This window comes from Ascaphus truei, chromosome 20 (assembly GCF_040206685.1).
Source record: "Ascaphus truei isolate aAscTru1 chromosome 20, aAscTru1.hap1, whole genome shotgun sequence".
Taxonomy (NCBI): domain Eukaryota; kingdom Metazoa; phylum Chordata; class Amphibia; order Anura; family Ascaphidae; genus Ascaphus; species Ascaphus truei.
Genome location: NC_134502.1, coordinates 15,154,108 through 15,226,196, shown reverse-complemented (window position 1 = coordinate 15,226,196; position 72,089 = coordinate 15,154,108). Strand labels below are relative to the sequence as shown.

At 44.5% G+C, this 72,089-nt stretch overlaps 1 protein-coding gene across 1 annotated transcript; it reads left to right on the top strand.

Annotated features, from left to right (window-relative positions):
* Positions 1 to 31,973: 31,973 nt before the first annotated feature.
* Positions 31,974 to 38,953, top strand: LOC142471362 (olfactory receptor 5P72-like). The gene is made up of 2 exons (XM_075578176.1): positions 31,974 to 32,327; positions 38,018 to 38,953. Exon 2 carries the CDS (start codon positions 38,054 to 38,056, stop codon positions 38,951 to 38,953), a length of 900 nt encoding a protein of 299 aa, XP_075434291.1. The 5' UTR covers positions 31,974 to 32,327; positions 38,018 to 38,053.
* The last annotated feature ends 33,136 nt before the right edge of the window (positions 38,954 to 72,089 follow it).

The window sequence follows — 72,089 nt, the reverse complement described above, 5'->3', positions numbered from 1 at the left end:
GATAAAAATACACACTCACAAACAGAGCTGAATAAAATGCATTTTTGAGTACAACTCAGCCCGTTCAGACGCAGGAACCCAAAGAGGAGGACTTCGGTGTGATGTCCGCGGTGTGTCTTGCCACAATAGCCCCTCTATGTCCCAGCAGGGACCGAAAGCCACGAGGGACGCCGCCTTCCCCTTGCTCCGGCGCTACACAGAGCATACACTGAATCAAATCTCGCGTGAGCTCGATGACGTCAGCTGGATATATGTACTTGGTACATTGGTTCCGGGGGGTCTCAATGACACAATAGATATCAGTACAGTAGTCTAGTTACATCATTTTGTCTACTGTGAGGTTTGGTGCATAGCAGGGAGGTCTGGGTTGAACGATTTATTTCGTTCCCTCCGTGTGGGCACCATTACACCACAGTGGCTCAGTATTTTTACATTTATATACCAAATCATTTGTTCATTCTTAACTTGGCCTAATCTACATCATTTATATGGGTACCATTGACTTTGCTTGCGTGACCACCATTGGTCCAGTATCCTTTATTGAGCATGAGCACACAGTGCCACTTTTTATCTCATGCTCACATTACATGAGCAACCCTTAGCCAATGCATGCTGCTTTAAACACAGCTTTTAAGCAAGGATGACATTTGCATGTCATTTCCCAGAATCCCTTGCTGCAGTAGAAGTGCTGTTTGCTGGGTGATAATGGTGAAAGACAGGGTTGTAGACCTGTCTAAGACATGCAAATGAATATACAGGAATATTTACAGTTGCTTTATGCTTTACTGTGGAGGGTTTTAGTCACTTTTTTTACCCACCATAACCTTAATAGTGGTGGTATATATATATATATATATATATATATATATATATATATATATATATATATATATATATATATATATACACATACATAACCATTCTCACGTCCGTCCGGTAAAGGAAGACTGCACTCAGATTAGTATAGGCAAAAAAGTCTGTATAAGGCATTAATACAAAATGAACAGGCCGCCCATTCCGACGTTTCGATTCCGGAGTGGAACCTTTCTCAAGGGGGGTGCAAAGACAGACTGACACACAGACATATATATATATCAAATATAGCTGAATGCTCATCTGCATGTCTTAGGCAGGTCTGCAACCCCACCTTTCCCCATTATCACCCAGCATACAACACTTCCACTGCAGCAAGGGATTCTGGGAAATGACATGCAAATGAGAACACAGTGTCACTTTTTGCCTCAATAACCATTTTTAACATGGTTCCCTATAGGCTTAAGCTTGCTGCATGGTCACAGCCTCGAGCACAGCCAGGGTTAAGGTGCATACCCAGAAAACCACCCACAGACAGCTGTTTCGACCTTGATGGGTCTCATCAGTGTGGGGTTGATTTTACTGGGAATGCAAGAGAGGCTATGGGATAGGCTAAACCATAATACTGAGTTAAGTTATGGTGAGTAAAAAAAGTGACAAAAACCCTCCACAGGAAAGCAAATATGCAAATATAGCTGTATGTTCATCTGCATGTCTTAGGCAGGTCTGCAACCCCGCCTTTCCCCATTATCACCCAGCATACAGCACTTCCACTGCAGCAAGGGATTCTGGGAAATTACATGCAAATGAGTACACAGTGTCACTTTTTGCCTCAATAACCATTTTTAACATGGTTCCCTATAGGCTTAAGCTTGCTGCATGGTCACAGCCTCGAGCACAGCCAGGGTTAAGGTGCATACCCAGAAAACCACCCACAGACAGCTGTTTCGACCTTGATGGGTCTCATCAGTGTGGGGTTGATTTTACTGGGAATGCAAGAGAGGCTATGGGATAGGCTAAACCATAATACTGAGTTAAGTTATGGTGAGTAAAAAAAAGTGACAAAAACCCTCCACAGGAAAGCAAATATGCAAATATAGCTGTATGCTCATCTGCATGTCTTAGGCAGGTCTGCAACCCCGCCTTTCCCCATTATCACCCAGCATACAGCACTTCCACTGCAGCAAGGGATTCTGGGAAATGACATGCAAATGAGTACACAGTGTCACTTTTTGCCTCAATAACCATTTTTAACATGGTTCCCTATAGGCTTAAGCTTGCTGCATGGTCACAGCCTCGAGCACAGCCAGGGTTAAGGTGCATACCCAGAAAACCACCCACAGACAGCTGTTTCGACCTTGATGGGTCTCATCAGTGTGGGGTTGATTTTACTGGGAATGCAAGAGAGGCTATGGGATAGGCTAAACCATAATACTGAGTTAAGTTATGGTGAGTAAAAAAAGTGACAAAAACCCTCCACAGGAAAGCAAATATGCAAATATAGCTGTATGCTCATCTGCATGTCTTAGGCAGGTCTGCAACCCCGCCTTTCCCCATTATCACCCAGCATACAGCACTTCCACTGCAGCAAGGGATTCTGGGAAATGACATGCAAATGAGTACACAGTGTCACTTTTTGCCTCAATAACCATTTTTAACATGGTTCCCTATAGGCTTAAGCTTGCTGCATGGTCACAGCCTCGAGCACAGCCAGGGTTAAGGTGCATACCCAGAAAACCACCCACAGACAGCTGTTTCGACCTTGATGGGTCTCATCAGTGTGGGGTTGATTTTACTGGGAATGCAAGAGAGGCTATGGGATAGGCTAAACCATAATACTGAGTTAAGCCTATAGGGAACCATGTTAAAAATGGTTATTGAGGCGTGACCAAACACCTGTGCTCAATTACCTGTTGACTGCTACACCCATAGGAGTATGACATCCGGTGCTCAGGCTGTATAGCCACCAACTTGGAGGGGGGGAACTATTAACACTGCATATTCCCAAAGGCATCCATGACGCCATGGTGACAGGGCTAAGGTGTCTATTAATGCACTGCATGCAGCACAGCCAGATGTACAGGGAGATATGTAAACAGACCAACTAATGTACCTACACAAGTGTCAACTACCAAGTTGTTATTTATGAAACATAATTGAAATATACCGTGACAGAAAAAATAAAAGCCATATGGAAAACAATCATTCTAATACATTAGGGATTAGGGAGTGTGAACACAAAAAGGGGCATACATACATCCATACATATCAAGAAATCCTTAACAAACATACTGTGTCTAATAGATATATACTGTACAAGCAAATAAATTAACATATTTTGTCCCAGAGACAAGTACTATAGAGAAGCCAAGATATTAAAGAAAATGTTGAATGACTATGCAGATGGCAAAAATAGCTCCCGGGCACTATGCACTCAATGGACATGCAACAGCATGGCGATATACTTATATGACCCAAAGCTAGTTACAAGAAGCACCTCAGATTGAAGTCCTCATTGAGACCCTTAGGGGTCACTGTAAGAGGACATGTGCAGAGGTATGCAATGGAGACTTTTTTAAGGTGAAATTAAATAAGGCTTTTATTGCGCCTGTTTCCTTAACACAAGAAAATCATCCAAACATATACAAATAAGGGGTCAAACAAAGCTTCTGTTCCACTTGAGAGTATTTCTAGTGAAACCTATGCAGTCCACAACTCCCTTTAGATTAGCATGTCTCCCAGCCCCAAACATATATCTTGATATGTGCAGATATACAAAAAGTCTTAGAAAGGAAAGTCTTATCTGTTTCTTGTAGAGGAAGGCTTCTTTGTTCTTCTGATGTCCACACCTTTGGGCGATAAGGCAATGTCAGGATCCAGGTTTAGAAGTACTTTCCCCTGTGTCTTGCTGGCAGCCTCTTCTGGTAGGCTCAAGACGTCTGTCCCTATGGTCAGTCCCACAACTTGTGAGACTCGAGAACAATCTCACTTCCTGTCTCAAAGGCAGGCTTTTCTAACAAACCTAATCAGCCAGGTGGTGTTGGTTAATTGACTACCAGCAGTTAACCACCACACTGCTGAATTAGAGGCACATTTCCTGAACAGGGATAACTCCCCTGTTATATACCTCCCCTGTTTGTGGGAAGCTCGGGCTTGCCACGGCCAAAGCCCCACCTTCCACTCTCATTCGAGATATCTCTGTGACTTGAATGAGAGTGGATGGAGGAAGAGAACACTCAGTCCCGCTGGGATTGGAGCCCTTTCTCCAGTTTATTCGTGTCTCCTCCTGTAGGTGCTTGAGATCAGCACTCCTCAGTCGCTCGAGGAAGACTTTTTCCAAGTATAGTTTTTTTTCTGCGTGCGTGGTCATGAGAGTTCCCTTGCAACGGGTGCTCCTCTTATTGTAGGCAGACTGTATGGCAACAGTTGCAGAGCGTTTAAAAACAGCCCTTTGAGTTTTCCGCTCTTGAAGCTGTCTCTATGCACTTTTTCCACTCAATGGAGTTGCTAGTTAAGCTTCTTTAGGATTGAGTTGCAATTCCACATCCACTTCCAGAGAATGTCCCCTCTTTTCACCTTCATCAGCTAAGGATTCTGGTTTTGATTCAGCACGTGTACCTTTTTTTGTTGCCTGTTGGGTGGTTGAAGGTTTTGCTAGTGCTTGTTTAGGTGGTTCAAATTTTGCAACCTTGTTTTTCAGACGAGCGGTATTCCCAGCTCTCACTGTACCCTTGTCTTCATGGGTTTTTGTGGCTGTGGGATATTGACGCTTCATCAGGGTCAATACTTGTCCTTGTAGAACTGTAATCTCATCCGCGGGAGATCCCTGTTTTTTGAGTGCGTCTTGCAAGTCTCTTCTCAGGGAACTTATCTGCACACTTTGCTTTCTCTGAGCTTGCTTCCACATTTTCATTGTATTGTGAAGCACTGTGAATTTCTTTGCTCGGGCCACAGTTACTTGTCTCAGTTTCTGGACGTTCTTGTGCTCCCTCTTGTGCCAAGTCACCTGGGCTCTAAGCTTGGCCTCTAGCGATGCTTTGGTGATGCTCAGGGTAGACTTCAGTTTCTCATGCTGCTTTGTGGGTACATACTGGGTAATCAGATGTTCCTGCAGCACTTGTACTTTTTTAGGAGCCTGCAGATTGTCTTCCTGCAGAGTTTGCTGCTTCTCCTCGGCCTTCTGGAGGTGCGTACGCAGACCTTGCAGTTGGTTCTGCAGTCGGTGCTCTGCTTCAAACTTATCATCTTCCAAAAGTTTATTTATTTCTTTAAGCTCGTGCAACTTTTCATTCTTTTCCTTGACGTACAGCCGCGGCCCCTTTTATTCTCCAACATCACCGAATTTTTCCGGGATTTTTTTCCGAATGCCACGCACTTCACCGCACTTTACCACGTTCATGCGCATTCTGACTGCATTCATACCGCATTCATGTGGCATTCATGCCGGCGTCACCCGCGGTTGATGTGTTTATTGATAATGGTTCGGATTTAATTGGTTGCAATTCTTCGCGTATCCGCCAGATGGCAGATATTCATGAATTGTAATACGCATGCACTTCAGAAATGTGTCGACTTGCAGGTGCTTAAAAAAAATGCCACAGTGGTCCATTGTAAATTGGCCTTGGGACTGAAGAAGTTACAATAATGTATCAATTTAGGCTTTTCATATTAAAAAATACAAGCACCAGTTTCTGGTCTGGTTATTGTCCAGAGAGTCCCGCCATGAGTGCACAAGTGTATCCCGTGTTCCAAAAACCCGACAGAACGTACGCTTATTTAATATGGGCCGCGATTAATGCAACAGATGATAAGATGGCAACAGTTGTTCAAATTTATCAGTATTTTATCGAAAACTATGACTTTTACAAATTTTCGCCAGATGATCATGTGTGGAATGTAGTAGATCATGTACAGGTGTAGTAGTCCCGCTGTCACCTGTCAACGACGTGTATGATCAAGAATACGGGACTGGCAGTGGCTCGGCGCCAGCTGATTGCAAAGTCTATGGTGAGTAATGTTGACGTATTTTATTCTGTTTTTGAAATATCAATATCAATGCGATTCAAAATTCAAGTGATTCTCCTGTAAGCAATATCATTGGCTGAGCAGCTTCTACAGTAGATAAGATGGAAAGCTAGGCCATGTGCATTGGAACCTTCTTGAAACACATATGCATGTCATCACATCGACGGTAGGTGCATGCGCATGTGAACAGGAGACGCACCCTGAGAAAATTATTGGTGGGACTGACTGTTTGAACTTCTTTGGGGGACTGACTGACCATTACAGTAAAACTTTTACTTTTTTTGTTCCTCAGAAAAGAAAACTTTGTCATCTCATGCGGAAAACAGCAAATGGAGAGATTTCGATGGATAATATCGCTTTGTGTAACAATGCCTGCACATTAAAAAAGGGAAAGGTGATGTGGAATAGCGCTAATGAAAATAGATGACAATCAATAGACCCTATATGAGGGTGAACCCTTATGGGAATGCCTGCACATTGCTGAATCTGATTAAAAAAAAACACGTACCGGAGTCTACAGTTTAGTGGTTTAGTGGCCGTTGTTATTGATTAGAATAGAATACTGTCACTGAGAGCTTCATAGAAAACCTGAAACAGTATGCTATTGTTTTCAGACCGTAAACAATACTTTTTTTTATATACAGTGTATACTGTTTAATAAACCCGAAAAATAAAAAGTATGCATTTATTCTACATGTATTCCAGTACATATGTGTATTCTATACCCGTACAGCATGTATTGTTTTAATACTCTTGTGATGCACAGTACTGAGCATGCCTGCAGTATACAGTACAGTACAGTACAGTATGCCTGTATTTTGTTACAGTATAAAAGGAGACAATGGAACAATTTAAAACAAATCAACATTTTCTTTTATTGGTGGAGTAAGTACAAAAACATCTCTTTATTAAAGTACAGAAAGTCAAAACATGTACAGCACAACAGTATGGTGTTATTAAAAAAATTCTTTATTCATAAAATTAAAAAAACGCAACATCTCCTTTGTCAAAGTACAGAAAGTCAAAACATTTACAGTAGGATGGTGTACAGAACAGTCAGTCGGGCCTGCCAACTCCAGTCCTCGAGGGCCGCAAACAGTCCCGGTTTTCAGGATAACCTTGAAAACCGGGCCTGTTTGCGGCCCTTGGTGACTGGAATTGTGCAGGTCCTGTGTACAGTAAGTAAAAACATTTCTTTATTAATACAAGTTAAAACACGCAACATCTCCTTTATTACAGTACAGAAAGACAAAACATGTACAGCACAACAGTATGGTGTTAGTAAAAAAAATTCTTTATTCATAAAATTAAAAAAATGCAACATCTCCTTTATTAAAGTACAGAAAGTCAAAACATTTACAAAAACATTTACAAAAAATAAACAACAATTGAACAGTCACGTAAATTCGATTCCCACCAGATTGACCTTCCAGGGCCGATGCCTTGTATGGCGCAAAATGTCATTAATGGAGACTCGAACGATTTTCATTAAAGGATTTGTAATTGAAAAATAGCGCCGCAATTCCTCCACAATAGTCTTTCTTAAATTTTCAGGAAGCGCCATTTTTTCGCGATTTCCTTTGTAGTTCATTTTGTAGACCCACCCCCAGTACACCAAGTAGGACACGTGGTGCTTAAAAATGAACATGGCATACTTGTGGGGTAAACCAGCACTCATCACCCTATACTTCTCCCTGAGTGCCGGTGGAAGCTCGCGCAGTATGATGTCGGGCACCGTATCGATGCAAGCGTATGTAGGTTGGGTTCTGGAGCGGGTGTTCTTCTGGGAGCGGGTCTGCTTGTGGCGGCGGGCGAGGGTAGGTTGTCTGGGAGGAAGCTTTCCTCCTGTCTTGGTCGCCGTGTTGTCCCCTGGCGTGGTCTTGACGGGGCTGTCATGTTATCATCCTCCTCGACGGCATACATGTACACAAATTCTTCTGGTGGAGGGGGTGCGCTTGGTGTTGGAAGGCAGTCGAATGTCCAATTCATCACATCCATGCCACCCTCCTGCTCCGGCATCGGAGATACAGGGGCATGAACACCGAGCAAATTATGTATCCCCGCTATGTCAGTCTCTATCTTCTCCATCCGTCGATCAATCTTCTCCATCCGTTGATCCATCTTCTGCATCCGTTGATCCATATTTAGCATGGTCTCCAGAAGCAGATCTATCTTTACCAGCACAGTAGAGTTCCCGGGGATATCCACACTTAACCCATTCAGCATGCGGTCTAACGAGCTGATTCTTGTGCATGGCGTGCTGTGGACATCTGGGTGGATGGGTGCTACGGAGGATGAGATGGGGTTTCCATGGAGAGAAGCGGCAGCGTCATCGAATAAGGATGGAGGATGTGACCTGTGGATTTCCGGGCGAGAAGCGGCAGCGTCGTCGAAGAGGGATGGAGAAAGTGACCTGTGGATTTCAGGGGCACCAGCGGCAGCGTCGTCGAAGAGCAGTGGCGAAGATGGCCTGTGGGTTTCCGGGAGAGCAGCGGCAGCGTTGTGGACGAGTAGTGGGGAAGATGGGCTGTAGATTTCCGGGAGAGCGGCGGCAGAGTCGTGGATGAGTAGTGGGGAAGATGAGCTATAGATATCCGGGAGAGCGGCGGCAGAGTCGTCGTAGGGTATTGGAGGAAGTGGTCTGCGGGTTCGATGGGTTGGCTGCCATTTGTGTTGCGTTGAGTGTACATCACCGTTTTTCTTCTTGACATAATAAGGCTGACGTCTATTAAAACCATTAGCCTTTGGAGCCAGCAGAAGGTATTCTTTATTGGCCTTAGCCTGTCGCTTTGGCCTTGGCGTGGAAACGGCTGCCGCCTTTCGCTTTTTCTGCATGACAGGCACGGCAGAGGCGAGTGGCTTCCTGCGTCCGTAGAATCGGGGTTGATCCATGGAAGCAGATGGCACAATGCAGTATCTGGACAAGGGCAAGTTTAGATAAAGATCATCGAGTGGTGGGCTATGCAAAGTGTGTAACCTTTTATGCATGGCGACGAGGTACAGGTGTTGAAAGTGGGCGTACTCTAATGTGATTCATTACCGTATAAATACACCATCCATTTTGTGGATTCACTGCACATTGAATACACATCGACTAAACATCGAATATACATTCTTGTGTTTGTATTTCTTTCTACTCGCAGAAATGCCTGTTAAAAAGATTTCAAAGGATCTCAGCATGCGAATTAAGGAGATGTACACGAGCGGACACCGAATTGCTGCTATCCAACGCTGGTTAGCTACTTCTGGCATCGTTGTGCCAGCAACCACCGTGAGCTATCATGCACACTGAAAAAACAGAAAACACGAGGACACCAACGGTAACTAACGCGTAAGTATATTTATATAACTAAATGTATTTATTTTTTTATAAAATATTGTACTGTAGATCTATAATCTAATTTTATAGTTATTTCGGTATATTTATACAATATAGCAACGGTATATGTATATTGTTTATATTGCTGCATATTAATAGAACAATATATTGTGTACTGCAGATCTACTGTATCTAATTTTATAGTTATTTCGGTATATTTATACAGTATAGCAACGGTATATGTATATTTTTTATATTGATGTATATTTATAGAACAATATCTCATTGTATACTATTTGTACATCAAATGATGTGCTGGGCTTGTGGCCTACTGCACTGTAACTTACCGGATTGTTTTTCTGTACATTGTAGGGAGACAACTCTTCTGGTCGACAAAATAAGTGAGGAGAATGATGAGAAGAGTGCATTAAGGGTCAAATACACTATGCAGGAAAATCACAATCTGACTGTATCCGAGACCAGCATAAGGAAGATGAGACGCAGAATTGGATGGAAATATGGATGTGTGAGGTTAGTACTGGACAGTACAGGAGGTAAAAGTGTTGTTTAAGAAACTGTACTGTACCGCTAAAATTATTTATTCCTTGTCATTACAGAGCGTACCCCATGATAAGGGACGTAAACAAAATTAAAAGAGTGGTCCAGGCCCAGGCATGGATCGACAGTGGGGAAACTTTCCAGGATTGCATCTTCACTGACGAAAAAGGTCGCATATCTATGAAGCTGCGTCCAAAACACCCAGTGAAGATGCATGTGTGGGGTGCCAACTCTAGGCGTGGACCAGGGTGCATTGTCATCTTTGAAGGTAAAATATATAAAATATAATGTAGCCTTATGCACTGTACTGTACTAGTGTGCAGTGTTTTGAGCACTTTTCTATTCTTGTTATAGGAATCATGAATAAAGCTTTCTTCCAAGACAAAATTGTGCCTGAGATTGTGGAATACATCACACGCGAGTTCCCGGATGGTCACCGTTTCTACCAGGACAACGATCCGAAGCACACCGCGTCAACAGCGCATATTCTTGAGCGCGGTATCAACTGGGTGAAGACGCCAGGGGAGTAAGTGCGGTAACCGTGTCTCATTTTTTTCCCACTGTTTTTACTGTGTACTGTATCTCTTAAACTAATTGTCCTTTTTTTCCAATGACAGATCGCCAGACTTCAATCCGATCGAAATGGTCTGGCATCAGCTGAAGGACCATATCCGAAAAGTGGTGAAACCCTCCAAAAAGGATGAGTTGGCGAAAGGCACACTGAGTTTTTGGAACGATGTACTCACCGTGGAACGATTCCATAAATATATTGACCATATTGCGACTGTGTTGCCCATTGTGATCGCGCGTAATGGGCAAGCATCAGGAAGGTAGTATGGTATAGGCTGTCCGGCCTTCCTGCCTCTCACCTGTCTCCCCTACAATCTATCCTAAATACTGCTGCCAGAATCACTCTACTCTTTCCTAGATCTGTCTCAGCATCTCCCCTCCTGAAATCCATCTCCTGGCTTCCAATCAAATCCCGCATCTCACACTCCATTCTTCTCCTCATTTTTAAAGCTTTACACTCTTCTGCCCCTCCTTACATCTCAGCCCTAATTTCTCGCTATGCACCATCCCAACTCTTGCGTTCTGCTCTAGGATGTCTTCTTTCTACCCCCTTTTTATCTAAAGCCCTCTCCCGCCTTAAACCTTTCTCACTGACTGCCCCACACCTCTGGAATACCCTCCCCCTCATTACCTGACTAGCACCCTCTCTATTCACCTTTAAGACCCACCTTAAGACACACTTGCTTAAAGAAGGATACGAATAGCACTGTGAACATTCTGAACACATGATACATAAAACTTGGCCCCCTGCAGATGCACTTACCAGAACTCCCTCCTACTGTCTCTGTACATTCTCCCTACCTACCAATTAGATTGTAAGCTCCTCGGGGCAGGAACTCCTCTTCCTTAATGTTATATTTATGTCTAAAGCACTTATTCCCATGATCTGTTATTTATATTATCTGTTATTTATTCGATTACCACATGTATTACTACTGTGAAGCGCTATGTACATTAATGGCGCTATATAAATAAAGACATACAATACAATACAATACAATACTGTACTGTAGTATTGTAAGTACAGTATGATACAGGTAAGTATGGCACAGATTTTTTCTTTCCTAGTAGTCAGAGTATACAGTAGTTCCAGTACAGACTAGTTTGACAGTACTAACTGCATACTGTAGTCCAATATGGAGTAGCTATACAGTACATAATGCCATAATACAGTATGCACCTACAGTACAGTAACTGCTCAATTTTTTCTTTCCAGAGAGAGCAGCACCAGCCATCTGATTACATAGTATTTAACAGTAGTCAGAGTATACAGTAGTTCCAGAATAGACTAATTTGACTGTACTAACTGCCTACTGTAGTCCAATGTGGAGTAGCTATACTGTACAGTACACAATGCCATAATATAGTATGCACCTAACTGCTCGATGTTTTTCTTTCCAGAGAGAGCAGCACCAGCCATCTGGTTGCAAAGTATTTAACAGTAGTCACAGTATACAGTAGTTCCAGTATAGACAAGTTTAACAGTACTACACAGCACACAATGCCATAATACAGTACGCACATAACTGCACTCATTTTTGTTTTCTTGTCTTTTCAGGAAAAAAGGATGGACTGGGAGAGAGGGGGGGGGGGGTGTTGTGTACAGTCTCAACTGTTTGTACAGTCAAGTGTACAGTATATAAACAGCAGTAATGATGTACACAAAACCTCTCCTCTCTCAATGAACTACTGTACTGTACACAGAATGAGGAAAAAGATAAAGACGGAAAAAATTATATTACTATATATATATTATAAATTATATATTATTAAATAATATTATTATCAATGTGCATTATTCATGTTTATCCACCGGCCCTAAATTTCAATCTGCCAGAAGAACTTTATAAATACTGCATTATGTATTATTCATGATTATTTTTATATTTGTATTTTTTGGTTCCTGAGAAAATAAAATAAATATTTATTTACATTCCTGCTAATCATAATCATTGACAACACCCCCCCCCCCCCACACCCACAGTACACCAAAGAATAGGAATGAAACAAAACAACATGAATCAGTTAATGGTTTTTTTAACTCTCAATTCTCACAATGTTTGAACATATCAATTTCCCACTCAAAAGTTCTTTGTTGGTGAGTGGGTACATATGATAGACCCATACTGAGGACTGAGGTTTCCGCTGTCGTTAGCTATCATATGTACCCACTCACCAAAAAGACCTTTTGAGTGGGAAATTGATATGGTCAAACTAAATAGGCGACTAAAACTGAAAGATTTCTTTAGACGTACTGATGGTAGGATGGAATCTGATAACGTGGAGTTGAGTGAGAACCTTACATGCAAATTCAAACCAAGCAGTACGTTTGATCCGCATGTGTTGAATCCTAGTATAACCAACTTTATGGGTCTATTGGAGAGGGATACAAGACAGGCAATTAAAAGCCAAAAGACCAGTTTCTACAATCTATCCAGAGAGCAACATGGAGCATTGAAATCCTTGAGAGAAAATAGGGATATCATTATCAAAGCTGCGGATAAGAGAGGAGCAATAGTGGTGATGGCGTATAAGGATTACCGGAAAGAAATACTGGTGCAGCTGAGCAATACGAGTCATTATAAGAGACAACATGGAGACCCAACAGCAAACTACAAATAAGAAGTAGATGCTTGTCACGGTAACTAGTGATAGGGTCTAATAATACACACCAAAATAACTCTGGGTTGAATTGAACACGACTTAGATATGACAAATTAGGGTTTATTCCTTAAAGAAGGTGAACACACAAGATATACAAATAATAGGCAAAATATACACTTACTTAGGGTTGGAATGATGAAGTAATCAGGTTACACGATTAGCAATTCATGCAACAATCATGAAAATACACAAAGACAACTGAGTATAGGATGGACACTGGTTTACATGAATTTCCAGTCTATACCTTATTATTGAGTGCAGGCCATTGGAGAACAATTACCTGCACCCAATCTCTCCTTGCCACCTCAGCTGAGGGGCACCTTAACACCCGCCCACTGCGTGGATATTATTCTAATCAGGGGGGCTTATTTCCTCAGCCACCTCCCACAAGCTTGGCGTCTTGAGGTCTGGCTTTGCCAGGATACCCTGTGTCCAAGGTGTAAATTAAACACTTAATATCAAGTACCCATGTCCTGCATTCTTTGTGCTCGCATACACAAGCAGGGTGGGGGAATCTTTGATCAGGAGGTTTTATGGTATACCATTTGTCTCCTTCCCTGATCATTACCATAACATATGGGCTCTGAGTTTTTATACCAGACCCAAAATACAATTCATACTTTAATACCTTCACATATTAAAATACTCCGTTCTGCTGGGCCCAGTGGGCTGACACTTGCCAGTCCCTCATGCCTGGAGGGGACTCTCCATGGTGGCCAAGTTTCAGCTCTCAACGACCCCCAGAACCGGAGATACACAAAACAAGTTTAAAACCTTTATTACTTTAATGCAGGATAATACGCATTAAAAATGAATCTCTGCTTTTCACTCTTTCCCATTGAAATCAACGGGCTCCGCCGCCATAGGTTTCCAATGGAGCAACTCCGCCGTTGAAGTCAATGGGTTTTGCCACTATAGACTTTCAATGGGGCAACTCCGCCATTGAAGTCTATAGGGTTCCTCCGCCATAGTCTTTCAATGGAGTAACGCCGCCATTGGAGAATATGGGGAAAATCACAGTTCTTTACATTTGCCCGTACTCCGCCTGGTTGTTCGGAGAGGGCTGGAAATGGCCAGGCAGTGATGCCGGAGCAGTGACTACATGCGACCCAAATCCCAGCCCTCTGGTCCTCACAGAACCGGAGATATGGGCTTACCCTTTTTACCTTTTCGGACTTAGCCGATTCCACGCCACGCGGCTTTCCCCATTCAAATCAATGGCCGGCGCCGCTATAGGGAATGCATGGGCGGGCGCTGCCATGAGATTCAATGGGACCTCCGCTCCGCCATTAGAGTCAATGGCACGACCCTCTTGCTGAGCTAAACCCTTTACGGGGGTCCTGGATTCTCAGACCCGGTGTGGGTCGGGTGTGGGGGTGCCTAGGGGCTAGGGGCAAAACAAATTTTATTTCTAGGTGCCCTAGAACCTAAGGTTCCCACGCCAATTGCAATTGAACTTGAACTCAGTGATAAAAGCTCTTTTTAAAGACATTGTATCCGCTTTTGCGGTCTGCGGTTTGGATGTCTGCCAACCCGTTCCTGTAGATCGGCGTCGAGGAATCCCCATTGAAGTCAAAGGCCCCATTGACTTACATTGGGTAACCGCCGCTCCTCCTCTCGGACGCCACCTGCTGGTCTTCGCTGGAAACAGGCCCAAAACTGAAAGATCTGCCATTGGAATGCATGGAGCTGCAATGGCGACCTATGGGAGGCTGCAAAATGGAGCCTGAAAAGGCGGGAAAAGGGAACAAAGGGCTATAAACACTGAATTAACGTTAACCCCTTCCCTCCCGCATCAATCCCAGTTTATGTGTTGGTGCAAACACTGTAATGAGAACAATACACTTTTACAGGGAAATATACATTTGGGACCACAGTCCAGTTAACCCCTTGCTTCCCAAGTGAGAGCAGGGGGTGGCCAAATGGGGTGTAACCCCTTTAATACCGGGCCAAACCCCCTCTCCCATGACACCTGCCCTGCTCAATGGGTGCCTTGTGACCCAGCTGCTCACCCTGGCACTGGGACACCACTGGCATCCTTGAAGCCCTTCATAAGTCCTGAGGGGTTGGCCTGGCAAGATTGTCCTCCGGCATTGTCCATTACATTATCCTGGCCACATTGGATTGTGAAGTCCAGATCCTGCTGAGCAGGACTCCAACATGGCCACCGGGCATTCTCCTTTGCCACCCTCTGCCATCACCCAGTGCCTAGTGACCCAAGACCACCGTGAAGGGGCACCTCTGCAGACCAGGCTGCATACTGCCAAGAGACTGGCAGGTCTCTGTACCAGCGAGAGACCATCTACCAAGCACAGACCGTCGCTTCTCCAGCAACCCAGTCTGGGAAAGAGCTATTTCACTATCCTGTAGGGACCCTTCCCGCCGTGGCCCTGTGCCCACCTGTAGCTGCTCCGCTATACCCTTGCCTCTCCTCCCTGGCTCTAGGGCAGCCCCCACCCTGAGTGGCATCACCTCTGGATTCCAGAAACCACCTGGGATGCTGGCTACTACCCTCTCCTGTGCCTCCTCGGACAAGGCAATTCCCCACTACCCTGTACTGGGGTCCCTGGTACCCAGATGCTTTGCTTCCGCCCTCTCAAACCTGAAGGCCAGGAAGAAAGCACCTGCTACCACCACTGCTGCTAGGGCCAGCATCACTCCTCTCCCCTCCACTGTGCTGCCCTTCCTCCCTGTAGCTACCCTTGGCTGCCCTGGGGACAGAACCCTCTGCTGTACCCCCCTAGCCCTGGCTACTGCTCCTGTCTGTCTACCTACCCACAGCCCTACCTCTGGGAACCCTGAGGAATCTGTCATGGGGGTCTCTCCTGGCAAGTCAGAACAAGGGACCTCCTGCCTTCCTGGCCCATCCCTAGCTTCTATCAGCTGCCTGACACCCCACTGACCTCCTATCTTCCCCTGCTCCACGGGGTCTCCCTGCCTAGCCTCCCCTAGGCCCAGCACCTCAGCCACTGCTGATGACTCCTGCTGCCTACCTCCCTGCAGCCCACCTGCACTCTGCTCCCCCCTAGGCAATCCTAATCCAGACACAGGAATGAACTGAGTGCACCTACCTCCCTGACCTTGTTTCCCCCTTACTAGGGATGAGCTCAGGGGCATCTCTTCAGATGCAACCAACTTAGCTCTTGGCTGACAGGTATCCCTGGGGTGGAACAAGCTTGCCACTGCCCATGATACCCCCAGCCCATAGCCAGACTGCAACAGGGGGTTGCTGATCTGAGAGAACCCCTGAGGCTCCGCCAGGGTAATGGGGAACTCTAGCTGCCATACCTGCTGCTTTTCCTCCCCGGCTACCACTAGCCCTTTTTCTTCTACTGAAACCTTGTGCTGGCTACCTACCTGCAGCCTTCCCTCACTCCGCTTCTCCCTAGCCATTCCTAACCTGGATCCTAAGGACACCTGAGTGAGGCCATCTCCCTGACACTGAGTCCCCATTACTGGAGAGGAGCCCAGGGGCACTGGTGCATAAGCACCTGCCTTGGCTCCTGGTTGGCAGGTAATCTGGGGGTGGGCTAACTGTGCCACTGCCCCTGATACCTCCAGCCCATAGCCAGGTGACAACAGGGGGGCTGTAAACCGAGAGACCCCCTGAGGCTCTGCCAGGGTAAAGGGGAAATCTGGCTGGCTCACTTGATGCCTTCCCTCCCCGGTTCCCACTGGCCCACCCAAGCCTCTCCCAGGCAATCCTACCCTAGAGCTGGGTGCTAACGAGGCTAGCCCCTCTCCCTGAAGCTGTGCCCCCATTACCGGAGGCAAGCTCAGGGTTGCTGGTGCGGATACACCTGCCTTAGCTCCAGGCTGATAGGTAACCCTGGGGTGGTCTAACTGTGCCACAACCCCTGATACCTCCAGCCCATAGCCAGGCTGCAACAGTGGGGCTCTTAACTGAGAGTCACCTTGATGCTCCACCAGGGTAATGGGAAAGCTTAGCTGCCCTACAAGCTGCCCTTCCTTCCCCTCCCCTGGTAACCCTATCTCCTGCCACCCACCGGTCACCCCTACAGGGGAACAAAAGGGTACAGTCGTGGGAAAAAATAAGTCAGGGTCAGTCTGCGACTGGGTCTGGCTTACCTCGCTGGTCCCCGCAGAGACCGCCGCCTTCGTTGGTCCCGATTGCAGGGGGACTGGAGTGGCCGCTGCCGGCGTCATCTTGGCTGGGAAGCAACGGTCAACTGCCGCAACAGCTCCCGGGTTTGGCACAGGGAAATCGGTGCAGGAAATGGGTCCCAGGTCCTTGTGGAGAAACACGGCTCCATTCAAAACAGGTAAAACAACCCACTCCCGCAACCCCTGTCCCTCCCCCCACTGTGATACCCCTGGCATACGGATGGCCGGCACTTTGGTTCTGGAGGCAATGCTTCTCACAAGTAGGGGAACAGTGAGGTGGTGCCATATGTTGTGTTATATGTTGTACACTGTTTGTCCAATATATTTAGCCTTAGGAACTCGCAATTCACCTGAGTTCCAACTGTATTGCAGAGTCCCGCCGTAAACTGTAATACAGGTTCAATTCAATCCAGCCGCTGCCACCAGTTTTATTATAAGCCTGTCATGGTAACTAGTGATAGGGTATAATAATACACACCAAAAAATCTCTGGGTTTAATTGAACACGACTTAGATATGATAAATTTGGGTTTATTCCTTAAAGAAGGTGAACACACAAGATATACAAATAACAGGCAAAATATACACTTACTTAGGGTTGGAATGATGAAGTAATCAGGTTACACGATTAGCAATTCATGCAGCAATCACGAAAATACACAAAGACAACTGAGTATAGGATGGACACTGGTTTATATGCAATTTCCAGTCTATACCTTATTATTGAGTGCAGGCCATTGGAGAACAATTAACTGCACCCAATCTCTCCTTGCCACCTCACCTGAGGGGCACCTTAACACCCGCCTACTGCGTGGATATTATTATAATCAGGAGGGCTTATTTCCTCAGCCCCCCTCCCACAAGCTTGGCGTCTTGATGTCTGGCTTTGCCAGGATACCCTTTGTCCAAGGTGTGAATTATGATACTTAATATCAAGTACCCATGTCCTGCATTCTTTGTGCTCGCATACACAAGCAGAGTAGGGGAGTCTTTGACCAGGAGGTTTTATGGTATACCATTTGTCTCCTTCCCTGATCATTACCATAACATACTGCACCGACACACTTTATTCGAGCAAATATCCGGTATGTACCTGGCAGATACCTGGAATGCGCCGCTCCTCACCTCTGACAAGCCCCGTTGCATTTGCCTTCCCAGCCTGGGTTCATGCCTGGCTGATGGGCGGCTGATCTGTTAAATGATAATGATTAGGATTTAATAGGCTGCAATGCTTCGCGTGTCTACCAGATGGCATAAATTCATGAATTGTAATGCAGTAAATATATATATACTGTGCAGTATTGCAGCCAGCGGGAATAAAATGCTTCAATCCCTGCCTGGAAAATAACTCAATGCACTCGGGCAGAAAACAGTCACAAACCTCAATACACCCGGGTATACCCGAATTCGTGGGACTAGCCGAGCTCGAATAAAGTGTGTCGCCAGTGTATGGGCTCTGAGTTTTTATATCAGACCCAAAATACAATTCATACTTTAATACCTTCACATATTAAAATACTCCGTTCTGCTGGGCCCAGTGGGTTGACACTTGCCAGTCCCTCATGCCGGAGGGGACTCTCCATGGCGGCCAAGTTTCAGCTCTCTGCGACCCCCAGAACCGGAGATACACAAAACAAGTTTAAAACCTTTATTACTTTAATGCAGGATTCTCCACTTTAAAAATGAATCTCTGCTTTTCACTCTTTCCCATTGAAATCAACGGGCTCCGCCACCATAGGAGCAACTCTTCTGTTGAAGTCAATGGGTTTCGCCGCTATAGACTTTCAATGGGGCAACTCCGCCATTTAATTCTATAGGGCTCCTCCGCCATAGTCTTTCAATGGAGTAACGCCGCCATTGGAATCTATGGGGAAAATAACAGTTCTTTACATTTGCCCATACTCCGCCTGGTTGTTCGGAGAGGGCTGGAAATGGCCATGCAGTCATGCCAGAGCAGTGACTATATTCGACCCAAATCCCAGCCCTCTGGTCCTCACAGAACCGGAGATATGGGCTTACCCTTTTTACCTTTTTGGACTTAGCCGATTCCAGCTTCCCCTACTGAAATCAATGGCCGGCGCCGCCATAGGGAATGCATCGGCGGGCGCTGCCATGGGATTCAATGGGACCTCCACTCCACCATTAGAGTCAATGGCACGACCCTCTTGCTGAGTTCGACCCTTTACGGGGGTCCTGGATTCTCGGACCCGGTGGGGGTCGGGTGTGGGGGTGCCTAGGGGCAAAAATAATTTTATTTCTAGGTGCCCTAGAACCTAAGGTTCCCACACCAATTGCAGTTGAACTTGAACTCAGTGATAAAAGCTCTTTTTAAAGACATTGTATCCGCTTTTGCGGTCTGCGGTTTGGATGGCTGCCAACCCGTTCCTGGAGATCGGCGTCGAGGAATCCCCATTGAAGTAAATGGCCCCATTGACACAATGTGAAAACGCCAATCCTCCTCTTGGACGCCACCTGCTGGTCTTCGCTGGAAACAGGCCCAAAACCGCCAGATCTGCCATTGGAATGCATGGTGCTGCAATGGCGACCTATAGGAGGCTGCAAAATGGAGCCTGAAAAGGCGGGAAAAGGGAACAAAGGGCTATAAACACTGAATTAACGTTAACCCCTTCCCTCCCGCATCAATCCCAGTGTATGTGTTGGTGCAAACACTGGAATGAGAACAATACACTTTTACAGGGGAATATACATTTGGATTCTGAAGCAGGTTAAAAACACATTACTGGACCGCAGTCCAGTTAACCCCTTGCTTCCCTAGTGAGAGCAGGGGGTGGCCAAATGGGGTGTAACCCCTTTAATACCGGGCCAATCCTCCTCTCCCATGACAATGCTATCATCAGGATGGGTAATAATAATGGATGGATTTCGGATGACACTGCTGCATTCCTGACTCAGGATTTTCCAGTAATATCAGTGCTATATACACTCCCTAAGGTGCATAAGTCTTTGAGGTCCCCGCCCAGCAGACCGATTATTTCAGCGCGGGTCTATCTCTGCCATCCAATCTCACTGAACGTGGATTTTTTTCTGCAGCCGGCTGTATTTTATCAGCAAATTGGCAAGGATTGATTGAGACCTCACGGGGGTTCTTCTAGTGACGTTAGACATGTCAAGTCTATACACGAATATTCCGCACAACGATGGCATTGAAGCTATCAGGGACCAACTTGGAAGACACCCGATATTGTTGGGACCGCCCACGGAATTTCTTGTCACTCTTGTTGAATTAAACCTCCATAAAAACTTTTTCAAATTTGAGAAGTCTTATTACCTTCAACTGATGGGAACAGCGATGGGGTCGAATATGGCCCCATCGTATGTGAACCTCTTCATGGGTATTTATGAACAGACCCACCTCCTGAATGGAGCACCACATACTGGATGCCTTTTACATTATAATCGGTATATAGATGACATCTTTATACTATGGGATGGGACGGAGCAAGACCTGATGGATTATGTGACGCATATCAATGGAATACCATCGACCATCAGGTTTACGGAAAGCCACAGTTCAAGAGAAATCAACTAACTGGACATGGTGGTCTTCCTAGATAACGGAAAAATTGGCACATGGGTTTTCCACAAACCTACGAATAGTAATACCCTATTAGATGCCAGAAGTCACCATCCAGCTACATTGAAGAAGGGTCTTCCCCACTCCCAGATGCTGCGTGCAGCAGTACGGATAACCAGCAACCCCTTGGAAGTGGATACTGCATTAGAGAGGATGGCGGATCGTTTCAGGCAAAGAGGGTATGACAACATGGAAATAGAACAGGCCCTTATCAAAGCCAGAGGCAAGTCTAGGACAGAGCTGTTGAAACCGGTCAACAAAACATCCGATAGTGATCAATTTAATGTTGTTTTAACATATAGCACGTCCTCAAGGCTGCTACAAAACTGCATTAAGAACAACTGGCACATCTTGACAAACGATAAGAAAATTGGAAATTCCAGTCGCCACCACTCTTTTGCTACAAGAGAGGACGGAACATAGGAGATACACTAACGTCCTCTGACCCTGTGGAAAAATATTCTACTGGCACTACGTGGCTGAAAAAGACACCTGGAGTATTCAAATGTAAGGGTTGCGTAAATTGCCAATACCTTCTTTTAGGAAAAACATATGCCCACCCACACAGTGGACTGCCTATCAAAATCTCACACTTTCTAAACTGTGAATCACTTTATGTAGTGTACATTATCAGGTGCCCATGCGGACTTCATTATGTGGGGAAAACTACAAGAATGCTGAAGGAGCGAATCGCAATGCATAGATCATCCATCAGGAAGGCGCAATTGCAGACCACGGACAATGAGGATTTAAGACACCAACCAGTGACGAGACATTTCAAAGATCTTAAACATAGCTTGGCAACGTTTCGGTGCATGCCAATAGTGCAGGCACATGTTTCAAGTAGGGGCGGCAACAGGAGCAAGTTACTATTACAAATGGAAGCGAGACTTATCTATAGTCTTAATACTGTGACCCCTAAGGGTCTCAATGAGGACCTCAATCTGGGGTGCTTCTTGTAACTAGCTCTGGGTCATATAAGTATATCGCCATGCTGTTGCATGTCCAGTGAGTGCATAGTGCCCGGGAGCTATTTTTGCCATCTGCATAGTCATTCAACCTTTTCTTTCTTTATATCTTGACTTCACTATAGCACTTGTCTCTGGGACAAAATATGTTAATTTATTTGCTTGTATATATCTATTAGACACAGTATGTTTGTTAAGAATTCTGTAAAGTCTGTTGTAAACATCTAAGGTTTTGATGCCATTTTCTTTCAATCAATCGCCGGTTCCCCTTCCTCGTTGCCAAACAGGACTGTGATACAGCTCCTGAATCCTCCGATCCACAGAAGTCCAATGGCAAAAAAGAAGATCAGTATGACTGCCAAACGTGAAATATATAATATATACACATACACATACATACATATACACACACACACACACACACACACACACACACACACACACACACACACACACACACACACACACACACACACACACACACACACACACACACACACACACACACACACACACACACACACACATAGAGAGAAGTGAGAAGAGTGGACCACGGAGGGAGCCCTGAGGCCTAAGGTCTAATAATAGGGAATCTTAGAATGATATTACTGTAACCACAATTAATCTGCCAGAGCAGGACATTTCTGGGAGAGGAGTAATATCACAGAAGAAATTGTCAATAACCTTAGGGTTAGATAGCTAAAATGAACAAACCAAAATAACTATATTGAGTATTACCATAAAAGCTAAGAACCAACACCAGAAAACCAATTTTATGGCAAAACTTGAGGTTCATTATAGCAAAGTAACGCAATGAGTTGCAGATGGCCAGGTATCTATCATGACATCATGGTAAAGAGAAAACATTCATACCTTGGTGAGACAAAAGATTAAATATTTAGTGATGCAGCCAACAAGAGAGATAATGGCCCCTTCTGCCATTTTTATGTCAGAATGTTTGACCCAGTATTGGTGGTTTTACCAAATGGGGAGACATTGTCGTCATAAAGTAAGCAGTCTCTGGCAAATACAAGGTTTAAACAGTGGTCGTCCTTGAGATTATGCACAGGAAGTGAGAAGCCCAGGCAACCTGGGATTAAGGAATGCCAGCATTCAAAGTAATATAGGAAAATTGATGGTGTTCATGTATGTCACAGGAGACCAGGAATTTTAACACCTTTTAACCGTGATCATTCAATAGGCAAAACAAGGTAGTGGAATAAAATGGAGTTTATTCGGGTAAAGCCGTATACACACAATTAATATATAAAATACAGACAGAATACACACTTCCTGGGGTCTGGGGTCATAAACTAGACGCAAATATGTGCAGGGAACCTGCTTCGGAAGGCTTACCCTGACCAGGAAATCCGTCCTGGCTTCCTGGTTCTCTTTTCAGCTAAAATAGTTACAGTAGCTGCGACCGCTAAAGTATGTTCTATTTCCAGAACTTGGTCCCGACACTTGACTTCCTAGCCTCAGAAATGAAGCCGGTTGCTCTGCTATTCATGACAGAGCAACTTTGAAAAGCTCAACCTTGCTTCATCGACTCAAGCCACAATATGGTCTGGTTCTCTGTCTCGGCCAACTCCTTACATACCCTCCGCTGTTCTACACTGGCGACACACTTTATTCGAGCTCGGCTAGTCCCACGAATTCGGGTATACCCGGGTGTATTGAGGTTTGTGACTGTTTTCTGCCCGAGTGCATTGAGGTATTTTCCAGGCAGGGATTGAAGCATTTTATTCCCGCTGGCTGCAATACTGCACAGTATATATATATATATATACTGCATTACAATTCATGAATTTATGCCATCTGGTAGACACGCGAAGCATTGCAGCCTATTAAATCCTAATCATTATCATTTAACAGATCAGCCGCCCGTCAGCCAGGCATGAACCCAGGCTGGGAAGGCAAACGCAACGGGGCTTGTCAGAGGTGAGGAGCGGCGCATTCCAGGTATCTGCCAGGTACATACTGGGTATTTGCTCGAATAAAGTGTGTCGGTGCAGTATGTTCAGCATGGAAGTAGGAGGAGCGACCAATCAGAGCGTGGGAATCCCCTCTTAATAGAAACGGGGGCTTGTCTCTTGGCTGATGTCAGAGGAGGGGGCGTGTCAAACTGGCTCGAAAAGCTGGGTGAACGGGAAATACGAATTAGCCATTGGGAAATGCACATACAAGCTGCATCTTCCCCTAGCTAACTCATTTCCACCTGCTGGGCAGGCTCCACCTGGTCTGGCAGTCCAAAAAGGTGTCCCCATAGGGTGCCTTTGTACTCCGGACCTGGTAAATTTCCCTTGCCCTCTTACCAAACGGTTTTGTCACCTCTGGACATCCTCTCTCCTTTAAACTCCGATGTCTATCCAGACATCCTGGCACCTATGTGGATACCCGGGCTGACTGCATAGACATTTATACAAAATGCAGCGAACACTGTAAAACATATTTTAATACAGAATATGTCTTGGGAAACCTTGTATCTGTGAGGGAAATGGGTCTGGGATATGTGGGCTCGAAAACCAGGAGTCTGGGAGACACTGGGTAGCCCCGGTGTACTTCAACCCACATACCCGCAAATCATGCCTGCATGCCGGGGAGAATTAGGGGACTATCAGTAGCTTTGTCTCCCGAACTCCTGCAAACAAAATAACTGAATTTCCAACCAAATATCCCACCTAAAACATACACTCCCGAAGTCTTATGTTTATGTGCAAGAAGAACAGGTAAAGTGGAAAGCAGTGCATGCTTTGACTTTTACAGTGTACATTACATGACCCCTGGCTACGGTGCTACTTAGCTGCCAGGGGACCCGTGGTTATCAGGGGTAACCAGTTGGGCTTAACCTTTATTATGCAGACCAGCTGCCCTCTACTGTCACAATGTACAGCTAGTTGGTAGATAGATGATGGAAACTTGCAGAGAGAGGGGGGACAAAAATTATACAGTTTGCACCTCTAAAGAGGAAAATGGAAGTGAAGGCATAAGGAGTACAGTAGTTTAATAGGCAGTGAAAATACCAGCAGGGCAGAGGGTGTAAGAGTAAGAAGTGTCACCACAGGAAATATCATTCTCTAGTGTAGAGTAAAATGAAGAAGGCTTCGGAGCAATGGAGGAGCCTTCCTGAACCCTCCAAGGAACGACTACCTGGTTCCTATCTGTCCCTAGGCAAACCAGAGCTCTTGGGGCTGGTAGCCAGTAAAAAAACACACTGTGGTCCACGGGCCGATCGGCATCTTCCCGCACCATCTCCGGGGACCAGTCACGAGCTCTTACCATTCGCCCTCCATCACACTGTTGGGGAAACTATCACAATGGGGGTCGATATACACATAAGGACACAGGTTAGGCATGGTCTGGCTTACCTGCCTTGTCCCCTTGGAGACCTCAGTACTCATAGGCTCCAAATGCGGGGGAGCGATGATCCATGTGGTGGGCTCCAAAAGCTGGGGAGCAAAAATCACTGTTGTGGGTGGCGGTGCCAACAGCACCTCTGCCTGGGCAACTGCCCATCTTTGGCTCCCTGTGACTGGGGTAACACAAGCATCCTCTCCCGGTAGCTTAACCAGCATCCCCATCCGTGGGACCTGGTGCTCTGCGCAGATCATTGCAGGCTGGCCCAGAGATATTGTAGCGCTGGGGTTCCCCAGGCTGACCGCCTGCCAATGGCCTGGGACCCATGGATGCCAAATTCCACTTCTGTGGACCGCTTGGTCTTCCCGCCCGATGGCTGCACTCTGCTGCCTGCAGATGAGCTCCATAGCTGTGCCGCTGTAAGCGACTATAGTGGCCACTGGCTGGATCCTGTCCTGTAATTTCTGTGTGGCCACTTGATGTTCAATATCCTCTCATAGGTTGTCCGCCTTTAACGCCGGTGCTGCCCGCAGACCAGACCTGTCCCTTGCACTGAGGTGGTAAGTATGTGTGCACGCACCTGCAGCAGAAGGAGCGTGTCCGGAGTGTGGCTATAACTTGAGTTATACTTACCAAATATAGAAGAGACGTGGTAGTTGCCGTTAGCCAAGGGCAGGTAGTGGAGAGGTCCGGATAGTCGAGATGCAAGCTGTGATTGAGGAACATGAGAGACAGCATCGTCAGGAGGGAGCTGGGTTAGAGAGCCAGAGAGAACAGTCCGCCAAGCCGCGTCGTAACCTGAGTAGCAGAGAAGAGGAAACCAGTGTAGACATCCACAAGTGGAGACTATGTTGAGCAATGTGAAAGAGGTAAGACAGGTACTATATAATGCGGCTCACCAATAGGGAGCGGAGGCAGGCCTGGAGGAACACAAGGAGCTGTCCTGGATTGGTTCCTATGATAGGCAGCCAGGTTTGCAGCTTTAGAGTGAAGTTGTGGCCAGCACGTGGGTTGGGGGCGTGGTTTCACTGCTAGTGAAGTGAATAAATTAGCCATGCCTGGCGCACGCTCTATAATGTTGGAGAGCATGCACCCGGGACCAATTGAAGCCGCCAGAGTGCTGGCTGCCCGTGGGGCGGTGATGGTCCGTCGGGGACGACGGGGGTGCCCCACCATAGCGGGAGCTGGGTGGGAATGGTGAGGGTGACGTCTCACGGTAGCGGGGGCACTCAGAGGTAAGGAGGGGTCACGCTGTGAGCGCCGCAAGCCCCGAATCCTTACACCGCCTTGTAAGCTTGAGAGTTTTGCCCAGACTTGGGAAACTCGATCAGGGGGAACTGGGTCTTACAACAGGGTTCAGGACCCACATCTTTACCTGTGGGCAAGTGGGCACAAAGTCTGCCGCCATCTTGGCAACTTCGAGGCAAGGCACCCTCGTGGCACCTTCCTCTCCCAACAAGGATACTCTACTGAAGACAGATTAACCTGTCACTGCGTTCTTCTGGTTGTTCTCTCTAGTTGCCCTTCTGGATTTCAGCTGATCCCTCCAGGGCTTGGAGGCTTGAGGGGAGTCAGTTGTCGGGAGTGCTTAGCTCACCGGAACTCTTGTGGGGTTCCAGACCCACTTCTCTGGTTGTATCCTTGTGGTGACCACGAGGCATGGCACCCACATGGTACCATCCTCAGCCAGCAAGGTGGCTCTCAGGGAGGCAGTTTCACTGGCATTGTGTCGGCTGATCTCTCCATCAGCCCCTCTTGCTCTCAGCTTACTCATCCGCGGCTTGGTGGAACAAGGAGGGTCAGCTACCAGGAGTACTCAGCCCTCCGGTATGCTTGCAGGATTCAGGGCCTGCTGTACTGACTTTGTCCTCCTGGGCACACAGTCCGCCACCATCTTGGCGGCTGGAAGGCAAGGCACCGGCTTGGGACCATTTTTGACCAGCAAGCTAGCCTTCACACACTCATAGTGCCCGGAAAACTCTCGGTGGATCTGTTGGTAGACCTCCTGACCTCTCTCGCTCAGGGTAGTGAGAAGGAATGCCACCACCTACCAGGACTCAAGCACCCGTAGCATCGAGCACTGGTTCTCGAATGCCCAAAGGAATCTCTCGATGGTATCAGTTCTGTCCACCATTTTAACAAGGCTGGTTACCAGTGCCTTAGCCAAGGGGGTCTGAGACCTTTGCCTCTGGGTCGGGGACACGGTGGGAATGGGTTTCACTAGGCGGGCTACAGTGGCGGCCAGCTTTAATCTAAAGCGGCTGCCTCCACGGTTATTTTTAACCCGCGGACGGCGCGCGGCTATTTTCGGCCGTTTTCGGTCGGTTTTCCCGTGCCTCGGGCGCTTTCAATGATAAGCGCCATTAGCGCTTATCTATTGAAGCGGCCGCCGCGCGGGAAACTCCGATTCAAATCGGAGAAAAGCCCCGCATTTAGCCCGAGTTTAACCCGGCAAGCTTTAGAATAAAGCTGGCCGGGACAGTAGCTGCAACCGGTGGTCCTCATTTGCATTAGGACCTAATGTTGCCAGAAGAGCTGCCATATCACATGGTGGGGTAGGACCGGCTCTGTGGGTAACCACGGGAGGGATGATGTCCCCCTATAAATATCTCCTGAGGGGCTCAGTCTCCGGGTCCACGGCCCCACTGTTAGTTGCTATGACCACAACCACATCAGTGCATTCAGCCATACCGGCTTCATGCCACTCAAGGTCCATGCACAGGACCTTCTTAGCTTGACCATTTGTCGGCAGCCCATACCTCATGCACCAGGCAACTACCAATGTTTGATTCCAGATCAAATAACATCCTCCTGGGTCAGCCATCTTCAGATTCATCCGAATAAACTATTGGGACACAGAAGGGCTGTATTCCCTGAAATGTACAACATATGCCTGCAACAATTTGTTCCACGATCTTGCACTTCAAGACTGACTTTGAGTTATGATTTCCCACAATAAATCCCAGCTAAAAGCCTAGCGATCCCACTGCTGCCACCAGACAAAAAATCCTGTCACTGGAGAAGGACTAGGAAGGACAACATTGTTCACTAGGAAGGACAACATTTTTGAATAAAATGGGGTTTATTTGGTCAAGTCCGCAGACACACAAAAATGCACAAATACAAGGGAACCTGGGGGGAGACTAGTCTAAACTAGGTTCAGGTTGCCTGCTTCAGGAAGGCTAACCATGTCCACTCCACGTGTTGGAACACATGGTACTCTTTTCGGGAGAGTCACCTCGCTCTCCCTGCTGGTTTCAGCACTGTCCAATTCTCAGAACTTGGTCTGATATCCAGACCATGAGAACTTGCTCCCAGCATGTATCTTCCACTTGGCCGGGCTGCTCTAGCACCTCTATGCCAAGCACCCACCAGTCGCATCACGGGACTAAGCCTGGAGCAAGTAAAATTGTTCCTCAGAACTTGGCCACGTTCTCAGAACTTGGCCGCTCTCTGAGAACATGGCCTCGTCCTGAGAACTTGGCCGTGACTGTAGAACTTGTCCTCCGCTAGACTTCTGTAGGCTTCTCCGGCACCTCTGTGCCGAGTGATTTGCTATTCTGAGCAAAGCACATTTGAAGATCCCGCCAGCACTTCATCGGATCAAGCCCTAGGATGCTCTTGTTCTCTGATCGGGCAGTCCCATTACATAGACCTTGCTGTCCTATGTTTAACATGGAAGAGGGACTGCTGACCAATCAGGGCATGGGTTTGCACACAGCAGCCAATCACAAGCCAGAGGCTGACCAGGCTGTAACCAATTAAAGGAGTTGGCATGCTTAGGCTATGGTTGCCGGCAAGGCGGGAAATATGAACTGGCCAATGTAAATCGAACCTACGAGCTGCGTCTCGGCAACGGCATTCCCTGGCCAGGCCATTACCGCCCACTGCGTAGGCTCCACCGAGTCTGGATACAACAAAGTGTTTCACCGCTGAGAGCCCATCCGCAGATCGGTTCCTCCGCCCTTCCCCACCTGCTAGATGGCCCGACACCTAGCCCATCCGTTCCTTTGATCCGCCATTGCCATGCTGGCACCTCGGCTAATCTTATTACCGGGGCTGCCTTCATAGCGATGGATTACACATACAAATACATTGCACTTTATACTCATTTTAATCCTTTTTGCCAAACAACATCTACTCTCAAACTCATGCTCCTGAACTCCCGGTTCTGCAGCTATTTCCCATAAGAGGCCTAACACAAACAGGACATACCCACCTTATGAGCTCACAGGGGACAGCTAAGGAAACATGGTTTACAGGGGATAAAGTAAAAACACTTTACCGGCCCTATGGTTTAAGAGGCAGCAAGCCGGGCTTCACCTTTATTGTTAAGGCTGGCTACCCCTACGGTGACAATTAGCTTCTCCTTGCAAATTTCTACTGCCTCTTCACTGTGGGGCAAAAAGTATTTATTTTAGTGTTGTCTTCTCTGGTGTATCCTCCTTTTCACTCCCTCTTTTTCGGGTCTTGTAAGGCTCTGTCCTTGGCCCTCTGTTCTTCTCGCTTTTTTCTGCTTGTCTTGGTGAACATACAATATTTAGGCTTTTAATAATCTCTCTATGCTGAAGACACCCCCGTTTACCTCTCCTTCCCTGTAATCTCCACCGCTTTCTTGTCCCATGTTACCAACTGTACTACCACAATCAATTCCTGGATGTCTCACCGTTAACCAAAGATTAACATGTCCAAAAACATAATTAATAATCTTGCGATCTCAGCCTTAATCTCTCGCTATACACCTGCCCAACTCTTGCGCTCTGCTCAAGGATGCCTTCTCTCTACCCCTTTTGTGTCTAAAGCCCTCTACCATCTAAAACCTTTCTCACTGACTGCCCCACACCTCTGGAATGCCATTCCCCTCAGTATCCGACTAGCACCTTCTCTATCCACCTTTAAGACTTTCTTAAAAACCACCTCCTTAACGAAGCATATAGGTAGCTCCGTGGCTGATACTTTACACCTCATACATCGTGGCCCCTTGCGGATGCACTTGCCAGAACACCTTCCTACTGTTTCTGTACGTTCTTCCTATGTTATACCAATTATATTGTAAGCTCTTCGGGGCAGGGACTCCTTTTCATAAGTTTACTTTTATGTCTAAAGTGCTTCTTCCCATTATGTGTTATTTGTATTATTTGGTATTTATATGATTGTCATGTGTATTACTGCTGTGAAGCGCTATGTACATTAATGGCGCCATATACATACATATGAAGAAAGGACCATTGCTTCAAAAAGCTTGCACTCTTATTAACCCCCAAACTAGCTATTAAAGGTGTCACTTGTACCTCACTTTTCCTTGTCTAATGAATGATGTGTGACAATGCAGTGATGATAGTTATGTGACTACTGAGAGCATTGGTGCTGATTTCCTGCAGTACTATCCCTTTACCAAGCACTGTTTGGCTTGGGAAGGTTGTTTGGCTAAGTACGTAACTGCAGACAGCTATTGGGACTTTCAGTGACTGTGCGCATCTGAGTGACGTCATCTGTGTGCGACGAGACCAGCGGGTCTGCCATCGGAGCAGCAGTGAGCGTGACGGTGGCATTCGAGCCCTGGAAGTACACTGTGGAGCTTCCTCTTCGGATCCAGCATGGAGGGAGAGATTAAGTTGCTGATAACGCTGTTTAAAAACTACCCTGTCATGAGTAGGATTCCAATTTTACATCTACTGGATGGGATCTCTACAGCCTATGTTCTCTTTTTTTTTAGACAATTGTTTTGTCTTTTTAATGGTTCTTTACTCTTAATATTAAATAGCACCAGTTTTTTTTAACAAGAAAAAATGGGTGTATATAGCGCTAAAAGAAATATATGTGAATTATTAAGTGATAATGTAATATAATAAATGAATAATAGATATTAATAGGCTGCCAGGTAACACTAACTCCAAGACCTAGTTAGCAATACAAAACACAAATACACAATACAGACCGGCGCCACTATTGTCCAATGGTGGAAAAGGATTGTCCAATATGGAAATGTTCTCACACGGATGGTAGCTTTAAATGTAGTTTTCAGCTGTATCTTCACTGTGTGAACTCCATCAACATATGCAGAGAGAAGAGAAACAAGAAAAACACATCATAGTGCAGATATGCAATGATATAGTACACCAAACAAGACTAACATTACACAAAACATATACAAAACATATACACTGCACAAGTGTGCAGAGGACAGCGTTGTAGCCGCAGTAGTCCATTGAAGAGGGACTTTTTGGCGATTCCATCCGCCCTTAGGAGTACATTTCCGGCAGCAGGTTGATCGACGGCTCCAGGAGAATAAGCAAGTCGCACGGAGCGACGCACTTCCGGTTTCAGGACTGTGGAGCTTCCTGGATACCACGTGTTCGACGGAGCTGCAGCCGGTCTCAACTCTACCTAAAAAAAACCCCCGCTCATGGTCTGTGGCAGTGCTGTAAGTAGGATTCCGGTTTTTACCAACCGGATCCCACACCTGCGATTTTATTGTGTTTAATAAATCTATCTTAGTATCAGCCAGCCTTATATGTTTTATGTTATATGTTTTGTGTAATGTTAGTCTTGTTTGGTGTACTATATCATTGCATATCTGCACTATGATGTGTTTTTCTTGTTTCTCTTCTCTCTGCATATGTTGATGGAGTTCACACAGTGAAGATACAGCTGAAAACTACATTTAAAGCTACCATCCGTGTGAGAACATTTCCATATTGGACAATCCTTTTCCACCATTGGACAATAGTGGCGCCGGTCTGTATTACCAGTTTTTTTTTAGCTATTCTGTGTTGTGTGTGTGTGTCTGCGTGTTGTTGTGGTCAGTTTTTAGATTTGTTTGATATATATCAGTGCTGCACTATGATTTTTCTTTGTGTTTACTTCCACATGTTATGAGACATTAATCAAGATCTATCTGGACATTGATTGGACACTAAGGACTGGTCTGATATTCAGTCAGAGATCACATTACTGTAGGTGTTGTATGGGTTCATTGATCTAGGCACCAGTTATATTGTGTTGTTCTGAGTTCTGTGACATGTGTAGGACATGCAGATGCACTAATGAGTTGCTTATCTTAAACATTAATTGGAAAGGTGCTTCATGTTTTTCCCAGTGATCTTATTAAACTCAAGGGAAGTTCATGGAATGTGTGATACATTCCATAAGGATTAATCTCCTAGGTTGTGAACAGTATAAAAGACCCATAGATGCTGTAAGATTTTAATATAAGTGCCAGGGAGCCACAGAATTTCTTCAAGGTTTAAGAAGACTCCACAAATCAAGTTAGACTCGCAGAAATATTTCCCATCAGATTGTTGCTGTTGTTCAATTCTGGACACTGAAATTCTGTAAGTAGAATTTAACTATGTTGATGGAATTAAAAATATGTAGTGTATTGATGAGCCACCATCAAAATTTCCTGTTACAGATATTTTGGAATACGGTTATCTAAATGAGCTGGTTTAGAATAATAATTTAAAAATCACTAGATTTGCTTAATGCTGAGACATTAAATAGGGCACACACTTCAGTATGTTCTCCTCACAGTCTGGTGATACTGTATATCACTGAAGGCTTGTGAAATGGCAACATCTAATACTCATCTCTTGGCATTTAAAGACCTTTTAGGGTTGGCAAAACATTTTGAAAGGAATGGAATTTGGGGAAAACCCCACTTAATCGTTTGTGACGGAATTTGGAATTTTTAACACCTCCCTAGTATGAGCTGTACAGTATAAGAATCAGTGTATGGATGTGTGTGTACAGTATCAGTGTGTGTAACATTCTGTCGGTGTACAGTATGTATCAGTATGGCTCTGTACAGTACGGTATGTGTTGTATCAGTGTGAGTATCTGTGGGCATGAATGTGTACTGTATCTGTGTATTTTGTGTGCGTATCAGTCTATATGTGTATATCAGTGTTTCTGTGTTTGTATTAGTGTGTCAGTGAGTGCACCAGTCTGCATGTGTGTGTGTGTATTGGTGTGTCTGTGTAGTTATCAGTGTGTCTATGTTTGTGTCAGTGTGTCTGTGTTTGCATCAGTGTATCTGTGTATGTGTATCAGTGTATCTGTGTAGGTAATAGGGTGTCTGTGATGATATCAGTGTGTGTGTGTGTGTGTGTATATGTATCTATCAGTGTGTGTGTGTGGGGGGGGGGTATCAGTTTGTCTGTGTGGTTATCAGTGTGTTTATGTTTGTGTCAGTGTGTCTGTATGTGTATCATAGTGCCTGTGTTTATATCAGTGTTTCTGTGTGGCTAACATTGTGTCTGCGAGGATATCAGTGTATCTGTGTTTGTGTGTGGGTGTGTGTGTATGTGTGTATGAGTATCAGTGTGCCTGTGTGTATAACAGTGTGCCTATGTATATACTATATCAGTGTGTCAGTGCATATCTGTTTGTCTGTGTGTGTGTGTGTGTGTATGTGTATCATTGTGTATGTGTGTGTATCAGTGTGACTATTTATGTACTGTACTATATCAGTGTGTCAGTGCATATGTGTGTGTGTGTGTGTGTGTGAGTGTCCGTGTGCCTGTCTGTATGTGTATCAGTGTGTCTGTGTTTGTTTCAGTGTGATTGTATGTACTATACAATATTAGTGTGTGAGTGCTTATCATTCTGTTTGTATGTGTATCAGTGTGTCTGTATTAGTGTGTGTGTATATACTGTATCAGTGTGTATCAGTGTGTATCAGTGTGTGTGTGTGTGTGTGTTTGTGTGTGTGTGTGTGTGGTGTGTGTGTGTGTGTGTGTGTGTGTGTGTGTGTGTGTGTGTGTGTGTGTGTGTGTGTGTGTGTGTGTGTGTGTGTGTGTGTGTGTGTGTGTGTGGTGTGTGTGTGTGTGTGTGTGTGTGTGTGTGTGTGTGTGTGTGTGTGTGTGTGTGTGTCTGTGTGTGTGTGTGTGTGTCAGTATGTGCTTCAGATTATTTCTTTTTTTGCATGCAGTGCTTTTCTTTCTCTTATATTGTATGTATTAGTATGGCTGCATGTACTGTGACAGTGTGTGTGAATGTGTATCTGATTATCTGCATGTGTATCAGTGTGGTTGTACTGTATGAACATCAGTGTGTCTGTATGTATATCAGTATGTCAGTATCTTTATTAGTATGTTTGTATGAGTACCAGTGTGTCTGTATGTATATCAGTGTCAGTATTTTTATTAGTGTGTTTGTATGTGTATGTGTGTCTGTATGAATATCAGTGTGTCTGTATGTATATCAGTGTGTTGGTGTCTTTATTAGTATGTTTGTATGTGTATCAGTGTGTTTGTATGTATATCAGTGTATCAATATTTTTATTAGTGTGTTTGTACTGTATGTGTATCAGTGTGCCTGTGTGGGTGTCAGTGTGCCTCGGATTTTGTCCCCACTTCCAACCTTGAGCAAATAAACAGACACCATAATGCATGAACAAATCAACAGACACCGTCCTGCTGTCACAGCATGCGCGGTCTATGGTCGCGATCATTGCCTTAAGGCATTGTGATTGCGCACGCGCTGTCTTCGGCAGCATGTACACCACCTAACAGTATGCCTGTGTGTTTGTGTATCAGTGTGTCTGTTTATGTGTCTGTATGTGGAAATACAGGAAAGAACAAGATCCCAACATAGTTGCACTCTATACATGAAACTTGAAATAAATGAAATTAGAGTAGCTAAGTGCCCCTGGCTATAGCCTTCTACTGGCCAGAACACTATAAGTCCTGGTAAGAACAGGCAGTATTGGGGTTAAACTCCTGCGCAGGGCCTAGCCTGCAGTTGCAGCCTGGATGGGTACTATGTTGCCTTATCCAGGGGCTGGCCTAAACCGGCAGTTAGTGTCATACCTGGAGAGGGTGCTGACTGGGTCACATGTATATGGTGTGATGTCTGTCAGTACCTGGACCTGCCCTGTTAGGGGGCAGGGTTACAAGCCCTTCCCCCGGGTATAAAAGCTGACACTCCACCAAATTGAAGGTGGTTGATTATGGGACTGTGTGATACCCTTTCCCCTAGCAGAGGATCAAGGAGATTAGGAGGGGCTCTTGGGACCTCAAGCCCCTGGGGGTCTGTTCCAGGGCTGGAGGACGATCATGCTGTTATACAATAAAACTGCTGTTGGACCAACTATGGTGTGTGATTATTGGAGAGGAGTATTGCCTGTGGGGACCATCCTGCATTCAGCAGGATCATCATGGAATGAAGGCGTTGCACAGTAAGAGCCAAGAGAAAGCCTGCCCTGTTGCTGCTCAAAAACTTCAACTGCGGAGCTACTTAGACTTCCTAAACCAGCAGGTGAGCTACAGTACCCAGGGAAAACACCCATATAGTGTACAGATCTTCCGTGGCAGGGGGGAAACAGGTGCTACATTTTGCGGTGCTGCTGAGATGAATAGTAACTGGAGAAGCAGAATGGCTGGGAAACATGCCGAAGGAGAAGTGAATGGGGGCACTCCCCATATCTCGGCCAGAGCGTTCCCAGTTGGTTGTTAGCAGGGCACCCCCAGATAGTATCCGAGAAAGCCTGCCCTGTTGGTGCTCCTCAGCAACTCAGACTTCCTGAACCAGCAGGTGAGCTACAGTAACCAGGGAAAACACCCATGCAGTGGCCAGATCTTCCGTGGCATGGGGAACAGGTGCTATATTAGTATAAAATAACTTTTAATCGAAAATTGTTAAAAATGGTTAATGAGTGGTAAAGACAGTGGTGGCCAGTCACACATGAACACAAACTTAAACAAACAAAAGTAGAAAACTATATATATGTTGTTAATTTCAAAACAAATAATAACATAAATTACAGAGAAAAAAAAGTGGTGGGAGGGCAAGAACCTTGTGCTGTCCTGCATCAAGAGGAGGAGTTCTTCCTTACTTCCTCTCTCGTCTGTACATCCATCCTCCAAGCTCCCTCATCCTCCTCTGACTAAAACTATTTATTTAAGTGAAAAAAATTAAAATGCAATGCACCAATTGATTTGGATACTGTATTAATTATCACATAGACGAATAGTGATGTGATTGGAGTGAAAAGTGAGTAAATGTGTCAAATACGTGTATATAAAATTCAACAGATTATTGAACAAAACAAGAAATTAAAATGTGACCTTATATAAGGCGTAAAGTTGTGATGGAGTCTGCTGCTGTCTTCAAGAGATGGCTCATCATCTCACAGAGCTAGGGACAAAATAAGAGGGATACGTGCACGAATGGTGGGGTAGTATATAAAAAGTATATTGGTGACACACAGATGGTAAGTATTGCAGCTATCATGGTAACCTGTGCCGTTTGTCCCAATATGCTTGAAAGAACATATTTTTTCTATGTGCAATACTTACCATATGTTTGTCACCCACATACTTTTTATATACTACACAATGAGTTGTGCGCTTTTTCCTCTTATTTTTTTCACTATTTATTTAAGCCTTAATCTCCAAGCATCATAACCCCTTCCTAATTGTGCAGGGGGTTTCTACAGATTGCAATGTACTGTATACTCAATTTTATACAAATATGTGCATATATAGGTGCAAGGTGTGCCAGAGTATCCTTGCTCACTTATGCCCAGATTCACTAAAGGGTGCTACCCTTAATTACCCCATCACATACATTGAAATTAATGCGTTAAGGTATACTAAAGCTTAGCACCTTTTAGTGAATCTGGGCCTGAGAAGGGTTGATGACATTGTGTAGTGAAGTGTAGTTATGGGCAATGAGTAGACTATGAAATGCCCTGAGCAGGTGTTTCAGAAGGGTTGAGGTCCTCCTCACTGTCAATGTGTAAAGTCTGTCAGTAATAATCATCTTCAAACCCATGTTGATTGTACTCCATACAATGCACTACAGATGCAGCTAACCAAACTGTCTTTGGTGCCATGCTCACAAGCGACCATGCTTGTTGCAGCAGTGGAGGAGTAACACTATGGGGGTCCCATTGAGAAGCATGGACCCCCCACAGCGCAATCTAGGCAGACGCTGTCTCCAGCACCATCGACTTTAACTTTGGTGACTGTGCCACCGAAGACAGTAAGCCTCGCTACATCTCTCCCTTTGTCTGTATCATAACGTTAGAAATATGATTAATTATGACACAGGGTCATCCCTTAAGGTTTGAGGAAAGGAGATTTCACCAGCAACAAAGGAAAGGGTTCTTTACAGTAAGGGCAGTTAAAATGGGGAATCCATTACCCATGGAGACTGTTATACAGATACAATAGATATCTTCAACAAAAAAAAGATTGAACATCTTTTTGAAAGGAAAGGTATACAGGGATATACCAAATAAGTAAACATGGAAAGGATGTTAATCCAGGGAGTAATCTGATTGTGAATTATTGGAGTCAGGAAGGAATTTATTTTTCCCCTTATAAGATATCATTAGATGATATTTCACTGGGGTTTTTTGTTTGCCTTCCTCGGAATCAATAGACTGTAAGTACGGATATAGGATAAAGTATCTGCTGTCTAAATTTAGCATAGGTTGAACTTGATGGACTTACAGTATGTCTTTTTTCAACTTCATCTACTATGTAACTATGCAACTGTGATTAGTGATGGACAGTCACACTGGAAATAATTGATACTCAGCATGATCATTACAAACATTAGCTAACTGCAAACAGTTTGACTTTGGCAGAACAGTACACTAGAATTCCCATCCATAGACATCACACCACTAGGCTAATGGAGTATTTCTGTTTATCTGTGACCGATGTATGGTACGGCATTTACAGCAAAGAATGTTAATTAGTTAATAATTAGTTGATAAACCTTTGAAAAATATTAACAATTTGTCAAGTGGCAGAAATCTAAAATTCACAATGTTCCCAAATTTGTGTGAAACATTTAATTAAGATTTTATTAAAGAGTTATAGTTACTGGCACTAGAGTTCAACACCCGTAATTGATGGAAGGTATCAATAATTATCTTTGTATAACAAACAAAACAGTATTTATTGTGCACTTAGGTATTAGAGTATGTGGCGCAAATATCCTTTGCCTTGTGTCTACAAAATATTCAACCCATCGGTTGCTCTTGCTAACCTCTTTCACTTTGTGACAGGTTGAAAGACGCTGCTACAAGGCATGTTCTTTGAGAATGTGTGAGGATAATCAAACCATGGTGACTGAGATCATACTCCTTGGATTTCAGAACATTCAAAGAATAAAGACTCTGCTCTTCTGTCTCTTCCTTCTGATCTATATTGTGATATTAATTGGAAATCTCTTGATCATCCTGTTGGTGTCGACCAATGACCATCTCAATCATCCCATGTACTTCTTCCTTAAACATTTGGCCTTTGCTGACCTCTTGCTCACCACCACTATTGTACCCAATATGCTACATGTTATATTAATGGAAGGAGGTCGGATATCTATATTTTGCTGCATCATGTCACAAAGTTTGTTTGTTACCTTCTCAGCATTTGCACAATCCTGCCTTCTCATGGTGATGTCTTTTGATCGATATCTTGCCATCTGTAACCCATTGCGTTATTCCTCTATTATGAACATGAATCTTTGTTTCAAACTGGCTATTGGTTGTTGGACAATCAGTTTTGTTCTAGGTCAATGTGAATTTTTTATGATATTTCAGTTTCAGTTCTGTACCATCAATGTCATTGACCATTTCTTCTGTGACTTCGCTCCTCTCCTAGCACTTTCTTCTTCAGACACTTTCACACTGATATGGGTAGACTTTGTCTTTACCATCCTGGAGATATTGCTTCCATTTGTCTTTGTCATCGTTTCATATGTCTGTATCTTCATATCCATCGTCCAGATCTCCTCTATAGGTGGCAAGAAGAAAGCTTTCTCCACCTGCAGCTCCCATCTGTTAATCGTCTGCACATATTATGGGACTCAGCTTGATATATATGTGTTGTCAACAGGATCAAACTCATTTAATGAAAACAAATTAAAATCTCTGGCATTTATTGTGCTGACCCCGTTCATCAATCCCATCATATACAGTCTGAGAAACCAGGAGATCAAATAAGCATTAAAGCTAACTTATAGAAAAATACTAGCATTGCATTAATAAGATTCTGATCACAGGGACATTAAGTATATAGGGCCACATTTAGCAAGAGATTTTCAGCCATAAGACACCTTGCTACTATAACACACAAGAGGGGGCTATGTACATCTGTAGTTTGATTTAATACAATTTTGCATGTCAATCTTGCAGCTTCTCTATCTTTTATATCACACCTGGAAGTGAGAAGAAAAATAGGAAGTGCAAAGTGTCCCAGTGAATAGGTGAAATATAGAAAGCAGCAAAATATTGGGCACCAATGTCTAAATATGGTTTAGCTCAGCGGTGCGCATAACTGGGGGGTTCGAGATTTATTGGGGGGGCATGGGTGGTTGCAAAGGTCCCGCGCGAGGCCTCTGCAACCTCTACTTACCGAGGTTCAGCCGGCTTCAGGATGCGTGACCATGGCAACGCAGCATCAAATGACGCTGCGGGGTCATGTGACATCACGGTTGCCATGGTAACGTGACATCAAATGATGCCGCGGGTCATGTAACAAGGTAAAGTTTGCGCACCCCTAGTTTAGCTGATTAAACGTAAATGTGAGTAATCCCACTCTCATATTCAGTGAGGTATTCAAACATTTGGTATATATCAACTTAGGCAGATGGTATGTCTTCAATAAGTTGCCAGGAAGGACTTCCAAGCACATAAAAAAATTGAGAAAAGCAGAGAATAGTGCAATAATGCTGTATGGAAAAAAAAGATAGGCTTAAAAAAAAAAAGTATTCAAACTCACAAACAAGCATGTAGACCACCCAGAATCATAAACGGAGTGATGGAAATGTGCTGCAATCAACGTTGATACTCTCTCTCTTCTCCGAGTCATTCGCGATGTCATTTCTGGATACTTACGTCGCACATGGATAAGCCAATATTTTTTTCCCATGAAGTAATATTGCACTATTTTCTGCTTGTCGTCATTGTTTTTTTAATGGATTTGGGAGCCATTCCTGAACCCTTGGCGATTTTTTAAAGACACCAGGTCTGCCTAAGGAGGCTATTAATATATACCAAATGCTTGAATATCTCTCTGAATACGTGAGTGAGATAAATTCCCACTTACTTTAAATCAACTGAACGATATTAAAATCATGTTGCACTATATTTAGCTGTTTTCCGTATTTCACTTATTCCCTGGGATACTTTGTGTTCTGGATCCTGTTTTTTCTGTACTTTGCAAGACAATTGAAAAATAGTCTTTTTTTCTATGGAGCTGTACTACTCCCAAGGATTGTAATTTTTAATATTTATTTTTTTTGTCACTTGCACTAATTAAGTATATTTAATATCACATACATTATTCACTACTCTGTAAGTGGTATTTGCACTGGAACTCTGTGTGTTGTGCAACACCTGGAATGGAGTTTGCAAATGGCAGGGAGGATTTGGGAAATCATCATCTTCATCCATATGAGAAATGTTGAATTAACAATTAAATGTGTAGCATGTCCTGAATTGGGTGCGTCCACACAGGCAATCACAGCAGAAAAAGATCCAGTGAAGGAGCAAAAAGCGGAGCACAGAATATGCACAAACTAGGGCTAAGCAAACCAAGGTGTGGTTAAAAATATAATTTATTGAAAGGGTGACAACATTAGAAGGCCACTAATATATATATATATATATATATATATATATATATATATATATATATATATATATATATATATATATATAGCAAATGGATATATTACTGTATGCTCATTTGCATGTCTTAGACAGGTCTGCCACCCCGCCTTTCACCATTATCACAGAGCACACAGCACTTCCACTGCAGAAAGGGATTCTGGGAAATGACATGCAAACAAGCACACAGTGCCACTTTTTGCTTCAAAACCATTCAACATGGTTTCCCTATAGGCTATAGGCCCAATATCAAAGAATCTGGATCACTCACAAATTCAAAAAATACAATTTAATGAAGTAACACAGGCATCAGGGGGTAATGCAATGAACATTCTTGCTATTGTTATATATATATATATATATATGTAGAGGTATCAGTACCGTTTTAGCCAAGCTTTAATAATCAAAAATGAATAGACGATACCGCACTGAGGCTAACGTAATGCTTTTATTCTTGCGAGCTTTCGAGATAGTGCCGGCGATGTTAAAATGAATGAAGCTAAAAAGGGGTTTAAACTTAAAAACAGTGCATATTGGAATGTGATCTGTGATGGAAGACAATCCCTCCCCTGTGCAGTTTTATGGCTAGAGGTGATAAAATGTCCCTGAATGTCAGTGATGTGAGAGTATGTGTTTATATAAGTGTAGCCCCGGTCTTATTTTGTCCTCCTTGTCCCCCCTCCGCGAGTGCCGAGAGGTCGCGGGTGCCGCCGGAGGCAGCGATGGACCCGCCGGCACTTCGCTAGGGTGGGGGCCAGTGCAGGGAGTGCACGGCGTCCCTAGAGCTCCAACGGTGCACCCGGCTAGCGGGGGCCGCCATGACGGGTTGCGCGAGCGTGCGCGGGATCGCGCATGCGCAGAAGGTACCCTGGAACTAGGGAGAAGTCGCGCGAGTACAGGAGCCCAGGAGAGGTTGCGGTGGCTATTGGAGACTCGCGCATGCGCAGGGCAAGTGCGCACGCGGCCCCAATGCCAAGACAGGCTCCATGGGACTAGAACTCCCATGGAGCAAAGCGAGGCAGGCAAAAGGTGCCTGATAGTGGCCAATCAGGGCCAAGGATTCCCAGGCAGGGAGAAAGGATACATTTTGCGCGCTGAGCCCACGCTAGTTAGTTGGATGTGGGAGCAGGAAGGGGAAGGAAGGGTGAAAGGAGCAAGTGGCTCCTGCACCATGTAAGGATCCCCAAGTCCCAGGCAGGCCCCAATCCCCACCAGGGTAGTGGGTAAGTACTGAGGGACAGCCCCTAGGTTAGGGACTCTGCCCTTAGGTGTGTGAGTGTGCAGGCTTGTCAGTGTCACGGCTGGTATTGCTGTGAGCGCTGACAAATAGGCACAGTGTGTGCAGTGCAGTGCAGTGGGTTGCTGCAGGTTCCGTGTGTAGTGTGTTGTTGCTGCAGGTACCGAGTGAGTGCAGTGGGTTGCTGCAGGTTGAGTGTGTGTGCAGTGTGTTTGCTGCAGAGGTTAGGGAGAAGTTAGCCAGAGGGGACCCGGGTGGGTTTGGGAGAGGTAGTGTGGCTGCAGGGGGTCAGTGACTCACCTGTATAGGATAGGCTACCACGTAGGCCTTAGGAGTTTCCATAAAGCCATCCAAAGTTGCTGTGCAGTAGGGACGGCCTATAGTACAGCGAGTGTCACGTTAGTTCACGGAGTCAGATATTGACTCCATTGACGCTGCGTACCCATGCAGAAGGTTGGGCGCTGCTCTTCGTTGTGGTTGCAGAGGCCATCTTGTTGGGGTCTTCCCGGACGGTGGATCCAGGATGTCGGGCCAGAACTCGACAGATCCTTTGTGAAGCAGTTGCAGATCCGAGCACTGGAGTGCTTGGCAGGTACTATATCATCAAGTGCACCAACACCGGTCATCAGGCGCTGATCCCGCCTTAGGCTAAACTCTTTGTAGGAACACTGAGCGAGTGGTTACAAGACTGAGCCTATACCATATGGTACCGTACATGGACACGGTGTGGAGCACGCGGTAGCGGGACTGAGACAGTACTCCGTAAGAGGGTGGCTAAGTCACTACCGTTATAAGGACGGTACCAGTTATTAGGATATGTGTTATTGCTAATTGCATGTTATAGTGATAAGGTTGCCATGCATTATCGTTAATACAGTAAAGTTGGTTGCATCACATATTTGTGTATGTATTTCTTGCCCAGGGGAATCTCACATCATGGGGATCCTGGGTAAGTGGAGGCGCTGCACTAAGTAAATGTATGAGTGTTACCCCAGGCTCCCAGCTAGCGGAGGCTCAGATCTCCTGGAGCTCCCTTTGGGAGCATTCAGAAAAAGGGTTACATAAGAAACCAATCCACAGCTTGCACTCAATGTACTTGCAAATATAAACAGGTGCTAGTCTCAAATAATAATGTAAACAATATTATCATCCCTGCGTTCGGTAAAGCAAGACTGCACTCAATTCAGTATAAGAGGCCACCCAATCCGATGTTTCGCAAGGGGGTGCCACCTTATATATACACACATACTTGCATCAGATTGGTTTTGAACTGAACATATATACCGTAAACATTCTGTTGTTAGAGTCAACTTGTGTTCGGATCCTGCACCAAACAACAAATGGACGGCACCTGCGCACGATACTGTCAGTGCAAGGCGCGTCACGAAAGACATCACGGAGGCGGGGCCTAAGCCCGCTCCTCTCAAATCCACATTGTTTCTGTATATTTTATCCTACATCCATACTTACAGTATTTTGATCCAGAGAATGTACATGAAAAAAGAACAAATGAAACACCTTGTTGCATTACTAGATTTACCAAAGGAGCAGAATCAATTAATAAAATTATTAATAAGCATTAGCATATTTTAATAAATTATCTGCTTTTAAAGCCAGTTTTGTCCAAAAGACCGGAACTAATGTATAAGAAAAGTAAAAATCTGAAAAACATGTTGGCACCAACTGAACTAAAAAAGGAAAAATCTCAATCAGAAAATCACCAATGTTGGATTCCAACAAAACCTCTGGGATATTTCAAATGTGTCAAAATATGCACTACATCTTCCTACTGTATTTTAACCCCCCCAAAATTAAAAATTAAATTCAAGAACGACAGGAAAGGAATAGAAAATTAAGCAATTCATTAACTGGTCATCAGCTCCGGAGATTCCCGGTATCAATTCGATGCAGGAAAAATGAATAATTTTTTCTACTGTAAGTCCACTCGCCGCCTTCTCAGAAGGTTCTCCCCAGCCTCACGCCAATTTTTCCTAGCATGAGGATTTTGGGAGAAACTCGCCATTCTAAAGCCGCGATTAGCCTCAATAAACTTCTCGAGACTACTACAATTGCACAAATTTCAGAACCTTCCGGTAAGTGGCTTATTGCCGCTTACCCGGCGTTCTTTTTTGGATAGCGAAAAAATTGGCGATTCATGCCTTTATTGCCCACTTATCGAGGCTTACAGAATAGCAGTAGGATTTTGGCCGAAAAAGGCATAATAGAAAAGGCCCCATAGTGCGCACCCTATTTAAAGCCTCAGCATTTATCAAATCCAGTGATTTTTTAATTACTATTATTATAACATACCAGCAAATCTATGTAACCATATTCCAAAATATCTGTAATGGGATGCACAATGTTGTATATTTATTAGGAATAACCATGCATGCTCCAAAATGTGGAAAGGACTGAAAGAGAGATCAAGGAAAGATTTATGGAACACAAAATAAATATTGAAAAGGTTACCAACAACATACAGTGTATGTAGTGTATAAAAACATTTCTTTGATGAGCATAATTGTAATCCCAGATGTTTAATTATCTAAGGTATACAGGTAAACCCCGTTATAACGCGCCCCGTTATACCGCGAAATCAGTTATAACACGGTTTTCACGTGGCTCCCGTTTTTTGCACATTGCACACACTGCACACACTCTCACTGCACACAGTGCACAGTGCACAGTGCACACACTCACTGCACACACAGCACACACTGCTCACTGCACACACTGCTCACTGCACACACTGCTCACGGCACACTGCACACTGCACACACTCTCACTGCACACACTGCACAGTGCACACACTGCTCACTGCACACACTGCACAGTGCACACTGCACAAACTGCAAACTGCACACACTCTCACTGCACACACTCTCACTGCACACACTCTCACTGCACACACTGCTCACTGCACACACTGCAAAGTGCACACTGCACACACTGCACACACTCTCACTGCACACACTGCACAGTGCACAGTGCACACACTCACTGCACACACAGCACACACTGCTCACTGCACACACTGCTCACTGCACACACACACACACACACACACACACACACACACACACACACACACACACACACACACACACACACACACACACACACACACACACACACACACACACACACACACACACCCATATACACACACACACACACACACACACCCACACTCATATATACACACACACACACACACACACACACACATACACACACATATACACATACACACCCATATACACACACACACACACACACACACACACACACACACACACACACACACACACACACACACACACACACACACACACACACACACACACACACACACACACACACACACACACACACACACACCCATATACACACACACAGCCCCATACACACACACACACACACACACACACACACACACACACACACACACACACACACACACACACACACACACACACACACATACATTCCCACCCATATACACACACACAGTTTCTCTCCCATATATACATACATACACACACACACTCTCTCACTCTACACAGATGGGGGGGGTCAGAACCGAGGAAAGGCCGCGACCAGCACCAGCACCCGCTCCCACCCTCCTCCCGCATAGACAGCGGGAGTGCTTGGGACAGCGGTAGTGAGAAGAAACCCCCCGCTACCACCTCCATGCAGGCAGTGGGAGCACCGGGCATGTGGGGGGATCAGAGGTAAGCGGGAACCGGAGGGACATCCCCGCTCCCATCTCCTGCCCCGCGGCCTGTCACGCGGTGACAGGGGGAAGCGGGGACCGGAGGGACATCCCCGCTCCCATCTCCTGCCCCGCGGGCTGTCACGCAGTGACAGGGGGAAGCGGGGACCGGAGGGACATCCCCGCTCCCATCTCCTGCCCCGCGGGCTGTCACGCAGTGACAGGGGGAAGCGGGGACCGGAGGGACATCCCCGCTCCCATCTCCTGCCCCGCGGAGTGAAGGGTGCTGCGGCGGGGGAGGGTGATGATGCACCGATGCGGCAGCTATTTTGTTTTTGCGCGACGCCGTTACTAACGCGGTGGTCTCGGGGTGGACCCCGAGGACCGCGTTATAACGGGGTTTACCTGTATATTGTAATGTGTTTCCTTAGGACTGAAGAGGGAATAAATTGAATAAGCTGTACAAAAGAGAAACATATTGGCTTTATAAACGAAAAAAAAATAGTTGGTGCAAAAAGCGCTTAAGCTAAAATAGACTAAATTACTGTAGTAAAGTGCAGTGATTAATTATATTGGCTTTACAAACTACAAACGCTAATCCCTAGAGGTCTAAATATAGAAATAGATTTTTATAATACACATAAAAGACAAAAGCTAGATCTCTTTATAAAAATAATGTATAAAATAATTCTAAGCTACAATATAATTGCTAGCTAGCATAAAAAATATAACAAAAATAACAATTTAATAGTGCAGTACGGAAATCGCAAATAAAACAAGAAGGTATTTGAATGTTCCAATCAATGTCCTTTGTGGAGCCTGATTCATTAACCCCTTTGATGCTCTATTGGATATTGTTATACACGTTTGTTAGTCCACACAGTATGTGAGAAATCACCATAATAAAGAAACTGGATGTTCCCAATTCCTGAGGCATTGATCTCCCAAAGATCTCTTGAATACTTTTGACCGGGGTTTACTCCTGTATAATAGTTATGATAACTGGCCGTTTCTTAATTGTACCTTTAGGAGAGAGGTTCCTCCAATTCCAATAGCCAGTGGAGTCCACCTTGTGCGGGTTTTGCAATCATTCACAGTTTGTAAGGCTTCAATCTTTCAATTTTATGGGCAGCTGAACACTTGATGCCTGGAACCTCTCTGCGTCTGGCGTCACAGCCACGAGGGTCAGAGAGTCCAAGCTGACATAACTGCTTATCTGCTTTGCCAAGGCGCATCGATTTGCAGGGCTTCATTTCTTTGATGAGCATAATTGTAATCCCAGATGCTTAATTATCTAAGGTATATATTGTAATGTGTTTCCTTAGGACTGAGGGAGGGAATAAATTGAATAAACTGTACGATAGAGAAACATATTGGCTTTACAAACGAAAAAAATAGTTGGTGCAAAAAGCGCTGAAGCTAAAATAGACTAAATTAGTAATGTGCAGTGATTAATTATATTGGCTTTACAATCTACAAACACTAACCCCTAGAGGTCTAAATATAGAAATAGATTTGGCAGCTTTCTTAAAATAATGATTGATACAATAATTAGTACGTTGTCTTGTATATGCATGGGTTTAATTAACATGTCCTAATTTAATATTTAACATTTTAACTGACAGTTATATTAATTTCATGTCATTAGTTTATTCCCCGTGGCTCGTAGAAGACTAAAAAAATAACGTTTTAATAATGTTTTAATTACATTATTTTAAATTGTGTGTGGATTCATTATAATTATAATATATTTGATGAATTTCCTATTTAAGCTAAATTGAAACTATATAATATATTTAATATATTCCTAAATATTTTATCTAGCTAACTAATGGAATATTACTATAAAATGTTAATCAAGTGATGAATTTTTGATTGTTGCTATTGTGTTTGATGGGTCAGCAACTTGGCGTTATAACACTTCATTCTTTAACCCTCGCATTTCTTGAACAATTCATTATATAAAATCTGCTTCCATGGTGGTTACTCTTGATTATAATGTATCTCTATGTATCTTAAAATGATTATTTATTTTTTTGATAATAGATTATAAGGCGAGTATATACTTTCAACTTAAATTTATTGAAAAAAAACGTCACCTTATAATCGGATAAAACCGGTAAATAGATCTGCATGCAGTTATAACACCATCAGTTATGTTTCATAATAACATGAATGGAACACTATTGTGTACCTTCCGGCAAATTGATTACTCATACTGCTTCATTTTTTTTTTATATACTGTACAGCTGCAGCGGCCGTTATTCAAACAAATCATGGCGCCGATTTCCTGTGCTCTGCTGTACTCCACGCAGCATGAACGTGGCCAATCACCCGCAGATATATATATATACACACACACACATATATATATATATATATATATATAGTATGTGCTGTCTCTACTTTATCAGTCCTCGGATGGTAACGTATATAATTTCTATTTATTTTTAAGTGACAAGCACCAGGCCTTATTATTATCTTTACTAGGAGTGCTGATTCTTGCCTTTATTTATATATATATATATATATATATATATATATATATATATATATATATATATATATATACAGTGGTTGACAAATCACCAAAAAATCTACTCGCCACACAAAAAAATCTACTCGCCACCTAGTACCAAACGTGTGCTGCTTGGGCCAATATTTACTCGCCCGGGGGTTAAATCCACTCGCCTGGGGCGAGCAAATGTATAGGTTTGTCGAACACTGTATATATATATATATATATATATATATATATATATATATATATATATATATATATACCAAGAAGTGATCTCCTTGAATACAGACAGAAAGAGACAAGCGACAGGGTACCTTTGGTGGTCACATAAAACCCACACCTAGAAGCCTTAAGCAAGATCGCCAGGAAACTACAGCCCATTCTCCAGGAAGATACAAGACTGCAAAAGGTCTTCCCTGAAACACCCCTATTATCATACAGACAAGACCCTAATCTCAAGAAAATGATGGTGAGGAGTTAAGTATTCAACAGTACACCTGAATGCGGGACAAGACCATGCCAGGACGCAAGATGCAAAACCTGCGCAATGCTCCACACAGCGGGCACAGCACAAATACCACACAGGAATCTGGAGTACAAAATCAGAGGAAGGTTCACCTTTTCCACCAGCAATGTCGTATACCTCATTATGTGCATGAAATGCCCAGGGGGCTGCTGCTACATAGGTGTTATGGGACAGGGGCTAAACAAAAGAATGAATCTGCATCGCCACAGCATCACAAGCGGAACAAGAGATAGTCCTGCCAGCGAACATTTCTCTGACCACAAGATGAACGATCTGAAGGTGGCCATACTCAAAGGTAATCTCAGAACACCGAAAGAGAGACGGCTGCATGAATTCTCTTCCCATGAGTGCTAAGGCCATGTCCGTACATACTGCGCTATATATATATATATATATGCACACACAGCTGTCTCTTACACATACACTCCATGTAATTCCATCCCTATATATCAATAGGTACCACATAAATTCAACACACTCTTGTAGTTATGCCCCAGCCTCTTACTCTTCCACATCTACCCACAACATTGATATACACCTGCACTCCACACACACATTTTGTAAAGCGCTGTGTACACTGTGGGCTCTTTACATATTTATACACACACACACACACACATACTCACTCTCACATCACTGACATTCAGGGACATTTTATCACCTCTAGCCATAAAACTGCATGGGGGAGGGATTGTCTTCCATCACAGATCACATTCCAGTATGCACTGTTTTTAAGTTAAAACCCCATTTTTTTTAGCTTCATTCATTGTTTACATCGCCGGAAGAAGAGATCAGTGTATCTTGAAAGCTTGCAAGAATAAAAGCAATTCGTTAACCACAGAACAGTATCGTCTATTCTTTTTTGTTATATATACACCCCTGAAGAAGTCGTCATTTGATGACGAAACGCGTAGGGCGTGGATAGATTCTTGCCGCCATTTGCCCACAAACACTGTTGCAGGTTGACTGTAGAACTTTGGCTCCCGTGTGCTGCTCTCCCGGCTTACAACCTCATACATTTGCTACACTGGAGGTGTCTGTTTCCTGGAGGGACCAATACGATGGATCACTGAAGGCGAAGGACCCCTCTTCCGGTTCCGGTTTCACGGAGCTGATCCACGTGACGACGCCATTGATTGCGGACGGACGCTGGTGATTGAGCTGCATGGCACATGAGAGCCTATCTCATACACGCCTATATTTGCTGTACTTTTGTGAGTGGGCATTTGTAAGATTTTATGTTCATTCAATACATTTTTATTGAGGTAATGCACTAGGTGTGCGCCTGTTTCTTTCTCTTTCCTTTTTTCTAGATATCAGTAGGGACTGGTGATCCCTTTGAAACGGGCTGCAAGAAACCAAAGACATTGCCACTGGAACAGGACTTTATGTATTGAAGGTTTTTTATTACATTTTTATATTTTTTGACAATTTTTTCTATTTTTTACTTATTAAATATATTTCTTAGATTTTTATTTTTATTTTTTCTTTAGGGTTTATTGTCAGGAGATTGTATTGCTATTGTATTTTTAAAGTTCTATCATAGTGTATTAGCCTACTCTAGCTGCCCCTTCAAGCCTATCCAATTAGCTACTGTCTCTCCTATTATTATCTATAATTAACTGGGTTATTTAGCGGCGCTACTTCATATTGTTTTTTTGTTATATATATATATATATATATATATATATATATATATATATATATATATATATATATATATGTAGAGGTAGCAGTACCGTGTTAGCTGAGCTTCAATAATCAAAAAATAAATAGATGATACCGTTCTGTGGCTAACGAAATGCTTTTATTTGTGCGAGCTTTCGAGATACACTGATCTCTTCTTCCGGCGATGTTACAATGAATGAAGCAAGGATTACTTAAAAACAGTGTCTCTTGGAATGTTATCTGTGCTGGTCCTTCCCCCGGTGTGGATGAGATTTATGGCTGGAGGTGTCAAAGGGTAACTGAAAGCAAGTGAAGAAAGAGTGTGTACTGTATGTGTATCAGTGTGAATAAAAATGAATGGAGAGCCCACAGTATAAACAGTGCTCTACACAAGGTGTGTGTGGAGTGAGAGGGGATATAAATGGTGTGGGTAGGTGTGGAAATGTGAGAGTTTGTAGCACAACTAAAAGTGTGTGTGGATACTATGTGGTCCCTATTGGTGTATAGGGATGGAAAAATAAGGAGTATTAGTATGTGTGAGAGACAGCTGTGTGTGCATACATATAGCACAGTATGTACATACATGGCCATGAGCGCTCATGGGAAGAGAGTTCGCTAGTGTCAGTAATGACTCTTAAAATTTCGATCTCTGTTTAGGCCACTGCTAAGTGTCCCGAACAGTTGCATAAATTTGTATTCATGCAACCGTCTCTCTTTCGGGGTTTATATATATAAATAAGATGCCATCGATTGTAAGTCGCACCCTTGATTTAATAAAAAAATTAGGGTAAAAAAAAAACACTATATTAAATGTGCAGAATTTTTTTCTGGGAGATACAGAGTGGAGACAGGAGAGAGGAGAGAAGAGAGTGTAGAGAGGTGAGAGGAGAGCGAAGGGGGGAGGAGAGAGAGGGAAGGGGGGGAGAGAGAGAGAGGGAAGGGGGGAGAGGGAGAGAGAGGGATGGTGGGGAGAAGGAGGGAATGGAGGGAGAAGGAGGGAAAGGGGGGAGGGAGAGGGATAGGAGGGAAAGGGGGAGGGATAGGAGGGAAAGGGGGAGGGATAGGAGGGAAGGGGGAGAGGGATAGGAGGGAATGGGGGAGAGGGATAGGAGGGAAGGGGGAGAGAAGGATAGGAGGGAAGGGGGGAGGGATAGGAGGGAAGGGGGGAGAGGGATAGGAGGGAAGGGGGGGAGAAGGATAGGAGGGAAGGGGGAGAGGGATAGGAGGGAAGGGGGAGAGGGATAGGAGGGAAGGGGGAGAGGGATAGGAGGGAAGGGGGAGAGGGATAGGAGGGAAGGGGGGGAGAAGGATAGGAGGGAAGGGTGAGAGGGAGAGGGAAAGGGGGGAGAGGGATAGGATGGAAGGGGGAGAGTAATAGGAGGGAAGGGAGAGAGGGATAGGAGGGATGAGGAGAGGGATAGGAGGGAAGGGGGGAGAGGGATAGGAGGGAAGGGGGAGATGGATAGGAGGGAAGGGGGAGATGGATAGGAGGGAAGGGGGGAGATGGATAGGAGGGAAGGGGGAGATGGATAGGAGGGACGTGGGAGAGGGATAGGAGGGAAGGGGGAGAGGGATAGGAGGGAAGTGGGAGAGAGATAGGAGGGAAGGGGGGAGAGGGATAGGAGGGAAGGGGGGAGAGGGATAAGAGGGAAGGACACACAGAGACAGACACACACACACACACAGACAGACAGACAGACACACACACACACACAGAGATACACACACACAGAGATCCAAACACACACACACACACACAGAGATACACACACACAGATATACAAACACACACACACACACACACACACGCAGATACACACACAGATACACACACACAGATACAAACACAGAGAGATACACAATCACAAAGATACACACACACAGATACACACATACACACACACACATACTCACACACACATACACACACATACACATACACACACACACACACACAAACACATACATAGAGATACACACATACACACACACACACACACACACACACACACACACACACACACACACACACACACACACACACACACAGACACACACACACACACACACACACACACACACACACACACACACACACACACACACACACACAGAGACACACACACAGAGACACACACACACACACACACAGAGATACACACACACACACACACACACACACACACACACACACACACACACACACACACACACACACACACACACACACACACACACACACACACACACACACACACAGAGACTCACACAGAGATTTGACATGGGGGCAATGTGAAGACAGACCCGGACCATCTGGCATCTCAACTCTCTGCACCTCATGGGGGATGGGGGCCATGATCTCTCTGCACGGAGGGGAGGGGGGCGTGACCGCAGCTATGCTGTAAACCTGGCTAGCATCTCCAGCATCTCTCTCTGCACGAGGGGGAGGAGGGGGGCCGTGATCGCAGACATGTTTGCTGCACACAGAAATACGGCCGCATCTCCAGCAGCGCCCCCTGGCAGGTTTTTGTTGTTGTTTTGTTCAGTACATCGATTGTAAGACGCAGTCCTATTTCAGCCACGTGAAAAAGGGAAAAAACCTTCATCTTACAATCGAGGAAATACGGAATATATATGTATATATATATATATATATATATATATATATAAAATAGTAACACAAATTCCTACTTTTTCTTATTTAGGATGCTCTCTATTCCATCTTTGAGGTTTTATATTATTTATATACTGTACATTTTGAAACTCGTATTATATACAGTATGTGAACTCCATATTTTATGAAGAACTAAGTTACCCGTGAGTGACGAAGTTACCCGTGAGTGACGTGAGTGACGAAACGCGTCAGGGAGCGTCATCACGTCAGACGCATTGACACTGACGTCATCACCGCGCGCTGGAACAGACTGATCCGCGCGACTGCTGCAGAGGCTTGAAGTACAAGGAGCCATCTTTCCAGGACTCTAATTCGGCTACATTGAAGACTTCCTGCCCTGGACACTTGTTGGGATATTGATCCTGCTACTGCTAGACCGGTATTGCCCCAAGATACTGCAGAAACAAACCGGATGGTGGTGATTATATCACACAATGCTTGATTTTATTGCATTTTTGTAAGCGCATTTCTTAACCCCTTCCTCCCCCTCCCCTCATTAAATTTACTATTTTACGCTATGGGTGTGTGCTCTCTCTCCCCTTTTTTCTATTAGATTCCCTGTGGACGTGGTTTGTCCATTTGAGAGCAGCAGGAGACCCTTCATACCAGAACCCACATCAATATTGGACATTTTGAGGACTGGTTTTTACACTCTTTTTTTCTCTTTTTAAATTTGTATATTTGCAATATCTCTGCACTTATCTTTATGGTTACAGGTTTTATTATTATTTGTGCTAGAATTATTTAGTACTTCACTATTATTAGTGTATACAGTGTAGATCCTTATTATTAATCACAGCCGGTTTATTATATATTATATATATTATATTACATTTACCTATTTAACCATTAGCAGAGGCGCTGCTTTTTTCCTCTGTTTGTTATATATATATATATATATATATATATATATATATATATATATATATATAAAATAGTAACACAAATTCCTACTTTTTCTCATTTAGGACGCTCTCTATTCCATCTTTGAGGTTTTATATTATTTGTATACTGTACATTTTGAAACTCGTATTATATACAGTATGCGAACTCCATATTTTATGAAGAACTAATGACGTCATGAACTGATACCATATAATGGATGCTCATCCCTCTTGACTTCTATAGCCACTGAGGGATCTGAATTCTGACAAAACACATAAGGGAGCATTGTGAATAATAGTGAATATAAGGCGCTAACAACTTAAAATAAAAGTGTCGTTAATAGTGCAATATACAATATAATATGTGCTCAAATGGTATATCCCTGTTCAAACCCTCTGGTGGAACCTGATTCCCGGGTCCCAAGTAGAATGATCTGAACTAAAACACATAAGGGAAACATATTTGTGTTTTACCACAGCTGACCACTGGCTGCCTGAGTGGTTTAAACGGGGAAGAACCCAGCATGCCCCCTCATTACTGCCTCACTTTTCCTTGTTTAATGAATGATGTGTGACAAACGGGGCGAAAGGTTTTAGGACCCATGGAAGACATACAGATGCACTAATGAGTTGCTAATCTAAAACATTAATTGGAAAGGGGCTCCCTGTTTTTCCCAATTATCTTGTTAATAAACTCAAGGGAAGTTCATGGAATATATGATACATTCCAAAAGGATTAATTTCCCCTGGTTGTAAAATGTGTAAAAGACACATACTGTAGATGCTGTAAGGGATTAATAGAAGACTCTGGAGCTACATACAGAGTTTCTCTATACAGTAATATAAGAAGTCAGTACAACTTTTGTTAAACTTAAAGAAATATTTCCCATCAGATTGTCGCTACTGTTGAATTGTGGACCTTGAGATTCTGTAAGTACAATTACACTATGGTGATAGAATTAAAAATATGTAGTGTATTGATAAGCCAAAATCAAAATGTCCCTTTACAGATATTTTGGAATATGGTTACATTGGTGGGTGTTTAGGTGGGTTGCAGGTGGAGTTAACACCTTCATTACCTTCATTACCATAGCGCTTAATACAGCTAAGGTAAGGAAGGGGTTAACACCTCCTGCTACCCCTTATCGCTTAGTTTGGCAAGATCTATCCTTAATAAATCAATGCTTACTATTACTAATAATTTTGTTTTTCATTAGGTATTCCTGAATATTATCCCGTATTAAACCTTCAAGTAGTTTCCCTACTATTGAAGTCAGGCTTACAGGTCTGTAATTTCCCGGTTGTGATCTAGCCCCCTTTTTAAATATAGGCACCACATCTGCTTTACGCCAATCTTGTGGTACTGAGCCTGTGGAAATGGAGTCCTTGAATATTAAATATAATGGTTTGGCTATTATTGAGCTTAACTCCTTGAGAACTCTTGGATGTATGCCATCGGGGCCAGGTGCCTTATTTACTTTCATTTTTTCAAGTCGCTTATGAACTTCTTCCTCAGTTAACCAATTGTTCATTAATATGGAGGTTGTGGCTTCCTCCTGCAGTACTACTATTGAACTTGATTCTTCCCTGGTTAACACAGAGGCAAAGAATTTGTTTAATACATCAGCTTTTTGCTTATCTCCAATAATCTGCCTACCCATCTCACACTGAAAGGGTCCTATATTTTCTTTTCTCATTTTTACAGTATATTGATCCAGAGGAAGGCAAACAAAAAAACCCCATCATCCAATAATGGGCCTAATGCAGTAAGCGGTGCAAAGGCACTTATCGCCCGTTTTGCGCCAAAAATGCATACCCTGATTCAGTAAGGGGCGAAAACTTGGCGAAAAGCAAAAAAAACCCGCTAAGTTTGTTGGCGGTTTTTTTTCCGCCATCGGGCCGGCGAAAAGGCACTTTGCGCCGCAACTAGCCATGTTTTGAAACCCGCTCAATTCTAGTAGTGGCGAGTAGCTTTGCGCCACTCAAGAATTGAGATTTTCACGCCAATCCGTCTCGCCCCAAAAAGTTGACAAGTTGCTGGGGAGAGGCTGCGGATGAGCGGCGGAACGGCACTTAGAAAAAATCAGGCCTTTTTCCTGCCTGGGATTGATGCCGGAGGTCTTCGGAGCTGATACCATTAATACCAGCACCGGAGCCCCCCGGCATGCATCCGAGGCAGGAAAAATGCATTTAATGGTGTGACAGTGCTGCTGCACTGCTTGTTGTTGCTGTTTGATAGGAGGTTGTTGTTTTTTTTATAACTCTCATTTTTATTTGGTATTACAGTGCATACATAATATCACCACCAATTAGCATACGTAACAGAATACACAATTTTGTCTTCCAAACAGTGACACTTAGACAAGACATTAGACGTACTTAACGAACCACGAGTAAACCACGCCACTAAGACAGACAGGACGGACCAAACTGGGGTGGGAAACAGTAGGGTGTTGGGATCTGACCGGGGGTGAGGGGAGGACACCTGGAACTGCTACCTCTGATCGGAGAGACTGCATTTTGAACTGTGTATTCGCTAGGATTGTTGTGGATGCTTATATTGCTCTACATTCTCCGTCTCTATGTCAACGTCAAGTCGGGTCTGCTCTGTCCAAGGAGAACGCATTTATAGGTATTAGTGCAAAATTGTGGCGGCTTCCACCCCCGGGATGTCTGTTTGGGCCAGCCATGGGTCCCATACTTCTAGAAATTTGGGGCCAGAGTCGTTGATCCAACTCGTCAACTGTTCCATCTGGCAGACATGCCAAATTCTGTTCGTGATTTTGGATATAGTGGGTAATTCCTGTTGTCTCCATACTGCTGCGATCTCACACCTCGTGGCCGTTGAGAGATGCGCAACCAATTTGAGTGTCGCATTAGACATGCCCTGAGGCCGTCTGCCAACTAGGAACAGCCACGGGTCCAGGGGGACCTCCAAGTTGAGGATCCTCTCTAGCCATTCCCTAATAGATTCCCAAATCGGGATCACCTTCGGGCAAGACCACAGCATATGTTTTAAATCAGCAATTTCCCCGCACTTTTTTGGACAGAGCGGGGAATAGCCCTCGATAAATTTAGATAATTTCAATGGGGTATGGTACCACCGCATTAGGACTTTATATGCGTTCTCCTTTAACGTGGCACATATTGAGCTTTTGGTTGCTGCCTGCAATATTTGGTCCCATTCCTCATCCTCTAGCGTCTCCCCTAAATCTGTCTCCCACTGTCGCATGCATTTCAGTCGGGGGGCGTCAGAAGTCTTCGGACAGATCACCTCCTTATACATCTGTGAAGTTAGTCCCCTTGTGTCCGTCTCTCTGGAACACAGCTGTTCGAAATTTGTCCGAGCCGGACGAACCAGGAATTTATTATAGAATGCCCTGACCTGGAGGAATCTAAATAATTCTGCGTTGGGTAGCTTTTTCTCATCCTTAATCATATCGAACGTCTTGATAAATTTCCTTCCTTCCAGGTCCTTTAATCTTAAATATCCCGCCTGCGTCCATTTGACAAATTTGTCACCTAACAGCCCTGGAGCAAAATCCGGATTCCCCACCAGGGGGGTCATCAAAGACTGCCGTGTGGTCAATTTAGCTTTAAATTTAGATGACTCCCAGACCGCTAGCGAGTTCGCAATTGCACAGAGTGGCGACCCTATTGATTTCTTACACCGTTTTGGAAGCCAGATCAGGTCATGTAGTCTTACTGGTGCGCAACATTCGGTTTCTAGGGCCAACCATCTTCTTTTTGCCGGGTTTGAGTGCCACTGGACAATTTGGCATAATTGTGCCGCCTTGTAATATGCCATCAAGCAAGGTACCGATAACCGTCCTCTCGTCACTGCCTTCGTCAGTATGTTTTTAGCAATTCGTGGGCTTTTTTTATTCCAAATAAATTGAATAATGTGAGCCTGCAGAGTGAGGACCTCAGCCCTAACAAGAGGTATTGGGAGGGCTTGAAACAGATATAACAATTTAGGCAACAAGATCATTTTAATGCTGTTGATCCGCCCAAACCATGATATGCCATAGCCCGCCCAAACCCTGAGATCCTCCTTCAGTTTCCTCATCATTCTGGGGAAATTTGCTTTGTTTAATGTGTTGTAGTCCTTCGTGATATATATCCCTAAATATTTGATAGCGGAGTGTTGCCATTTAAAATTGAAATTGAGCTCTATCAATTTTTCGACCGGTTTGGATAGATTGATGTTAAGCGCTTCCGACTTGGCCTGGTTAATTTTAAACCCCGACACCAAGCTGAAAGTCCCCAAGATCGCAAAGACGTTGGGCAAGGAGGTGAGGGGATTTGACAATGTCAAGATTACATCATCTGCATATAACGCTACTTTATGTTTCTGCTCCCCTAAATCTATCCCTGTTATATCTGGGCTTGCTCTGATATGAGCCGCTAGAGGTTCTACAGTATGCAGAGAGCAAATAACAACGGTGAAAGTGGGCATCCTTGTCTTGTCCCGCTACGGATGTTAAATACCTCCGAGGGGAAGCTTTGGTGTCGCACTCTTGCAGTGGGACTATTGTAGAGGGCTAGTATAGGAGGCGCCCCCCGAACCAAAACGCTCCCAGCGTCTCTCTGAGGAAGGGCCAATCAATCCTATCAAAGGCCTTTTCGGCGTCCAGACTCAAAAACATAGACGGAATATTTTTCTTTTTTGCGAGATCAATCAAATCTACAATCCGCCTAGTATTGTCTGCCACCTGCCTGCCCACAATAAAGCCTACTTGATCTGGATGAATCAGCCCCGGAAGGACAATGCCCACCCTGTTAGCTATTAATTTCGAGAAGATTTTAATGTCTGAATTAATCAGGGATATTGCCCGGTAGCTCTGTGGATCACAGAGATAGACGCCTGGAGCATCTGCACCGGGAGGGGCTCTCCTGCTAGAATCCCATTAAATAGAGTCAGCAAGTGGGGAGCTAAAATCTTGACAAATTTTTATAGTATAAATTTGAAAATCCATCTGGGCCAGGGGCTTTAGCGGGTTTAAGGGATTTCATTACCTCTGTTACTTCCTCGAGGGTGAAGTCGCCCTGGAGTGCCTCCGTATCCTCCCTGCTCAAGGTAGGTAGATTTGCCTCTTGTAGAAATTTGTTCAGAACTGCTGCGGTCTTTTGTGTGTGGCTGACCTTATCCCCATCGTATAGTGTGGCGTAATAATTCTTAAACACCTCCACTATTTGCCTAGGATCGGAAGTAAGGTCCCCCCCCTGAGATTTGATGGATGCTATACGGAAATTTGGAAGCTTGTTTCGGAGCTTATTGGCTAGTAAGGTATCTGGCTTGTTGGCTTTCTCATAGAATCTGCGCTTTGGCCATGCCAACTCCTTCTCGGCCTGAGAGGAGAGCACCAGGTTAAGTTTAATTTTAGTGTCGCTCAGTTCTTTCAAAACCAGACAATCCTTATGCGTTTTGTGTTGAGCTGTGAGATGTTCCAATTTCTCCCGTAGCTCTTTTATTTTCGCCTCTTTCGCTCTCTTTCTTTTACCTGTTATGTTCATCAGCACCCCCCTCATGGTAACCTTATGGGCCTCCCAGAGCATGGACTGGGCCGTCACACTGCCTATGTTGTCCCGAAAATTTTCTTTGATTCGCTCACCAATTTCTTTTTCAGTTACAGGGCATTTAAGGAGGAGCTCTTTGAGCTTCCAGTTTGCTCCAGGTCTGTCTAAGGCGTCCAAAGTGCACCGCAGCTCTACCGGTGCGTGGTCGGACCACGAGATTCCATGGATCTCTGTGTGCCCTACCACTGGAACCACTCTATTGGATACCAGGAGGTAATCTATCCGACTGTAACGATTGTGGGGTGGGAAAAAAAAGAATATTCCCGTGCGTTGGGATGTTGTTCCCTCCAGATATCTATCAACTGACAGTCTTGCATGCCCTTATGTATAGTTAGTACGTGCTGTTTGTGGGATGGGTTAGGCCTTGTACATCTGTCCAGGTCAGGGTCTAATGTGCGGTTAAGATCGCCTGCTATAAAGATATGTCCCTTCGCGACAGTGTGTAATTTATTAAAGAACTGTGTAAAGAATGCAGAACTCATCTCGCATGGGGCGTAGACTGACGCTAATGTCAGAGGTTGGCTTTGTATCATTCCCGTAAGGATGATATACAGTAATGACCTTCTGGGTCCGTATAGTGTTTATTGATATCTAGCGCTAGGTTATTGTGTGTTAAGATAGCCACCCCTCTTTTCTTTGCCTTGGTTGAGGCCAGATAGAATGTTCTGTAATTTTTGTCTAGATATTTTGGGTGATTGGAGCAGAAAAAGTGGGTTTCTTGTAGAAAAATTATATCGGCTTTCAGGCGGTTATATTCTTTAAATGCGATTCTACGTTTAACCGGGCTGTTAAACCCCTTAACATTATGTGTGATCATTATTAACTCATTACTCATCTTGTCTGCGGGAATGGTGCTCACCGTTTGCAAGGTCATCTGGGCCATTTGGTAGTCCACATACTCTATCTGCTGCTGGGAATCTGCAGATCTCTCTCTTCCTGTAGGTTGGTGCCCTATGGGGGGGGAGATACGAGAGGGGGGGGGGGAACAACTAGACAAACATATGCACAACATATAAACAGTGATCCCAGAGCCTCGGTACCAGTACCCTGGCTGTGATACCAACGCCCTTGGGTTCTCAGTGTAGGCGGCCAGGTACTCCCACCCTCCCAGCCCTCCTCCCTCCCTCACTGAAGACCCCTCCCAAGGGACTTTGCCGGCCAATGGGGTTGATGTCTTTTCCCGTTCCGGCGGTCGGCCCATGTAGGAACAGAAGCAGGTTCAAACCCTGCTGCCCAGCCTCCCTCCTATAAAATCTTCAACAACAACTAGCAAACAATGCTTTCCTAGGATTCTTCCTTTGCCCTACGTACTCCACTATACGGTAATCTGCCTCACCTCCTTGTAATAACTTATCCTTGAGCCCCTACTTGGAGCTAGTAATCACGCCCCTGTGACTCTGTGTGGCGCCTCCGGCCTTTGCTTGGCTTGGTCCTACGGACCCCACCACATTCTGTGGCTGTTGACCTCAAGGAGCGGGACCACCGTCCACATAGATGAATTGCATCTGATTATTTGACTGCACTGGAATCAAGCCTATATTGGTTATCTGAGGCCTCTTGATCTCCTTCCTGTTCTCGCTCCCTCCCATCTATCTTCTCTTATTTAATCTCTTTCCCATCTCTTATCTCTCTCCAACACTTCCATGAATTCTTCTCTTAAGCTAATCTACTCTTACCTTCTAATATTTCACATCCCCCTCCATTCCCGCTGACCTACCTATTCCTCTCTACTTCTCCTCCCTACTCCTCCCCTCTCTGAACCTTCCTCCACCCCATCTACCTCCTACTTCTCTCCATCTAACCACTTACCCTAAACCACCGACTTAAACTACTTACCCCATCCTATCTCGCCCTAATACACATCCCCCTCCCTCCTTCTCACCTCACTTTCCCCCCTCCCACTCTTATCTGCCTCTCCGGCTGTCCAAGCGCTCTCCCCTCTGCCCCTCTCAGGTTCGGAATAAATCACATCCGCAAAAGTGTCATTTAATATCCTCCGGTGCAGTCCATGGCGCTCCCTGTGCGATGCTCTGCTGCAGTCACTTTCCGGCTTCCTGGTCTGTGTGCAGGTGTGCAGGTATCTGGGGTCTCAGCTGCTTCCCTCGCCGGCGTTGTTACTTCTGGCTCTTCACGATGACGTCGCTACCAGGATCTCCTCTGCTCCTTGCTACCTCCAAGATGGTCGCTCTGGGTCCCGTCCCTTCCGGTGACGTAATTCCTCTGGACGCCATCTTGGATTTGACAACCCACCGAGGCGGACGCATCATCGACATGGCTTCCCGCTCACCTCGATCTTCCCACCTTCCTGGTTCTGTGTTCCATGCTGTCAATGCTGACACCGCCATCTTTAGTGCCATCTCAACGAGGTAAGTCCAAGAGATTTTTTAACAGGGGTCTGACATCCCGAGCATGCGGCAGCCGCCAGCTCTGTTAGGGGGGGGGGGGGGGTGCGAGGTACATTAGTCCAGGGCAAAGGTGTAGTTTTCCTGACTTTTCGAACCTCCAACTGTTAACTTTATTAAAGTACAAACTGTGGTGAAACATAGCAATTATACATTTCCTCATCCTTGAGTGGCCCCTTCCTCAGCTGTGCTACCGACCGTGGTCCAGGATGGGCCCGGGGCCGGTTCCTCCGTCTCGGAGCTCGTGGGGGTCAGCCGTAGCCCCAGTATCTTCAGGAATGCCTCACCTTCTCCTGGGGTTTTCATGCTGATTGGGCGTCCATTTTTGATCACTATCAGCCCGAAAGGGAATGCCCAACGGTATCGAATTGCCTTATCCCTGAGGCATTTAGTTATGGGCCATAGCTCTCTTCGCCGGGATAATGTAGTTGGGGCTATGTCCTGGAACACAGCTATTTTAGTGCCCTCAAATTCTCTCAGGGGTGCATTCCTCACGCGCTGCAGCACTGCCTCCCGGGTCCTATAGTGATGGAGCCGCACAATAATGTCTCGTGGTTGTTCTGTTGGTTGCGGCTTGGATCTGAGTGCCCGATGGCACCTATCCATTCCCAGTTTATTTTGCGGGGCATCTGGGCACATATGGGTGAGCCACCGTGCCACAAACTCCTCACAGTCCCCCACATTTTCTGGGACTCCTCGTAAGAGGACATTGTTTCATCTGTCGCGGTTTTCCGCATCTTCTTGTCTGTCTTTTAATTCATTAATTTGTGCCTGCAGGTCTGCTGTTTTTTTTGTATTGCGCAGGCCAACCTTAGCGTTAGCATCCACCTTTACTTCGAGCTCCTGCGTTCTGGCCCCCAGGCTCCCTACCTCCTTTCCCAGAGCTCTGATTTCAGCCTGCAGCATGGATTTTAAGTCCGTGTATAGTCTTTCAAAATCACATCGTCTTACAGGTATCAGACCCTGATCATCCCCGGTATCCCCCTCCTCCTCCGATTCTGATCCAGTGCGGGAGGTGGGCGCCATTGCTGCCGTGGCTCTGCTCGGTTTACCTCCACCAAAATACTCTGGGAGTCCCTTCTTTTTGGGGTTTTTAGCTATCTTCTTGGACATCCTGGATGTTTAGTTGTTATAATATGATGTTTTTATTCAAGTATTAAGCAAAAGAAGAGAGATCCAGGGCAACTTCGGATTTTGTAAGAAAAAACAATTTATTTCAGCCCATAAACATGACGTTTCATCCCTCATAGGGGACTTTTTCAAGTGACTGGCTTGAGAGACCCTGGATCTCTCTTCTTTTGCTCAACATTGGATGTCCCAGGCATATATCCCTGAACCAGGAGCACCGGTAGTATCATTTATTTATTCAATTTTGCATTGGTGTGCAGCTCTACATGTTTTTTTTATTCAAGTATTGCCAGTTTTGTTGTTCGTTTCTTTAGAAAAACAGGGAGTGAGGCACAGAGCTATCAGGTTAAGCTTCCATGCTCCTTGCTTCCCAGCATGCACCACAGGAGGTTGTTGTTTTACTGCACTCCTTGTTGCTGTTATGTGATATGAGGATGTCTGTGGAACTTCAGTGAAAGGATGCAAACTTTCTAATGCAGATATTGCTGGCTACTCTCTGTATGGAGACATCATGCTGGGGGAACTGGTTGTTGTACACCTGAATGTGGAATACCTAATAAAAAGAAGGTTCAGAGAATAGCAAAAGCCTCTTTCATTCTTCCCAGGGTCTGATGCTGCTGCTTCTTTAAACAAAGGCTGGGACGCAACCTTTCACATATGGTGGCAGCGGTGGGATAATTGATGCTGTACCAAACATCTAAACACTATGGTCCCAGATGTAAAGGACCCAAAGGAAAGTCACAGCTCACCTTAACAGACGAAGATATCCAGGTGTCCTGACCAGACAAGGGCTGATCGAGCAGAAGAAATTGGTGCAGGGCGTGGAAGTAATTATAGGAGGGTGACGAGGGATTGGAGGCCACTGAGAACACTGAGGACGTTGGAGCCAAGCCCAAGACCCATACAGTGGAAGCAGTTAAGACTGGAGCGGAAGGAAAGGAGGACCTTCTGAAGTGGCTGGTGGTCCAACAGGCAGAACAAGAGCAGCGACGACAGGAGATTGAAGAGAAACTGGAGAGACGGATGGATGAGATGCAGCAGCGATGGGCCACACAAGTAGAGCAACAGGAGAGACGGATGGATGATATACAGCAGCGACAGACACAGCACATGACGGATATGATGAAGCTCCTTCAAGCAGGAACCATAACACCGGCACCGGCACCTGGGCCTAGCATCCTCAAAGAGATCGGCTTAAATAAACTGAGCCCTGAGGATGACATTGAAGCTTTTCTCGTCATGTTTGAGAGGGTGGCCAGAGCCAGTCAGTGGCCAAGATCACAATGGGTAATGAGGCTAGTGCCCACACTGACCGGGAAGGCTCAGATGGCCTACAGTGCTCTAAGTCCAGGGGATGCCGAAGACTACGAGATGGTGAAAGAGGCCATTTACAGGCGATATAACATCAACCCGGAGACGTTCAGGCAAAGATTCCGCAGCCTCCGCTATAATCATTCAGAAGGACCGTGGGAGACTTATGCCAAATTGATGGATCTTGTGAATAAGTGGATTGGGCCGACCGAGAAGACAAGAGAGGAAATTTTGGAGCTATTTGTCCTTGAGCAGTTCCTGGAAATTCTTCCACAAGGTGCTCAACTGTGCGTGCAGGAACATCAACCCAAAACTGGGGATAAAGCTATAGACCTGGCTGAGGACTATTTGGCAGCTCATCAGGAACGTGAGAGAAGACCAGTGGTAAGATCTCCTTCCACCTCATCACATGCACCGGAATCTTCATTTAGACAGGGGGCAGGGCGGAGCTCACATATACAGGATGCACGAATATGCCATCTCTGTAAGAAACCAGGACACATAGCTAGATATTGCCGACAAGGGAAGAATGGGCCAAGTACTATGATCACCAATGTTGGGGGATTCATTAAGGAAGTGACCATTGGAGGGAAAATGGTGAAGGCCCTCATAGACACTGGGAGTGAAAGTACTTTGGTAAAGAAAGGACACTTTTCTAAAGGGATACCGGTGGGCTCTCTGAACATACAATGTGTCCATGGACATTATAAGCGGTGTCCAATCATTCCGCTGCCTGTCACCGTGGGTACAGTTACACATGTAGTACAGGCAGGGGTAGTAGAAAATATGCCCTACATGGTGATTCTGGGGCGGGACTTTCCAGGTCTGGTAGGACTATTGACACACTGTTCAGCAGTTACCACAAGGGCCCAAGCGAAGAAGAAGGCTGAAAAGGAGAAGGACATGTCTTTGAAAACTTCTTTGGAGGTGCTTTTTCCTTTTCACCCAGAGATCTTTGGTGAAGAGGGGAGAGACAGGAAATCCCGTAGGCAAAAAAGAAAGGACAAAGCACTCGGGCCTAGAGATTTAGGGGTGCACGACTTGCACGAGGTCTATAATGTTTGGGGCAAGGATATTGTAGAGGCGCAACAGCAGGACAGCTCACTAAACCCTTTTTTTTCAGCAGGTGGTATCCCAGACTGAAGAGATGAGCGAGTTTGGGCCCATACCATCATATGTATTACAACAGGGTGTATTAACCAGGGTCCGCAAGGATCCTCAGTCTTCTTTGCAGGTGGAGCAGGTCATGGTGCCAAAATTATTTCGAAAGAGATTCTATGGCTGGCACATGATGTTCCCATGGGGGGTCATATGGGCAGAGACAAGACCGTATGAAGAATATTAATGCATTTATTTTGGCCTAAAGTACATAAGGATGTGGGAGAATATTGTGTCTCTTGCCCTATATGCCAACAGGTGGCCCTGTAAACCTCATGGATCGGGGGAAATTTATCCCCCACTGATACCCTTCCCCACTACCCCCCCACTTGCCTTCCTCTGGATCAATAAGTAAGTATAGATATAGGATAAAGTATCTGTTGTCTAAATTTAGCATAGGTTGAACCTGATGGACGTACGTCTTTTTTCAACCTCATCTACTATGTAACTATGTAACTATGTAACTATCCCTATATCGGTAGTTGGGGAAGCTTTTGACCGGGTGGCCATGGATGGGGTGGGTCCTTTACAAAAAAGTTCTAAAGGTAATCAGTATATACTGGTATTATGTGATTACGCCACCAGGTATCCAGAAGCAATTCCCCTGCCAGTGTTACTGCTAAGAATGTAGCGAATGCTCTTATTCAAGTATTCGCAAGGGTAGGAATCCCTCATGAAATTCTCACGGATCAGGGGTCAAATTTCATGTCAAATTTAATGAAAGAGGTGTATCAGTTGTTGGGAATCCAGACCCTGCGTACATCCCCATATCATCCCCAAACTGATGGTTTAGTAGAGAGGCTAAACGGGACACTAAAAAGGATGATTAGAAAGGTGGTAGGTGAGCAGCCTAACAAATGGGACCAGTGGTTGCCTTATTTATTGTTCTCATACAGGGAGGTACCACAAGCCTCAACAGGATATTCCCCGTTTGAGCTACTTTATGGAAGGCAACCCCGGGGTCTGCTTGCATTAATCAAAGATTCCTGGGTGCAGCGGGATCCTTTGAGGGATAATATAGTAGGATATATTACCCAGATGAGGGAAAGGATTATCCGGATGCAGGATCTGGCTAATGAAAATTTGAGAGAGGCTCAACAACACCAGAAAGTGTGGTATGACAAAAAGTCCAGAGATAGGGTATTCCTTCCTGGGGATAAAGTTCTCCTCTTGTTGCCCGATAGAGAGAATAAACTGGTAGCTAGATGGCAAGGTCCATATACCATTGTGGAAAGAAAGGGGGCCGTGAACTACCAAGTAAGCATACCAGGAAGAAGGGACCAGTGTATATACCATGTTAATTTGTTAAAAGGTTGGAAAGAGAGAGAAAAATTGTCTTAGATGGTCCTGAGAGAGTGTGAACCTGATATGGCAGGTGAGGCATATCAGAGATTGCAGTTGGAAAGTAAGGAAGACTCAGTAACGTCTGGGGAGGCACTTTCAACAAAGCGGAGTTTCCCTATTTCTCAGTATAGGAGAGTAAAATTGCAGTACCCCTGTCTCTTACAAAAGTATGTTGGAGAAAAATCCTAACTGTTTTCCTCTTAAAGTGGGGGATATGTGACAGTACTGCTGCATTCCTTGTTGTTGCTGTGTGATAGAAGGTTGTTCTTTTACTGCACTCCTTGTTGCTGTTATGTGATATGAGGATGTCTGTGGAACTTCAGTGAAAGGATGATACAGAGGTTGTTTCTCCTGTCCCTGTTGTCGGAGTCTTCCAACTTGTCCCCCATCTCCTGCTCCTGGGCCGACAGGGAGGCAACCTCAGCTTTAGTTTGCTGCAGGGCTGATATAGTTTCGTCTGATTTTACCTCCAATGTGTTGGTCCGTTCTCCCAGGGCATCCAGGTCTTTGCGCAGGGCCCATAGTTCAGACTTGAAAAATGTCCTCATCTCCCCACATAATTCTTTTATGTCCTTAACCCTGGCCCACTCCTGGTCTCCAGCTCCTGAGGGTGGTCTCTTAGCCCCCGGTTCTGTGTCCGTGTCCGTCTCGTCGTTGGGCAATTGGGGGGACGTATGTCCTTGTTCCTGCTCTCCTTGCTTTTCCCTCCCGTCGCCATTGCTGCAGGGGACTTGCAAGGGGTTTTATGGAAGTAGCTTGCTACTGAAGTGACTCTTCTGCCCCTTCTTGTGGTCAGCGGCATCCCCCGCTGTTCAGATTCTTGAGGGTGTCTTTTTGTCAATTTTCTTGCCAAAAATGCCGTTATTTAGTTAATTGCTTGCACTGACGGGCTGTAGCTCACTTATCAAGCATCCATGCACCACAGCTCATTGTTTTGTCTTTTTAATGGTTCTTTACTCTTAATATTAAATAGCACCAGTTTTTTTAGCTATTCTGTGTTGTGTGTGTGTCTGCGTGTTATTGTGGTCAGTTTTAAGATTTGTTTGATATATATCAGTGCTGCACTATGATTTTTCTTTGTGTTTACTTCCACATGTTATGAGACATCAATCAAGATCTATCTGGACATTGATTGGACACTAAGGACTGGTCTGATATTCAGTCAGAGATCACCTTAGGTGTTGTATGGGTTCATTGATCTAGGCACCAGTTATATTGTGTTGTTCTGAGTTCTGTGACATGTGTAGGACACGCAGTGTATTGATGAGCCACCGTAAAAATTTCCTGTTACAGATATTTTGGAATACGGTTATCTAAATGAGCTGGTTTAGAATAATAATTTAAAAAATCACTAGATTTGCTTAATGCTGAGACATTAAATAGGGCACACACCCTATTCCGTATGTTCCCCTCACTGTATCTGGTGATACTGTATATCATTGAAGGCTTGTGAAATGGCAACATCTAATACTCATCTCTTGGCATTAAAAGACCTTTTAGGGTTGGCAAAACATTTTGAAAGGAATGGAATTTGGGGAAAACCCCACTTAATAGTTTGTGACGGCATTTGGAATTTTTCACACCTCCCTAGTATGAGCTGAACAGTATAAGAATCAATGTATGGATGTGTGTCTACAGTATCAGTGTGTGTAACATTCTGTCGGTGTACAGTATGTATCAGTATGGCTCTGTACAGTACTGTATGTGTTGTATCAGTGTGAGTATCTGTGGGCATGAATGTGTACTGTATCTGTGTATTTTGTGTGCATATCAGTGTGTATGTGTATATCAGTGTTTCTGTGTTTGTATTAGTGTGTCAGTGAGTGCACCAGTCTGTCTGTGTGTGTGTATCGGTGTGTCTGTGTAGTCATCAGTGTGTCTATGTTTGTGTCAGTGTGTCTGTGTTTGCATCAGTGTATCTGTATATGTGTATCAGTGTATCTGTGTAGGTAACAGGGTGTCTGTGATGATATCATTGTGTGTGTGTGTGTGTGTGTGTGTGTGTGTGTGTGTGTGTGTGTGTGTGTGTGTGTGTGTGTATCAGTATGTGTGTGTGTGTGTGTGGGTATCGGTTTGTCTGTGTGGTTATCAGTGTGTCTATGTTTGTGTCAGTGTGTCTGTATGTGTATCATATTGCCTGTGTTTATATCAGTGTATCTGTGTGGCTAACAGTGTGTCTGCGAGGATATCAGTGTGTCTGTGTCTGTGTGTGTGTGTGTATGTGTGTATGAGTATCAGTGTGCCTGTGTGTGTATCAGTGTGCCTATGTATATACTATATCAGTGTGTCAGTGCATATCTGTGTATCTCTGTGTGTGTGTATGTGTATCATTGTGTCTGTGTGTATCAGTGTGACTATTTATGTACTGTACTGTATCAGTGTGTCAGTGCATATGTGTGTGTGTGTCAGTGTGCCTGTCTGTATGTGTATCAGTGTGTCTGTGTGTTTCAGTGTGATTGTATGTACTATACAGTATTAGTTTGTGAGTGCATATCATTCTGTTTGTATGTGTATCAGTGTGTCTGTTTTAGTGTGTGTGTATATACTGTATCAGTGTGTATCAGTATGTGTGTGTGTGTGTGTGTGTGTGTGTGTGTGTGTGTGTGTGTGTGTGTGTGTGTGTGTGTGTGTGTGTGTGTGTGTGTGTGTGTGTGTCAGTATGTGCTTCAGATTATTTCTGTTTTTGCATGCAGTGCTTTTCTTTCTCTTATATTGTATGTATTAGTATGGCTGCATGTACTGTGACAGTGTGTGTGAATGTGTATGTGATTGTCTGCATGTGTATCAGTGTGGTTGTTATGTATGAACATCAGTGATTGGAGTGAAAAGTGAGTAAATATGTCAAATACGTGTATATAAAATTCAACAGATTATTGAACAAAACAATAAATTAAAACGTGACCTTCTATAAGGCGTAAAGTTGTGATGGAGCCTGCTGCTGTCTTCAAGAGATGGCTCATCATCTCACAGAGCTAGGGACAAAATAAGAGGGAAAAGTGCACAAATGGTGGGGTAGTATATAAATAGTATATTGGTGACAAACAGATGGTAAGTATTGCAGCTATCATGGTAACCTGTGCCGTTTGTCACAATATGCTTGAAAGAACATATTTTTTCTATGTGCAATACTTACCATCTGTTTGTCACCAACATACTTTTTATATACTACACAATGAGTTGTGCGCTTTTTCCTCTTATTTTTTTCACTATTTATTTAAGCCTTAATCTCCCAGCATCATAACCTTCCTAATTTTGCAGAGGGTTTCTACAGATTGCGATGTACTGTATACTCAATTTTATACAAATATGTGCATATATACAGTAGGTGCAAGGTGTGCCAGAGTATCCTTGCTCACTTATGCCCAGATTCACTAAAGGGTGCTACCCTTTATAACCCCATCGCATACATTGAAATGAATGAGTTAAGGTATACTAAAGCTTAGCACCTTTTAGTGAATCTGGGCCTGAGAAGGGTTGATGACACTGTGTAGTGTAGTTATGGGCAATGAGTAGACTGGGAAATGCCCTGAGCAGGTGTTTCAGAAGGGTTGAGGTCCTCCTCACTGTCAATGTGTAAAGTCTGTCAGTAATAATCATCTTCAAACCCATGTTGATTGTACTCCATACAATGCACTACAGATGCAGCTAACCAAACTGTCTTTGGTGCCGTGCTCACAAGCGACCATGCTTGTTGCAGCAGTGGAGGAGTAACACTATGGGGGTCCCATTGAGAAGCATGGAGCCCCCACAGCGCAATCTAGGCAGACGCTGTCTCCAGCACCATCGACTTTAACTTTGGTGACTGTGCCACTGAAGACAGTATGCCTCGCTACATCTCTCCCTGAGTCTGTATCATAACGTTAGAAATATGATTAATTAGGACACGGGGTCATCCCTTAAGGTTTGAGGAAAGGAGATTTCACCAGCAAACAAAGGAAAGGGTTCTTTACAGTAAGGGCAGTTAAAATGGGGAATCCATTACCCATGGAGACTGTGATGGCAGATACAATAGATATCTTAAAAAAAAAAGATTGAACATCTTTTTGAAAGGAAAGGTATACAGGGATATACCAAATAAGTAAACATGGAAAGGATGTTAATCCAGGGAGTAATCTGATTGTCAATTATTGGAGTCATGAAGGAATTTATTGTTCCCCTTATAAGATATCATTAGATGATATTTCACTGGGGTTTTTTGTTCGCCTTCCTCTGTATCAATAGACTGTAAGTACGGATATAGGATAAAGTATCTGCTGTCTAAATTTAGCATAGGTTGAACTGGATGGACTTACAGTATGTCTTTTTTCAACCTCATCTACTATGTAACTATGCAACTGTGATTAGTGATGGACAGTCACACTGGAAATAATTGATACTCAGCATGATCATTACAAACATTAGCTAACTGCAAACAGTTTCACTTTGGCAGAACAGTACACTAGAATTCCCATCCATAGACATCACACCACTAGGCTAATGGAGTACTTCTGTTTGTCCGTGACCGATGTATGGTACGGCATTTACAGCAAAGAATGTTAATTAGTTAATAATGAGTTGATAAACCTTTGAAAAATATTAACAATTTGTCAATTTGCTGAAATTTAAAATTGATATTATAAAAGTCCCAACAAAGTCCTCTGTAGCAAAAACGATGGAAGAATTGCTGTGCAGCTCCCACCATGCATGAAGATTTATGTGGAGAAAACACATACAAACAAAATTATGGTGCAGTATGTCAAACTAATATAACTGACAAGATGACCCAAAACACTAAATGACAAGACAAAACAAGATTCCGCATTCCGCGGCATCCACCCGAGGCAGGGAATCACAGAAAGGCGCTTCGGTTACCACTGCAGTGGATGAGCAGCACGTTGTTTATCTCCATTGCCTGTTACAAATTGAAATCTTGTGAGTAAGGTCCCAATTTTATTCCATCTGGACCTGGCGATTTTCTAGTCTTCTGGAACCCTTCATTTATGTTGTTTTAATAAATTAGCTTTATATCATTATTAGCATTGTTTAGTCTGTCAGTCTTGTTTTGTCTTGTCATTTAGTGTTTTGGGTCGTCATGTCAGTTATATTAGTTTGACATGCTGCACCATTATTTTTTTTTGTTTGTGTTTTCTCCACATAAATCTTCATGCATGGTGGGAGCTGCACAGCAATTCTTCCATCGTTTTTGCTACAGAGGACTTTGTTGGGACTTTTATGATATCGATTTGGAGTTTCCATATCACTCTGAACTTGTAAGGCGCCGGTTTTCCTTTTTCTTCTTCATTGCATTTAAGTGTCTGATTGCATAATCAGTACTTACCTG

Coding starts and splice junctions, on each gene's coding strand:
- LOC142471362 (XM_075578176.1), top strand. CDS start 38,054: ATGTGTGAGGATAATCAAACCATGGTGACTGAGATCATACTCCTTGGA.